At 35.4% G+C, this 64756-nt stretch overlaps 2 protein-coding genes across 3 annotated transcripts; one reads left to right on the top strand and one right to left on the bottom strand.

Annotated features, from left to right (window-relative positions):
• Nucleotides 1-561: 561 nt before the first annotated feature.
• Nucleotides 562-43105, bottom strand: LOC132109912 (platelet-derived growth factor receptor beta-like). Of its 2 annotated transcripts, none has more exons than XM_059516365.1 (23): nt 42838-43105; nt 25409-25482; nt 24515-24802; nt 23507-23764; nt 22755-22885; nt 20458-20623; nt 18273-18444; nt 18080-18195; nt 17016-17139; nt 15424-15632; nt 13820-13914; nt 13604-13736; nt 11817-11921; nt 11622-11732; nt 11352-11508; nt 10691-10857; nt 8229-8344; nt 6970-7092; nt 6750-6861; nt 5785-5884; nt 5490-5595; nt 4311-4549; nt 562-1180 (listed from the first exon to the last, which is right to left on the bottom strand). In XM_059516365.1, the coding sequence occupies exons 2-23, from the start codon at nt 25449-25451 to the stop codon at nt 1063-1065; spliced, it is 3189 nt and encodes a 1062-aa protein (XP_059372348.1). In that variant the 5' UTR covers nt 25452-25482; nt 42838-43105; the 3' UTR covers nt 562-1062. The 2 variants fall into 2 exon arrangements, with proteins under 2 accessions (XP_059372348.1, XP_059372347.1); XM_059516364.1 differs by lacking the exon at nt 42838-43105 and adding an exon at nt 39487-39629.
• An 8219-nt stretch (nt 43106-51324) lies between these two features.
• On the top strand, nt 51325-60348 carry LOC132110199 (homeobox protein CDX-1-like). The gene is made up of 3 exons (XM_059516797.1): nt 51325-51827; nt 57451-57599; nt 59763-60348. The coding sequence occupies exons 1-3, from the start codon at nt 51452-51454 to the stop codon at nt 59952-59954; spliced, it is 717 nt and encodes a 238-aa protein (XP_059372780.1). The 5' UTR covers nt 51325-51451; the 3' UTR covers nt 59955-60348.
• The last annotated feature ends 4408 nt before the right edge of the window (nt 60349-64756 follow it).

Below are 64756 nucleotides of genomic sequence, written 5' to 3' on the forward strand. Positions count from 1 at the left end.
TATTGAAATAATAATTTGAAGACGAAATGTCTGGGCGGCATGTAAAGTTTCATCTCAGTGTAAGACTCAGTGATTCTGAGCTGGAGCACAACATATTAAAACATTGCGTTGTGAATAGAAGCTTGTTTCCCACAGAATAAAAAAAGGTAAAAAGATAACTGCGATTTTATCTCATAGTTGTGCCATTTTTCAATTCTGAGTTTCTGTCAAAACTGTGAGATGTAAATTCTGAAAAAAAAAGAAAAAATCAATTATGTGATTGAATTCAATTGTGAGGAAAAAAGTCAGAATTGTGAAATAAACTTACAATTGCAAAAGAAAAAAGTTGGATTGTGAGATAAAAACTCATAACTGCATTAAAAAAACCTGAATTGTGAGAAACTCAAAATTGCATTAAAAAGTCAGAATTGTGATATAAACTTGCAGTTGCAAAAGAAAAAAATTCCACACTGTGAAAACTCAGAAATCAGAGAAAAAACTAAATCTAAATTGCAAGAAAGCTATTCAGAATTCTGAATTTATATGTGTTTTTTTTTCTTAGAATTGTGTGAAAATAAATGATTTTGAGATAAAATGTCGCAATTACTATTTTTTTCAATCTGGTGGAATCAGGCTTCCATGGTTCTGTCGTTTCTCTGTACTGAATGTACAACTAGAAAATGAAATCACAAATAATCACGTGTATAATCTATTTGCTTCAATTATTCATAAACATTAAAGTGCAAGTTTGCTACAAGAATCTTGACAAAAAAAATCTAAAGTTAAAAGAAAAAGAAATGAATTATGCACTTAATTTCAAAAATGCTGAGAATGACTAACACAAAAAGTAACCCCACTAATGTACATATCAGCTGATTGTAGCTTTGCCTTCTGCAGTTTATAATACTGCATTGTACCACTTTAGTAAAAAAAGAATACAAAAACTGGTCTGGTTCAAGCCTCAACCTTCACAGATGCTCTTTAAGCGCACATGAGGATTCTAGCATATCATTCTGATGCATCTGATAAAAATCTGCTCAAAATGTAGATTAAAATTACTTGATGACAGGAAGCAGGAGTGTGTTACAGGAAGCTCTCCTCCACCTCTGGACTTCCAGAATGATCTGGCAGCAGATCCTCACGCTCAGGCTCAGTGCTCGGGGTTTCCATGGACACCGTCTCCTCATCAGAACTAAATGAGCTTTAGAATAGAGATGAAGAACACCTTTAACATCACAATAACACACACACACACACACACAGTGTTATGAAGTCTGAACTTCAAGGAGGAGCCATTAACAATGAGCGCATTCTTTAAAAAAAAAGGCAATTTTTACATTCATATAGAAGACAAGCTCTTCAAAGAAAAGTTATGAATTCTTCGTATTAAACAAATGTAGTATTGAAAATTGTAACCAAGTATTGAGACATTGCTGTCATGGTCAAACATCATGGAACAGATTAATAATTTATGTGAAATTATTTGTCACAAATACAATACAATTATATATTATATTATATTATATTATATTATATTATATTATATTATATTATATTATATTATATTATATTATATTATATTATATTATATTATATTATATTCCAAAAAAGTTGGGACACTGTAAAAATAGTGTATAAAAACAGAATGCAATGATGTTGAAGTTTCAAATTTCAATATTTTATTCAGAATACAACATAAATGACATATCAAATGTTTAAACTGAGAAAATGTATCATTTTAAGGGAAAAATAAGTTGATTTTAAATTTCATGGCACCAACACATCTCAAAAAAGTTGGGACAAGGCCATGTTTACCACTGTGTGGCATCCCCTCTTCTTTTTATAACAGTCTGCAAACGTCTGGGGACTGAGGAGACAAGTTGCTCAAGTTTAGGAATAGGAATGTTGTCCCATTCTTGTCTAATACAGACTTCTAGTTGCTCAACTGTCTTAGGTCTTCTTTGTCGCATCTTCCTCTTTATGATGCGCCAAATGTTTTCTATGGGTGAAAGATCTGGACTGTAGGCTGGCCATTTCAGTACCCGGATCCTTCTTCTACACAGCCATGATGTTGTAACTGATGAAGAATGTGGTCTGGCATTGTCATGTTGGAAAGTGCAAGGTCTTCCCTGAAAGAGTCGACGTCTGGATGGGAGCATATGTTGTTCTAGAACTTGGATATATCTTTCAGCATCAACGGTGCCTTTCCAGATGTGTAAACTGCCCATGCCACACGCATTCATTAAACCCGATACCATCAGAGATGCAGGCTTCTGAACTGAGCGCTGATAACAACTTTGGTTGTCCTTGTCCTCTTTAGTTCGGATGACATGGCGTCCCAGTTTTCCAAAAAGAACTTCAAATTTTGATTTGTCTGACCACAGAACAGTTTTCCACTTTGCCACAGTCCATTTTAAATGAGCCTTGGCCCAGAGAAAACACCTGCACTTCTGGATCATGTTTAGATAAGGCTTCTTTTTTGACCTACCGTATTTTTCGGACTATAAGTCGTACCTAAGTATAAGTCGCATAAGTCCAAAAATACGTCATGACGAGGGGAAAAAACATCTAAGTCGCACTGGACTATAAGTCGCATTTATTTAGAACCATGAACCAAGAGAAAACATTACCGTCTCCAGCCACGAGAGGGCGCTCTATGTCTTCAGTGTAGACTATAGGAGCACTGAGCAGCATAGAGCGCCCTCTCGCGGCTGTAGACGGTAATGTTTTCTCTTGGTTCATTTCTCTCGGATCATGTCAAATTAATTTTGATCAATAAGTCGCACCTGACTATAAGTCGCAGGACCAGCCAAACTATGAAAAAAGTGCGACTTATAGTCCGGAAAATACGGTATAGAGTTTTAGCCGGCAACGGTGAATGTCACTGTGGATTGTGTTCACCGACAATGTTTTCTGGCAGTATTCCTGAGCCCATGTTGAGATTTCCTGGGGGAATTAATGTCGCATGATTGGGGGAATTGGTGATCCTCCGTCCATCTTGACTTCTGAGACACACTGCCACTCTGAGAGGCTCTTTTTATACCCAATCATGTTGGCATCATAAGCTGTATATTGGTCCTCCAGCTGTTCCTTATACTGTATATACATTTAACTATTCCGGCATCTTATTGCTACCAGTCCCAACTTTTTTGGAATGTGTAGCTCTCATGAAATCCAAAATGAGCCAATATGTGTCATGACATTTCAAAATGTCTCACTTTCAACATTTGATATGTTATCTATATTCTATTGTGAATAAAATATACATTTATTAGATTTGTAAATTACTTATATTAATAATATATATATAAGTAATATATAATACTTATTGTAATAATTATATTATATATACATACAGGCAAACATATACATACATACATACATATATACTTTCAATTTCATCATATTACATAAATATTTATACTATTTATTACAGTATTCAACTGTACACTGAATGTGTTGATTACAGTATTAATAAATTAAATAAAAAATAAGATACATAACAAATAAGATATATAACACTATATAGATATATATTATATTATATAATATTGATCGACAAATGGATGGATGGATTGCATGAATTGGATGTACAGATATTTTTGTAATATACTTATTTCGGTTGATCAAATTAATGTATCTAAAATACATATATATATATATATATTACATTTTATAATTTAGAAATATAATTTAGAAAAAAAAAACACTGAACACACATAAAAAATGTATACAATTAAACACATGAGGGAAGTCGTGGCCTAATGGTTAGAGAGTCGGACTCCCAATCGAAAGGTTGTTTCGACGAAAGGAGTCCCGGGCTGGCAGGAATTGTGGGTGGGGGGAGTGCATGTACAGTTCTCTCTCCACCTTCAATACCACGACTTAGGTGCCCTTGAGCAAGGCATCGAACCCCCAACTGCTCCCTGGGTGCTGCAGCATAAATGGCTGCCCACTGCTCCGGGTGTGTGTGTGTGTGTGTGTGTGTGTGTGTGTGTGTGTGTGTGTGTGTGTGTGTGTGTGTGTGTGTGTGTGTGTGTGTGTGTGTTCACTGCTCTGTGTGTGTGCACTTCGGATGGGTTAAATGCAGAGCACAAATTCTGAGTATGGGTCACCATTCTTGGCTGAATGTCACTTCACTTCACTCACTTTAAGTACATGTTATAATTGCCCCACTGGCACAGATGAACATTAATCATGCCCTTTTGAAAATAAAAAGAGAAGTGATCCCTGTGTAAGGAAGAGGAAGAGGCCATGGCTCATCTTTCCTTCATCCTCCACGGTTTATAATCGTCTGATTTATTTTTGAGCTCACAGGAAGTCAGCGTTACCTCGAGGGGATTTCCATCAGCACCGGCCCGTCCTGGGTCTCCTCCTCTGGTTTGGGATCGGGGATGGGGATGATGTACTCGTTGTGCAGCTCTCCGTCGACCTGCGGGCGGGGGGTGGGGTTTGGGCTCAGATCGGAGGATGGAAAGGTGTTGGGGAACGGAGACGGGACACGCGGCTTCACACGGGCCACCGCGGGGTGTTCACTCTTCAGAAAGCTTTCGCTGACCTGAGAGTATTTCTGAAGAGACACAAGAGGATGGTTCATCTCAACTCAAATCAGTTTGATGTGTTTGTAGACATTTAATGACACATTTGTGTAACAAGAAGGAACAATTGTAATTAAAAAGACTCTTATTGGCTTGAACTCAACAAAACATGCCCTACAAATAAAAGGGGTTTTTGTGTGTCTTTCAAATAAACCCAGAGCATGTGTGTGTTTTATGATCCAGGGACACAATGTGAGGACTCAGAGGTTCTCGAATCTCAATCAAGTTTTAGTTAATGGAGAATATTTTGGATTTTGTATCATTTGTATAGTTTTTCTATGTTTGTATCATTGATGTACTATTATAGTTTTTGTTAATATTTTAAAGATTCGATTTTTCTATTTTATGTCTTAAATGTGACCCTGGAGCACAAAACCAGTCTCAAGTCAATTGGGTGTATTTGTAACAATAGCCAAATATACATTGTATGGGGTCAAAATTTTAGATTTTTGTTTATGCCAAAAATCATTAGGATATTAAGTAAAGATCATGTTCCATGTTGAATACATGTTGTAAATGTATTCACACTTAATTTTTGATTAGTAATATGCATAGCTAAGAATTAATTTGGACAACTTCAAATGTGATTTTCTTAATATTTATCCAGATTTTCAAATAGTTGTATCTCAGCCAAATATTGTCCGATCCTAATAAACCATACATCAATGGAAAGCTTATTTGTGTCAGCTAACTGAATTATTACTTTTTAAATATTTCAGTTTAAAATATTTAAGTTAAAAATCACTCCCATTTGAATGGATAACTCAATTTAAATTCTGCATTTTTTGTTTCAGAAAGTATTTAAGAAAAATTGGTCACCACATAATTACTGAGGAAATGAATATTCCAATTAGAATTTCTTTGCAAATCTAATCAGTAGCCATGGAAATAAAACAAGGAACTAAAGCAAACCTTTTTATATCCGTCTGACAGCATGTTCCCCATGGTGTGCACCAGAAAGGAGAACTCGGGACGCTTCTCGTACTTCTCATCCCAACATTTCCTCATAACCTCATAACTGCAGAGGAACAAAACCACCAGCAATTACTCCAAATCTGCCCTCATTCATTCACAAAAGCCACAAGAACTTTCCAGAATCTCTTTTTTAAAACAAACTTAAGAGTGATATACTAGATGACCATGTGCAATAATAAGCATGCAGGCTGTAAGTTAATGTTCAGGTCAGTATAGAGGTAGTTAAACATACATGTCCTCGCAGGCGTACGAGGGTTTGGCCATGCGGTATCCTCTCTTCAGAGCGCTGTAAAACAACTCGTTCATGGGCAGGTCTGGATACGGGGTTCCTCCTGCAAAATCACCAATTTTCATGTTTCAAAAAAGCAGAAAATCAAGGAGAAATAGAACAGATGCTTTAGTTTTTAGTGATTCAACTGTAAGCGCTTGTGTTTATGAGTCATTGTTTTAAGACAAAAAACAAACATTCCTTATGAAAGAATTAATATTACTTTACAATAAGGTTTTAGTTGATCGCATTAGTTAACTACATTAATATGAACTAACAATAAAAATACTTCTAAAGAATATTTTTATCTTGGTTCATGGTCATCTCAACTTTTATTACACCGTTAATATCAAAAGTAACTGTAACTGTTATATTATATTATTTTATGCTAATAATATAATATAACGTAAATATATTATTTAATGCTCCTGAGCTAAGATGAACTAACAATGAACAGTTGTATTTTAGTAATGTTTACAAAGATATTTGTAGTTATTTTAGTGTAACTGAGATACTATACATTTTTATTTTTATTTGTTTATATTTAAATTTAAATTTCAAGTAATTGTGCTTTATTGTTTTTTTTTTATAATATTTGTATATACATTTTTATATAATTTTTTATACAATATATAAAAAAATATTATTTTTAGATAATATTTTTATATATGTATTTTTACATTACATTTATACCAGTGTTATTTCAGCAGAATTCATATACTATTAATATACTGTATATATATATATATATATATACACACACACTTTCAAATACATACTTTCTATATATTTTATATATATATCACACATTTCAGGTAAAACATACTTTACTGTTCATTTCTATTTGGGAGATTAACATTTAACGTTTATAAAACACAATAGCATGAATGCATAGTCAGTGTGGAGAAATAATAAGCGAACAGACTGACCCAGAGTGAAAATCTCCCACAGTAAGATGCCATAGGACCAGACGTCACTCAGCGTGGTGTACAGGTTATGAAAGATGCTCTCCGGTGCCATCCACTTCAGAGGAAGAAACGTCTGTGGACAAACACACACTCTCTTCAGTCAGCATCAGAGTTTGTGTGTTTGATTCTACTGTGGTTTATTACAGTCGTAGAGACAGTAGAAACAGCCGGATCTACGTACGCTGCCTTTGGAGATGTAGTTGTTGTCGTGCATGATGTCTCTGGCCAGTCCAAAGTCACAGATCTTGGCCAGTTTGCCCTCACAGATCAAGACATTTCTAGCTGCCAGATCCCGATGCACACACTGACAGACAGAGAGAGGGTTTATTCACTGCTTCAAAGAACAAGGTCAGACAGCTTCCTAGGGATGCATTTCCCGTTTCGTTCAGTAGATGGTGATCTGAGTTCATATTAAAACCTGCATGACAGACTCTTTCGGGTGGAAGGTGAGTAATTGGATTAATGTTATAATTTTAGGTCTCATGTTTAGCAGTTTTACTAGCTTTTTCCATTATACACTCAGCACAACACAATCTCAGCACAGCACACTCTCAATCTGATCTTGTCTTACAGATTTTATGTTCAGTGGTGCATGCAGCCTGGTAAAATGTGCAACACTTCGACTTGCCCTGGACTGATATGAAATGAAGAAAATAGACATTTGTGGAGACAGACTGTGAAATGTGTTGAAATGTTGTAAATTGTATAAACACATTTATAGTCAACAAGGTAATTGTTATAAAATGTTTAATGTAGTCAAATAAGTTTAAACAATTATTCCTGTATTCTGTATTTTTACTGTTCACTTTATGTGAATTAAATTGCTTTTCTACATCATCTAAATTAATTCATTCACTGGACTGCAAAAAAGTTATTTCTTAGTATTTTTGTCTTGTTTTTCATTAGAAGTAAACATTTGTAAATTAAGATGAATTAGCTTTTTTCTCTAAATGAACTGAGTTTACAAATAAATACAGAAAAATAGATTTAACTCAAAAGGAAAACTAGTTTATTTTTCTAACCCCATTGTCAGATATCTGTTCTTGTTTGAATCATAAACTCACTTCATTTAAGTCTTAATATTACAAGTAATTGTTTTTTATCTGAAGCTAATTATTTAATAATGTTTGGAAATTTTATTGGAAAAAAAAAAACAAAAACAAGAAAGCAATACTGAGGAAGAACATTATTTTTTACAGTTGAAATATTTGAATAGTGACATTTTGTAAACACTTCCTGTATATGTGTGCGCTTAGCTTTAGCTTTAGCTTACCTCCGAGACAAAACTGTCATCAGGAAAAACTAAATCTCTTTTAGTGGACGTCTTAGATAAAGATTTAGGGTCTGAGTTTGGGTGTAGGCTTAGTATTAAACAACAGAAGTCAATGATTTGTGTTCATTTAGTGTGTGTGTGTGTGTGTGTGTGTGTCAGACACTCACGTTCTTCGAGGCCAAGAACTCCATGCCTTTGGCCACCTGATAACTGAAACCCACGAGATCAGTGTAGCTGAGGAGCGGAGAATCACTGATGACCAGAGACCGGTCCACCCTGTGACCTGTGATTAACACACACTCATTTGATCGGATTACAAACACAGAAAACATGCAGTGCTGATCACTTTGTGTTTAATTATGAACCAATGACAAACACTGTATCTGTCAATGAGGTCAAAAAAGAATCTTCATTCAAAAGAAAAAACAAGTTTATTTATTTATTATTTTATTTATTATATTTTCTTAGCCCACTGACATTTTCTTCCCTGTTTTAAGCATCAAGTCACTTAAATTAGAATTTTATTTTATTTTTATATTTAAGAATTATTTTTGTTCCTATTTTAATCATTTTTATGAAAATGAATTTTCAATAAATTTTCAAAAAACTAGCTAAAATGAAATAAGTTTCAGTTTTTTTTATATTTTATAGCCGATTACATTACAGTTTTTATATTGTATTGCAGATAAAAAAGAATTTTTTTTACAGTTTTTATATCTTATCTTTAGATTACATTTATTTAAAATATATATATATATATATATATATATATATATATATATATATATATATATATATATATATATATATATATATATATATATATTCTAATTCCATGGACAGATTTTTCCCTTTTTTAGGCCAAAACTCAGTTAATTTACAATTTATATTTTGAATAAGATTTTATTTCTGTCATTAAATTCAGTTAAAGTTTCAGTATTTTTGTTAACCGTTTTTTTTTTTTTTTTTATACATATATCTCTTCAATATTATTTCTTTTATTTATTAGTTTCAGTTATTTTAGCACTTTAAAACAAGATTTACTAGTATGTCATTTTGCTTCTCAAGTGACTATATTTAAAAATAAATAGATATTTCTACTGGAAAAAAAGTCAAAAGTACTAAGCAATAAAATATTTTTGTTTCATGAGGGCTTTCTAATTCACCCTGACATCCTCTCAGCTCAAATTAAAACATCTCAAACCATAAATAAATACAAAAATAAACAATGAGACTGTTAGTCATAATATTTGAATTGTGCAGAAACCTCAAGCGTTTCATGAAGTTCCAGGCACATCCTGTCAGAGGAGGAAGTGAAACTTTAATGAGCATCAGTTATGAAAGAGATCTCTGTGTCACAGAGATGGCGTCAGTGCTCAACCTGAAGACCTTCACAGCAACACAGGGCCAAAGACCACACAGCGAGGCATGATGGGAGCTTTAGTTAAAATGTTTAAAGAAGCTTCTAGTACATCTGCACAACAAGACGAGACTTTCAACAAATATCAATAAGGACTGTTTTGTTTATGTGCTAAATCAATGATTATGGAAATTCATGTGAATAAACCAAGTGTGACAGTGTTGATAATAAACCCTGTGACAGACCTTTCAGCAAATGAATGTTTTAAATATTGAAAACAAATTGCTTATTATGATTAAACTATAAAATATATAAAACTGTGCATTTTTAATTGCATTGCATTTTTAATAATTGAGGGGTCAGGGCGGTTGCTATGTGTTTCTAAGATGTTCCGGAATTGTTAATAGTGATTATTATTAATAATAAATGCGATGCAATTAAAAATGCAACGTTTTATGTAATTTATATTTTAAATAAAAATAAAAAATTCTGAAATGATTGTTTATTGATTATTATTAATCTTAAAAATGTTGTGGTGCTTCATATTTTTGTGAAAAAACGTGATACATTTTTTTTTACAGGATTCTTCGCTAAACATAAAATTCAAAACAGCATTTATTTAAAATAGAAATCTTTTGAACCTTTATAAATGACTGTAATATCACTTTCACAGATCAATTTAATGCGTCCTTGATGAATAAACGCATGAATTTCTTATTGACCCCAAACAGTTTCCACAAAAGAATTTAATTTCAGCATTGATTATAATTAGAAATTATGTTTCTTATAATTATTATATAATATATAATTTTTTTTACTGTATATATTTTAGCATTCATATTTAAATCAATATATTTTACCTATATTATTATATATTATACATTTATATATATATTTATTATATATATAATATATATATATAATAAACATATATATAATATACATATATATGTAATATAATATACATATAATATACATTTATTATATATTATACATTTTAATATATTTCATTTATGATTGCTTAATGTTATATAGGTGTCTATATAAGGATATTTTTGCAATAACTGTATTTTAATTATTATGATTAATAACTGCAATGAACAGTTTTATGTTTTAGAATTCATATTTTTAGTGTATATATTTAATTTATAGTTTTCTATAGATATTTCAGGTTTTCTTGGGTGGTTGCTGTAGATGCTGCTCTAAGAAGGTCAAATCTGAGCTTTGAGAGGCTTGTAGCTGTAGTTGATCTGAAGGTGGAGTGTGTACCTTGCTCCTGGTAGATGTCTTGCTGGTAAGGAGACTCGTAGGGTGATGGCTGGATATCTGCGTACTTAATGGTGTCCGTGAGCTCCTGCATCGGCACGTATTCAGTCTGCTTGTCTTTGGTCATGTCCATATATCCTCCATCACACTCGCTGCCAAACGACACATATCTGCAGAGCACAGATACATGACCTGATTACATTCGGTTACTTCATCACCTGCTACAGTTTCACTTTAAACATACACTACTGGTAAAAACGCTGGAATATATTCTTCTTGTGCACACCATTTCTGCATTTATTCGTTTTAACATACAATAAAAACTGTTAAAATTATTATTAATTAAATAGCTGTTTTCTATGCAACTATATTTTAATTTATCATTAATAGGATCATGTGACACTGGAGTAATGACGCTAAAAAATATCAGCTTTAATTACTGGAATAAATTAAATTTGACAATGTATTCGCATAGCAAACAGTTATTTTTAAATTGTAATAATATTCCACAATTTTTACTGTATTTTTAATCAAATAAATCCAGTCTTGGTGAGCGGACTTCTTTCAAAAGCTTTAAAAAAATCGTAATTCTTCCAAACTTTTGACTGATACGTGCAATAGAAAGATGAAATCACATGTTCATTCGTCTGTAATGCACTCTTACTCTTTCCCGGTTGGCACATCGCTGTCGTTACTGATCTGGCTGCCGTTGGCGATGTGGTTCTTGTCGGCGTAGTACTGGAGGAAGCTGTGCTTGTTCCTGTGCAGATAGTCGACCAGATCCCCATAGCGGCAGTATTCTGTCACCAGATAGATCGGACCTGCAGAGCAAATAAACAAATACACAACACATCTGAAAAGAACACATCAAAATATTTGACCCAAGTAGATTAAGCAGCTTTAAACTTCTAGGAGAGTTTGACTGTCTGCTCACCGTGTTTGGTGCAGGCGCCCAGCAGGTTGACGATGTTGAGGTGAGGACCCAGATGACTCATGATCTTGAGTTCAGACATCAGAGCTTGAGTCTCGCTCCTCCGAGCCGTCGCTGCAGTGAGCACACAACATGATTAACTACAACTACCAATCACACTCACATACCTGTGTGTGTAACCGAGTGTCTCACACGCACATTTCAGCATTTTCACTGCCACTTTAGTGGCAGATTGGGAACGGCCGAGACTGTACGCCGTCGCTTCAACAACACGCCCAAACGCTCCAGATCCAAGTGTCCGACCTGAAGAAACACATTTCAGTACAAAAACATATAGACAGCTTTTGCTAGGAAGCTGCTAAATAGTTGTTAAAGGAGACCTATTATGGACCTTTTTACAAGATGTAATATAAGCGTCAGGTGTCCCCAGAATGTGTCTTTGAAGTTAAGCTCAAAATACTGTACCCCACAGATCATTTATTATCATTTTGAAAATGCTTATTTTGAGTGGAAGCATAGACATGCTGTTTTCGTGCATGTCTCTTTAAATGCAAATGAGCTGCTGCTCCCCGCCCCCTTTTCCAGAATAGGACTGTGCCTTTACAGATGGTATTGCTGATACTCTGTGTTGTGAAGTCTGCGGTTTTCCCACGAAATTGGGCTATTTTTGGGCTAGGTTTGAGTAGCAACTGGGCGGTTTTGTTGTGAAAACCTGGCAATTCTGATCAGTTTGGTTTTGATTATAATGTCTATCGTGCCGAAACCACGTGTTTTAAATGAGTGGCAACCTACTTCTCTCTCTCTCTCGAAGCCAACACAGAAGTGACTTAAACTGCAATTCATTGACTGGCCAATTGAGGCTGGCTGCAAAAGGGAGTCAGTCCCATAGACTCCCCATGTTAAAATGGCCAAATTTACAGCAGAAAAAAACACGTTTACAGCCTGGTTCAAAAAGAGGTTTTCTTCATGACCCTTCATGACAACAGTGAGGGGGGTGAATTTTTATATAACTCCTCCGTTTAAATTATATTAAGACTTAACGTTTTGCATAATTAAGGGCGTGGCCACTTGAGTGACTACCATCGAGCTAGGGTGGGCGTGGTTTTAGCAACCAGCTCCCGCCTCTTTGTCCATTTTGATTACCCAGGAGTGATGCCAGTGATGAGCTGGGTGACTCCGCCCATTTTGAGCTTCAGAAATTCATCAGGAGTCAGTGACGTCATGGAAACTACGTCCATGTTTTTATACAGTCTATGGTTTTAAACCATATTAGTTCAAACGTCTGATATATGGTTTTCTGAGCGCACACATCTGAAGTACACGCACAGAAAGTGGCTGTCACATGGCATGCGAGTAATAAATTAAGTTATTTCATGTCATATTGCACTTAAACTCTCAAACACACACAAGTTTATGTTAAAAATGCACACAAGTAACAAACATAGTCGGTTATGTCTGTAAAGCTGGGAAACAAATCTCATCTTTATATTAGATCTGTGTTGCAGCAGCGTAATATACAGTAAAAATGAATCAATAAATCCACTGCTATCTGTTATCTCCTCTGAGGCAGGGACTCTAAACAGCATTCTGTGCTCGTCTGTGCAGCCAAAGACAGAACAGTTAACAAGCTTTGCTCAAACTCTTGCCATGCTGTTGACGCTTAAGAAAACACAATGTGGGTGGAAACTTACAGATTAAGGGACAGAAATATTATAATGAAATCCTCTTTCTACATCACAGGAGGAGAGAAATCTGAGCAGCGTGTTTTTTTACAAGCTTGCAGAGAAAGGCTTACCAAAGAAAAAATTACTTTTTCACATTTTCTGGGTTGATAGATGCAACCGGGACCCGATTATAGCACTTAAACATGGAAAAAGTCAGATTGATATGTCACTTTAAAATAATCTAGTATTTTTCAGAGGAAAAGCTTCTATCTGAGTGTTCAGAAAAGACTAGACTAGAGAGTAAGTGTGCCCCGCTCTCACCCAGCACCAGACTGTCCCGTGGCATCTCCCAGGCCAGGTCATAGGGCAGGTGAATTGGGTCAACGTAGATGTACTCGTGTCCATCCAAGCTGACCGATTCGATCACCTTCCACCTTATTTCATAGCGCGGTTTCTGCAGGGAAAACAACGTGGAGTTCCAGTTCAGTAATGTGAAATCTAAATGCTAAGTCTCAGACAGAATGTGAAGTCACTGACCTTCCTCCACACAGCGATGAGGATGATGATGGAGATAATGACGATGACCACCAGTGCTAAGACTGCGGCGAGAACGGCCACCTGAGAAAACAACGCTGGACAGAAAACACAGCTTTTATCAACTCACAATCTTCATCAAACACCTTCATTAAGAAACACTTTTTTTCACCACCCGGTCAAATACTAACAGACATCGGGTACATTCTTAAATAAAAAGAATTAGCTAATTAATTATTTACATTTAAAATAAGTGAACTTTGGATGTATTTTCTGACATATAGAGGCATTAAATCATTCAGATTTTATCATGACAGTTTATGGTTTATCACTGATGTCCTGTGTTATTTGTTTCTCACTGAATATCCAATTTACTCTCAAATATGTCAAAATCTAAAAGTAAAATGGGACTAAAAAGTAAAAGGTAATGGGACTAAAAGGTAAAAGGGTTAAGGTGACTTCAAATCAAGACAGCCAGGCTCCATATCATATATAGTGTCAATAAAAAGTTCCTGTTAACTGATGAAGAACTATAGAGACAGCAAATTACATCAGTCACCAATATTAATACAAACAAAACCTCAATGAATAAACTATCAAAAAATTAAGGATGCTTAAAGGGGCACAAAGTCATTTAAAAAAAAAATAATAATAATAATAATAATAATTATATATATATATATATATATATATATATATATATATATATATATGTGCAATTTATATATATTATTTATATTTATTACGATAGTATTTTTGTTTAAATTAAACTACATTTTTGTATTTTCAATTACTGTATTTTCAGATGTTACATGTCATATGTCAGTTATTTTATAAAGTAAAATAAATGAATTAAATAGTAAATAAATACAATGAAATTTAATAAAATTTTTATGTGTATCGTCTATCTCTTGTGCTAAAAATATCATATCACTTTTATGCTATAAATTATATATATATATATTTATATATCACAGAGACATGTTTCACTATCCAATCAGTCAATAAATGGGAAACAAGTATATTTTTTAATAAAATGAAAAAAATAATTGATGTTACGTTGTTTATTTAAAATAAAATAAAATGTTTGTGTGAGTGTGTGTGTGTGTGTATTTCTAATCACTTGTCACATAGAGAAACAGAGACTGGATAGGTTTCACTATTTAATCATGTCCAGTGCTACTTTTTTTCTCATTGAATATCAATTTCACATTAAAATATGTAGAGTTATTAAATTAAAATGGGAGGAGACAGAAGGCTCATGTTGAATTTAAATCAAGGCGTCCGGCTCATGTATAAGAATGTGGCCTCACATACAGAGTCAATAAGAAGCGTTTCCCGCAGCTCTGGCAGGTGTTTGTGTTTCTGGGTTTTCTCACGGCTGAACCAGTATCAGGTTCTCAATGAGCTCAACGGGTTTCACGCCACATTCACGCGGCTAATGAAAGCAGTCCTGGAGGATCATGGCATTACAGCCAAAGTCCTTCTGTGTTTGATCTCCACGGGTGCTGCTCCATTCAGCAGATCCTCAGTTCACACATTCACAATGAGGCTTTAACACCCTCCCTCCCGACACACACACACACACACACACACACGTTACTCACTGCTGTGGACCAGTCTGATGTCTCGGGCTCGGGCTCCTCTCTCGTTGCGGGCCTCGCAGCGGATGGTGAGCAGCTGCGGCCGCAGGAGAGTCACCTGACTGTGCACCTGGTGGATCTTGCGTGTGATGTTGTAGCTGACGGTAGTCTGGATGCTGACTTTCTCAGGATCCTCCACCAGGGGGCTCCACGCCACACTTCTGTTACTGCACCTGATGACCCCAGACAGAACACTAGTGTACTGATTACTGCATACTGTACAGTATATACTGCATGCTACCTACTTAAGAAAAAAATAACTACTGTATATATATATATATATATATATATATATATATATATTTATATATATATGTGTGTGAGTGTGTGTGTGTGTGTGTGTTTCTCACATTTTTTGTGAGAAAATATATATTTATTATATTTAATATCATTAATTTCATTAAACTAATTAAATAATAAATACAATTAACCTATTAACACAATAAGTGACGTAAAATGTATTAGCAAATAAATAATTGTAAAATTAAATTACATTGGGCAACGTTTTAATTATGCATTTAATAATTAATGTGACTTTATTTAATATGTTAATAGTTAGATTTGTCATATTTTAGTATTTTATTTAATTACATTAATTAATCACAATTAAATTAAACAAACTTAATATTAAACAAAAGTTAATAAATTAATTTAAAAATTCAATATAAGTACATTTGTCCAGTTTTTGTCCAGTTTTTCTAAGATATGTTTTTTGTAACATTATGTTTAGCATTCAGTATATGCTTATATATATATATATATATATATATATATATATATATATAATATATATATATACACACACACACACACACACACACACACACACACACACAAACACAGATATAATCCAAAAATCAAATATAAGTAAATAAATAAATACACACACACACATCTGGGTATTTCATCCATAGAGAAAAAGTGTGTACATTTTGTGTATACAGTGGTTACATACTGTAGATACTGAGCATTATGTTACGCAATTATGAATCCACCCAAACAAATAAAAAATTGAAATCTGTATACTTAATATAACATGTACTTTTATAAAAAGCACAAAGACCACTTACGAACCAGAACAAACACACCCAATAATATGCATGCATTATATATGTTAGGTTCCCACCCTCATAAGTGTGCTGCACCCATGAAGAGGTGTGCACTAATGGCTGTTACAGCAAGTCTGCTACTGTATATATTATTCATACAGAAGTATTTCTGCGCAGCTCTTCGCTGTTTTAATCAGCGTGTGTGCAGCGATTGGATGATGGACAGACGCAGCCTGATCGACTGTTTGCCTTCATTACGCTGATTTGTGTGTTTATGTAATGCTTTCTGAGTGCTGTGCAAACTCATCAGCTTTATATTTACTCATCTCGCAAACAGCTCATATTAAATATTAATGAGTGTCATTAAAGGGGAAATATTATAAAATGTTGGCTGATGATCTAGTATTGCATCGCGTATGCTAAACACAGTTTGTGCTGCTCAACAAATACACAGATTCATATAAGATGTATTTGTGATGATGATGATGAAGGTGCGTCATTGATTACTTGGGCATGCGGTCACAGCTGAACCATTGGATGCTGGGAGACGGCACTCCCTCCGCCACACAGGTGACCGCGTGCTTCTTACCCGGCAGCTGATGGTCAGAGAGTTCAGTTATCTGAGGAGGAACTACAGAGACAGGAAGTGACATCAGTAGAACCTCACAGAACAAATGAGAAGGTAACTGATCAACAAGCTTAAAGGTGAACAGTCAATGTAATGAGTAATATATTTGTTTATTATTTAAATTAAATAAAATATTGAATTCAATATTAATTTATACTAAATTAAACAAATGAGTATAAAATGACATTTAAATGTATGAAATTAATTAAATAATATGTTAAATATTAAACTATTAAGATACTAAATTTAATCAAATAATCAAATAAATACATTAATTTAAACAAATATTTTTGTTACATTTTAATTACATTATTAGAATATTTCATTTGTTTAATTTAAACAAATGAAATATTAAAAAATAAACTACAAAAAAATATTAAATTAATTATCAAATAAATTCCCTGTAATTAAATTCAACTAATTGTTACATTTTAATTACATTTAGAAGATGAAATATGAATAAAATCGATAATTAAAATGTTCAATAGTCAAATTAATTATCAAATAAATTAAAAATGTAATTCAACTAATTGAATTAAACATTTTGTTAAACATTTAATTACACTAAATTAACTAATTAAATATTACATGAAATATCCGATTAAATTAAACAATTAACATATTAAACTAAGTCAAATTATTTGTAAAAATAAATGAAAATTTTAATTAAACTATTTAAATATTATTACATATTTAATTACATTTAACAAATGTTCAGTATTGAATTGCATTAAATTAAACAAATTAAATAGTAAACATAAATATCTGGCCAATGAATTTGAACTAATGACCAAAAAAAAAATGTATGTAATGAAATGAAATTGAATTAAATAAACAGTTTCACAGTACTCCAGCAGCTGGTGTGATTCTCGGTCCAGTCCTAAACGGGTGTCTGTTTTCAGGAAATGGGGGTGGTGTGTAAATAGATGTCGAACTGTCTCACCTTTCACCTCTAGGTCAAAGCTCATCTCTTTAAAGTCATCTTGGTTCTGGACTCTGACGGTGTAGAGGCCCATCTGCTCCAGTCGGATCCTGACCAGGGTCAGTGTGCTGACAAACCTGCAGCAGATCCAGAGCACACAGAGTCTGAGATCCTGTGGAAAGCTTGAGAGTTGTTTAAAAGAGAGCATCATTACCCGGTCTCTTGGTCCTGTCTGGTGCTGTGTCCTCTGATAGGAGCGCCGTCTTTACTCCACTGCACGCTGGGTTTGGGATACGCTTGGATCTCCACCTTCAGATCCACATTTTCTCCGAGCTGTGCTGAGACCTTCCTGCCCAGATGTGAAGAAAGAGCCACGAATCCTTTCTCTACAGACAGCCAGATGAAAATATTGTTAATACAAAGGATCAGCACGAGTAACGCTGAAGTTTAATTCTATGAGCTGTAGTCAATGTGCACTAATTATTATTACATATACATTATTGTTCAAAATTTGGGATGAGCCCAAAAAAGTATACTTTTATTTAACAAGGATGCATTAAATTGATAAAAAGTGACAATTCAGATTTCAAATAACTGCTGTATTTTGAACTTTCGATACGTCAAAGAATCTCAAAAAAATCGAATGTTTCTCGGTTTCTGTTTTCAACATTGATAATACTCAGAAATGTTTCTGAAATCAGCACATTAGAATGATTTCTGAAGGATCATGTGACACTGAAGTAACGATGCTGAAAATTCAGCTTTACCGTCACAGGAAGAAATTACATTTTACAAACTATTAACATAGAAAACAGCTACTTTAAATAATAATAGTAAGATTTCACATTTTTATTACTTTTACTGTATTGTTCAATCAAATAATTGCAGCCTCTATGAGCATAAAACACTTTAAAAGCATTAAAAATCTAAACTTTTGAAAGCTAGAGTATCAAATTATGACTTGATCTTATAAGCAGGACAGAATGAGTTTTGCTTGCTCATCTTTCTACATAATCTATTTAAGATTCCATAAGTGAGCTCTCACTGGCGGCTGATAGATCCTAATCGAAGGTTCAGGTGCTAAAAGCACTTTCTTCCTGAAGGCCTGCCTGCAGTTTCTGCATCCTGTGTGTGTGTGTGTGTTTGTGCTGTGTACACTTGAACAAAGATCTGCATTGATCTACAGTCAGTTCCTGTCACTCTCCAGGGTTTCTGTGTACGGCTGTGGCTTCGTCAAGTCAAACACAAACATAACTCCTTCCTTCAGCAGAAGGTCTGATTCACACGCAGCCTTTCCCCCGTGACGAAATGCTGTGAGACTGAGCTCTTGTTTTAAAGGGACGGCTGTTGATTTAATTAAGGCTTGCATCAAAGCATGATTGAAAACACACCACCCAGATTTTGCAGCTCAGATGATGATGAAGGCGCTCTTCATACAGCTCTGCGTTTACCGGAAAGCTGCACAAAATGTGCTGACTAGCGTTATTTAGTATCGTTGGAATACTATTAGAATTTGTTTTGTTTACATTATATATGTGTGTGTACTGTGTTTATTTATTATGTATATATAAATACACAGACATACAGTATACTGTATATTTTGAAAATATTTACATGTATTTGCAGGAATATATTTATATAATGTATATTAGAAATTAATATATTTAATATACAAATATAACATATTTTTCTTAAATATATTCATGCATGTGTGTGTATTTATATATGCATAATAAATATACACAGTAAACAAAATCTTTTATTTTGAATGTGATTAATCACAATTAATCGTTTGACAGCACTAGTTTTATTCTTTTTTCATTATAATTTCAGGTAAAAGTTTAGTCATATTTATTTTAGTTTTTTAATTTATATATATATTGTTTTTTATTTTAGTAATTTTAGTTCAAGTTAAACTAAATTAAAATAGGCAACTAGCTGAAATGAATTCATTAAGAATAAATTAATAGCAAAAAAGTAAAACACATTTTTTTTTATATTTTTTTATATTTATTAAATATAAATGGAATACATTTAAATAATTTAAGTTTTTTTTATTTATGTATTGAACCTTTTTTCATGGTTCAACTACAATAACTGTTTTTTTTCTATAAAGTCTATGGTTTTTATTCATTTTTATTTCAGTTTTAGTTTGAGTTATTTTAATACATCATGTTAAACTAAATGAAAATAAGAAAGATTGTTATGGCAGTTAGCTGAAATAAATTAACTGGATTAAAATTATTATTTAAAATTAAACATAATTTAAAAATAAAATATTTAGTTGTTTTTTTCATGTAATGAAAGGTTTTCATGGTTTGAGTTTCTATTCATTATAATAACCCTGTTGTTGATGGATTCTATACTTTAAGTAAATGTGATGAATCTGCAGCTCTTACCCAGTACAGTGATGTTAATACTGGCTGAAGCTATCTGGTTCAGCACACCCTCATTTACGTGACAAACATACTGTCCCGATCTGGCCAGAGACACGTCTGTGATGTTGAGACAGGACCGCATGCTCATGGACGACAGGATGTCAGTCAAGGGCTCAATGTCCCCCACCTGAGGGCCAAAACATTAGGGTTTCAGTGTCAGAAATCAAATTTTCCATTAGCATGCAGCATTTGCTCCTGGACACTGATTTTCGGGGTAATTCTTTTCTTTTAACAGATTTTTTAAAATCATATAAACATTTTATTTGTAAAAATGTAATACAAATTTTAAATTATTTTAATTATATAAATAAATGTGTATGATATTTTTTTTTCATGTATCAAAACAAATTTGGAATAATTAGAATATGTATTAATATTTACCTAAAATATAATTTAATATACAAAAACAGACTTGCTGAATTACAGGCACATTGTTGTGCCATTTTTGGCCCAAAACCTGCTTAAATTCTTGCTCTGGTGTACATTTACATTTAATTATTTGAAAGACACTTTAAAAATAATCTTCTTCCTCAGTATTTTTGACTTGTTTCCCAGTGCAAATACCTGAACATCCTTAAAATAAGATACATTTACTTTCAAAAGCAAAATTACTTAAAGGGTAAGTTCACCCATATATTAAAATTATGTCATTAATGACTCACCCTCATGTTGTTCCAAACCTGTTTATCTTCTGAACACAGTTTAAGATATTTTAGATTTAGTCCGAGAGCTCTCATTCCCTCCATTGAAGCTGTGTGTACAGTCTACTGTCCATGTCCAGAAAGGTAAGAAAAACATCATCAAAGTAGTCCATGTGACATCAGAGGGTCAGTTAGAATTTTTTGAAGCATTGAAAATACATTTTGGTCCAAAAATAGCAAAAACTACGACTTTATACAGCATTGTCTTCTCTTCCGTGTCTGTTGTGAGAGAGTTCAAAACAAAGCAGTTTGTCATATCCTGTTCGCGAACGAATCATTCGATGTAACCGGATCTTCTTGAACCAGTTCACCAAATCGAACTGAATCGTTTGAAACGGTTCACGTCTCCAATACGCATTAATCCACAAATGACTTAAGCTGTTAACTTTTTTAACGTGGCTGACACTTCCTCTGAGTTAAAATAAACCAATATCCCGGAGTAATTCATTTACTGCTGTGAAGAGAGAACTGAAGATGAACACAGAGCCGAGCCAGATAACGACTCGTTCACGAGTCAAGAACCGTTTCTGTCAGACACGTCTGATTCGAGAACCGAGGAGCTGATGATACTGCGCATGTGTGATTTAGCGTGAAGCAAACCGACACACAGAGCGTCTGAACCGAACTGATTCTTTTGGTGATTGATTCTGAACTGATTCTGTGCTAATGTTATGAGCGCTGGTAAACCGAAGGCTTGAATCAAGGGCAATCATCGCCAATGACGCCATTACGTCGAGCGCAAAAGAACTGGTGAACGGTTTTCTTCAACCGGTTTATTGAATCGAACTACTGGTGATCCGAAAACCGATGCAACCGGTTCTTCACTCGTGAACGAGTCATTATTTGGCCCGGCTCGGTGTTCATCTTCAGTTCTCTCTTCTTCTGACCCTCTGATGTCACATGGACTACTTTGATGATGTTTTTCGTACCTTTCTGGACATGGACAGTATACCGTACATACAGTTTCATTGGAGGGACAGAAAGTTCTCGGACTAAATCTAAAATACCTTAAACTGTGAAGATAAACGGAGGTCTCACTGGTTTGGAACAACATGAGGGTCATTAATGACATAAATTTCCTTTTTGGGTGAACTAACCCTTTAAGATTTTGTTTATGCAAAATGTATCAAAATGAAATAAGTTTATGTTTAAAACAAAAAAGACGTCAGAGATATGCTAAAACAAAATAAAAAAATAAAAAAAAATCTCATTTTGATTTTATTACTTAAAAAAAAAATCTGAAAACAAGCCTGACTAGTGTAAACCAGTTCAGTCAGCGGTAAAAACCAGCAAACCACCTCAGGTGAATCTGAACCAGAAATGAGAAGATATTCATTCTTCTAATGTGCATAAACTGGAACTACAATCTCTGCCCTGCTGTCTTTATTCAAGCTCTCACTTCTTCCCTCATCGTTTTGGATTTCTCTCTTAATAAAAACACGTGTTCCTCGTGAAGGTGTGGCTGCACATCTTGAGCTCATTTCAACATGCGGAGCTTCTCACGGGAGCGCTAAGTGCTCCAGAAAATAACGGAAACAAAGCATCGAGCCCACTCACGTCTTTGTGGGGAAAGTCCCAGGAGAAGTAGACGAGCTCCACGCCGTGAACGGTGCAGTTGACATTCAGCGTCTCGCCCTGCTTCAGGACCGTTTTGGAGGCGTTGATGTAGGGGTCCAGAGCCTCGGGAGCTGAAGCCATGTGTGTGAAAGAAAGAACAAAAACGGCTATTGTTTGATTTTGATAGAAAACAAATCATCTGCTGTGTTTATGAGAGACTCGGTCCAATTAATGATGACACAGATGTGCAACACATGGACTCTCTCAATGATTTAACCGTCTTACAAATACAACTGAAAAGAAAATGGTGAGCGTTTGAACTCAAAACAGCAAATGATCGTCTGTAATGTTGATACATGAATGGTAAATACAATCATAAAGGTCTGTAATATTAAAACGATCTGCTATATGGTCTATATGTATAGGACAAAAATTAAAAAATCCTTTCTCCTTCAGGAAATACTGTACAAGACAAAAATTCATTTTTAGCAGTAAAGAAAATGATGAAATTAAACGGAGAGCAAATTTTTGTTGTCAACTCAGATTTGCAAAAACAATAATCTCAATATTTTAATGCTCTATACTTTACTAATTGATGAGTAGTGACTTATTTTAGTCTGTTTTGAACATTTGAGACAAAGTTGATACTTAAAGCACAACCGGAAATATCTGTAAGTCTACTGAGCAACAGCATTTGAGCAAAAAAGAGACCCCTAATATGATAAAAGTGTTGGATCAAGATGCAAAGGTACCAAATATACTGAAGACGTAGAAGGGGATGGACTCTTTCTCCTCTCCGTTTAGCTTTCCTTTGCATTTGTAGGTTCTGTCCTCCAGGATGGCGGTGAAGCCCATGCTGGGGTTGTATGAACCCTCCACCATTATCTCTGTGTCACTCTCGTACAGCATGACGTTTATCAAGGGATTTGTCACCAGACAAGGGATAGTGCCTTCTTCTCTCGTCTTAGTCACCATTAAATGATCGTTCTCCAGGAACCACACCTCAGGATCTGAGGAGGACGGAATCAGTGAATCAGTTTGTGTGTGTGTGTGTGTGTGTAGACAAATTAATGGATAAGTAAATAAATGCATGAGTAAATGTACAAATGAATTAATGTAGGCATCAAATGGATGGATGCATGAGTAAATGAACAAATAAATCACTTTGAGAATCAAATAAATAAATGCATAAGTGATTGAATGAACAAATCAATTTGAGTAATAATGAATGAATGAATGCAGGACTTCATTAAATCAATGGGAGAATCACCAAAAGGATGAATGCATGGGTGAGTCAGTGAATGAACAAATCAATGATAGAATCAATAAATGAATGAATGCATGAGTGAATGAACAAAATAATCACTGAGAGTATATATTAAATAAATGCATAAGTGAGTAAATGTATAAATCAATATGAAAAAAATTATAAATGAATGAATGCAGGAATTTATTAAATCAATGTGAGAATCACAAAATGAACGAATGCATGAGTGAGTGAACAATTAATCTATTTGAGGAACGATAAATTATTACACACACAAAAAAATAATGAATATGGAAGTGGGTAAATAAATCAAATAAAATACACACAATATTATATAAACGAGAAAATCACATTCAAAACTACCTAAAAACAGCATTTATTGTTCAAATGATCAAATAAATGATAGCTGTTGTTTTTACATTTGCTCTTTTTTAAACTCGACCTACTAGTAAAGCAAAACAAATTTATTTTGAATCATTTCATGAGTTCTCACCAGGTACGAAGACGGCCACCTCTCTGGTCTCATTTGTCCCGTTCTCCGAACACACATAAACGCCCGTGTGTCTCCACGTCACCTGCTCCAGACGGAGAACGCTGGAGGAGGAGGAGCTTGTCTTCTCGACGTGGAACTCTGGAACTCTCTCCTCCCGCTTGAAGTGCCAGGTGACGTTGTTCGAGCCGGAGCAGGTGATGCTGAAGGAGGAGTTGATGGAGAGGACGACCGGAGAGACGCTGGGACTGAGCTCCAGACCTGAGCTACCCAGACAGAGCAGGAGCAAACCTGCACACAAACCAGCATTCAGACTCAAACTATACTGCTCTACAACAACTCAAGGTGTGCAGAAATCACTGAAGAATAACAATTGTCAGGTTTCTGCCAAGCAGAGAATTTGGGAATAAACATTCCAATGTAATTTTTTGAGATTTGGTTGTTAATTATAACCATATCCTTTTATGCATAGCTCAATTTTAAGATTCTGGGTTATTTTGGCTCTAAAACATGTCTTTGTTCAAACATTTCATCTATATGCATCTGTAGATTTCAATTACAATAACCTAATTTATCAAAATATAAAGGCAGGTTTTAAACACTATAAGCAAAGCACTGGTTAATTTTACGATTTTAAACTATTTTGTTCCTATAACATGTTGAAAGACAAGAGTTGAAAAATACCCATTTAAGCTTTTATTTTCTTACACTTTATCTATTTGCATCTGGCACAGTTTGTTTTTAATAACCAAAAGTGTGAAATAGGCAGTAAAAGAGAGCCTTCTGAGTTCTATACATTAAATGAGTCATGTGCAGAATATACTGAGCTTTAGGTTTGAGTTTATTTGGCTAAGTCTTGACAGTAACATTATTTGGGGGGTTTGTTTAGTCTGTTACCTGTTGTCATGGCAGTCAGCTGGGACCGGCTGAAACTCTTCATGCTGTCTTCCAGAGCAGGACACGTTTAGACACTGCAGACGGAAGGAAAACAACTCAGGACTGATTCACCTCAAAGCAAAAGGAAACAGCGATCTTACCAAACTCACCTCAACATTTATTTTTACAAAAGGGAAAATTCACTAAAATGTGACAGTTATTTTAAAAACTCATGCAGTCATGAGTGTAAGACTGTATTTTCCTGACAGGATCTTTAACTTTGACTAGATGTGCCTCCCGTGTGTCCAGCACTGTGGAATAACACACGGGTCGTTTCTCACACAGGCTTCAGAGAGGGACACACATGCCTGACTGCACACAAACAGTAGCATGTTTCACAAATGCTCTTATTGTTGCATCTACTGTGGTCACGGTGAGCATTCCAACAATAAAATAAAATAAAATAAAATAAAATAAAATAAAATAAAATAAAATAAAATAAAATAAAATAAAATAAAATAAAATAAAATAAAATAAAATAAAATAAAAAAAAATAAAATAAAATAAAATAAAATAAAATAAAATTAAATAAAATAAAATAAAACCATCAACTTTTATTTCAGTTATTTGTCAAGGAAAATTTTCTCATCTTTGATTAGTTAAAATTTTTAAGTACTAAAGTAAGTAACTTGTAAATAGTAAAAACTAAAATTAAACAAATTAATGAATAAATATATAATAATAATAAAAAAAATAAACAGACGTTTAAAAATAACAAAAACAGAAGAAAATTATTAAAACTTCAACAAAAATTTAAATTAAAACTAAAAATGAAAAAGCATCTCATTCAAAATATTTACAAAATAGTATATCAATGTTACTAAAATAACACTGACTACTGTCAATACACAGAGGTTTGATCACATTATTATCTGCACTATCCGTACTAGTAAGGACTGACTTGCACAACTAATAAAACTAAATAAAGTCTGTAATATTTAATACTTTAACACTATTTATTTCCTAAATGCATTTGTGTATCTTTCAGTGATTCTAAAACTGCATATAAATATTAAAGTTTACAGGATCTGTCTAATTATGAGAGCTTTGATCCCTTTCAAGGTGTTCTAGAGCTCATTCACAGAGGCCAGAGGTCACAAAAGACCCAAATCATCCAGGATATGTGTGTGTGTGTGTGTGTGTGTAAGTAAACACTAGGGTTAATCACTAGGGTTGTTGTGGGGTGGAAATGGACAGACGGATGGATGGAGTGGGGGTGGATGGGTGTTTAAGCGGTCTGGAAACAGTTAAAGCTGGATCACTGGGTGCAAAATCAGGGTGGGAAAACTTGAGAGGGCGGAAGAACATATCGCAGAGAAGAGGCGGAGGGCAAAAAAACGGAGGAGGAATCCTTCGAGGGAGTCGCAGGAAAAAGAGTGAAATGCGTAACACTGGAGAAATGTTCTTAACTCGTAAAAGATGTTCGGCAGGGTGATCTAATCATGACTATTTTTAGCAACACGATTAAATTCAAGAGTTGCTTCATGAAATAAAGCAGATAACTTTCAATAAGAAATCCTCCTCCTGCTCTAATAAACTTGACCTTAATGCAAGACACAACTCTAACTTAAGTTTATTTAGATGGGGTGTCTCCCCTTAACAACCCGAATGTTCGTTATTTTTTGGGATGTAGTATTTGCTCCACTGGTTAACTGTGAGATCTGATGCTGTTTAATGCAGATGCACCATACTGGAAACATTTTCTGACAAGGCAATAAAAAAGAAAGCAATAATGTGCTATGTGCTTGTGTGTTTTAAAACTCTTAACACTATCTCACCGAAGCAATCAAAATCAAGCATCCCACACAAATCCTGCATCTCTCTCATGCCTAATATACTGCCAGAGGAAAAGTGTACTTCATAAAGTGCCTATAGTCATAAATCCCCCAGGATTGTCGTATAAGAAACAAGGAGCCTCCAGACCTGTTATAGTTGCTTTAGGAGGAGTTTTTCCAGTGTGTATTCCCAGAAAAGACTTGGAAACTTTCTCATGATCTGCTTATACACAGGGGACGCGCTCAGAGACCCCAGGAGTCATGTTTACGCATATAAGAAAAGACTGTAAAAATAGGGCACAATGTACTGGGTTAATATGATCATTTCCTGTATTGATTTTTCACAGGTGTTGTATCTGTTTTTGAGTAATGTGTTGCATTTGGTTGAGTTTTAGAGTTAAAGGGAATGTTCTGGCAATAGCTTTTCTGTTTTTCCATTATTTTATCTTACAGTGCAAGGCCTCACTGCAGGACACGCATTCAAACATTTCCTATTTTTGTACTCAGTCATATTCCAGCCCTGATGTCGGGCCAAACAATGCAACATTCAGTCTGGCATGAAACACTAAACTAGACACTAGTTACAATGACAAGCTGTAAAAATCAATATGCCAGTGATATACAGGTTTGGAAAACATGATTGTGAGTAAGTGATCTAACTATTGAAATGCACAAAAAATACAAAAAAATTATGTGAAGAAATAATCTTCAAATAAAATAATAAAAGAAAATGTAAAAGAAAAACATAAACTTAATAAAATGTATATAAATTATGTACATTTTCAATAAATAAAATAAAATAATTAACACACTTATCCGCAATGATGCATGTGATTTGATTAATTACTTATGTCTGGACCACACACACTGCAGAATGATTATGAGTAATTTAATTAACCATTTAAATAACCATTATTTAAAAAAAAATAATAATAATAAATGTGCATTTCTTTTACATTTAAAAATACACATTTCAATTCATAATAGCATTAATAATAATAAAAAACACATGATTTGAGGAGACCTAAATAAATTAAATCCCATCATGTAAATAAATGAACAAACCATATATGTAGATGCATAAAAGTCAATGCAAATAAAAACAAGCAAACATCAGTAGTTTCCTCGATTTAAAATGTGCCGAATCCTCTGAAAGCTGCTGTGAAACCAAGAGCACCAGGAGAAAAAAAGATAACGTCTGAAAAAAAGGCGAGATGAATACGGTGGAATATTTCGCTGCCAAGCAGCCCAGCAATGAAAGGAGCTCTGAATCAAACCCTTTCAGAGGGAGAGAAAGAGAAAGACTGGCTAAAAAAACAGAAAAAGAAGAATATGAAAGACTAAAGAACGGTAACTCTAAAGGAAAGAGAGGCCAGAATGAGGCTGACGTCGTCCATGTCAGAATGGCCTCTTTTTCATGCTAACGTCTCTCTGGGCTCTAGAAAAGCTTGACCGCGGCCAACCTGCGTCAGAGAGAGAGCAGACTCATGCAAAAGAACCAATGCAAAACAATTATGCAGCAGAATACAAGGAAAATCTAATGCTGGCATTGTCTTCAACCCACGTCTGGCTCTGGCACCGACTTCAACATCAGCAGGAATAGTAGCTAGAGCAGCATTAACAAGCTAGAAATCATTTATGACTGCAGCTGGGATCACATCAAACCCGAGGGCATTGCTATGCATTTGTTAAGGTGTTTTAAACATTTTGTGGTTGCCAGGGCGTTTCTATACAGTTGCTAAGATTTTCTAAGCATTTTAAAGTGTTGCCACTTTGAAGATGTTCTGGGTGGATGCCAGGGCATTGCTGTTTAGTTGCTAAGGCGGTTTAAGCATTGTAGACCATTGTTATGCTGTTTATAAGGCATTGTGGGTGGTTGCCAGGGCGTTGCTATACAGTTTCTAAGGTGTTTAAGCATTTATGAGTGTTGCTGTATGGCTTTTAAGGTGTTCAGGGTGGTTGCCAGGGCTTTGCTATACAGTTGCTACGGCGGTTTAAAGGGGTCATATGATGCTTTTTTAAAGATCCTTATTTTGTGTATTTGATGTAACAGAATATGTTGACATGCTTTAATGTTCAAAAAACACATTATTTTTCAAATACTTTATATTATTGTTGGTCCTCTATGCCCCGCCTCTCTCAAACGCATTGTTTTCTACAAAGTCCCTCCTTGATTTTGCCCTTTCACACTGCCAGTGATTTCCAGGAATATGTGCGTGCTTTCACACACAACCCGTAAAGGTCCCGTAAAGACACGTGACATCGGGATGTGATGTGTAATGTACGAGTCGAAAACGCTATGCGGTTTAACTCTCATTGAAGCTGGTGAACGATCTCAGCTTCAGCGCGGAAAGTGAGGAATTAACTGATCTCTGCTTCATTACAGTTTGCACATATTTGTTTCATCGCGAACGTTGATCTGCCTTCAAAACACTTGCTAAAAGAGTCGCGTGATAACGCGCGTCATCACTACGATACTTTACGGCATTAGATCTGGCTTTTGTTCACACAGCACTCGTCCCGGGACTGAACCCGGCAATGTTACTAGGTCCCCGACCCGGGATTAATCCTGGGACGTGTTTGCGTTCACACAGAAGGTGACCCGGCAATTTGCCGGGTCCGATGTGCAGTGTGAAAGGGGCTTCTCTCTCTCACACACACACACACACACAACGCGCAAAACTCCACATTTGAACAGTCAATAGCCATTACTTAAACTAATAACAAAACATACAGTAGCTGATTCAGAAGTGCCAGACTGTCGTAGAAAAGTCAGAATGACCTCCTCTCCAAGGTTCACGAAACGGTCGTCCATAAAATGTGTTGCTGTTCAGTTGTAAGTAATCTTAAAGATTCCTAAATGCATCTACTTTCAGAAGGCCAAATAAAGTGCTTTTGCTTTCTCCTAGATACACACAGCATCTCCCTGACATGGCTGCTTCAACACTAACTGCGGTTACTGAAGCCAGCCTTCTTTCTTTGGGTGAACGCTTTGGCGGCATTATGCTAATATTTCCACATAGTGACATAGACATGTGGGGGCGTGTCTGAATGGGCCATTTTAGGGGGGCGTGGCAAGTCTTAACTTTGATAAAGAATATCTTGTTGGTTTTGAGACTTTAGTCCTTGCAACTTCAGGGATCTTATCTATGCACAATCAGCTTGTAACACTCCAAAGAGAAAGGAAAACTTGAAATCACATCATGTGACCCCTTTAAGCATTTTAGACCATTGTTATGCTGTTTATACGGCCATTTACCTGGGAGGTTGCCAGGGCGATGCCAATGCTAGGGTGTTGTGGGAGTTTAATGGTGAAATGATGCAGATTTAAAAAGTTTTTGACAAATGATAGAGCATTGCTATGCTGTTCTGAGTGGCTGTCTCAAGTACTGTGACATGCTGGTTTGCTTCATGTAAACAGATGTGGCATCTACTGAGTGTCTTTAAAGTGTGTGTGTGGGTGTTGGGGATGGGAACGGCGTGCTCGTCTGACCCTTCCCAGCATCCCAGACTCCTGCTAACACTCTCAAACGTGCCATTTAGTGACACAACAGCTAAATCCCAGAATTCCCACCAGACATCACACGGCTTCCGCGAGGACCGTCGCTTCTGTTCCGATTTAAACTACCCCCGAGCTGCTCGTCTCCACTGGGATTATCATTATATGGGAGTTTGTTTTCCTTAAACATCTGCCAGCGTGGCACTGATAAAGCTAGAGCCAGTTTGAGGGGGGAAAAAGTCACTTCAGCACCAAAACTGCTGTCTGTTTCTCTGTAAGTGCTCCTGGGAAACAAACACAGCCTTGAAAGAAAAAGGGAAAAAGAAAAACAAAGGCGCTGAGAGAAGAAACAATTTCTGATGTTGTTCTTTTCATTCAGCTGCAGGGCCTCCTGCTTCCTGTGTGTGTTCGGGAACATATGTAGAGATTCAGCGTGGGTGTGTAAAAGACATGCAGACCTCCAAGACCAGGAATAACACACACACATGAAGAAAATGGTCCCAAATTCCCCCTCGAATCGGAAAGCCGGAGCTATTTAACTGTTGCAAAACACACTGTGTGTCCGTTGCTGTCGAATCCATGTGGTGATGAGACATGATCACATTTCCAGTACAACAAAACCGCAATATGAGAATATTGACCAATGGGGGGTCGGCGTTGGGCATTGCTTGGCCATTCCTATTGTATTCCGTGTTGACAGCATGATGCTAAGCAGTTGCTAGGGTGTTCTAACTGGTTGGTTGATGTTGCTAGGACACAAGGGTGTTGCTATGATGTCCCAGGTCGTTGCTAGGGTGTTTTAAGTGGTTGTTTGACATTGCTAGGTGGTTGCTAGAACATTGTTTGGCAATTTCGGTGGATGGCATGATGCTGACCAGTTGCTCATGTTTCAGGTTGTTGCTAGGGTGTTCTAAGTGTTTTCTGATGTTGCTAAGTGGCTTGCTAGGGCATAGTTTGGCCATTCCTATGATATTCTCTCATGTCATTTCAAAACTCTATTTTTCTGTGGAATTTAAAAGAAGAGATTTTGAAGACGGGGGTTAAAAAACACTGGACGGACCTTTAATTGCATTTTTCCACAGAAGAAAGTAAGTCATACAAAGTTGGAGTAAATGATGGCAGAATGATAATTCTGGGTAGAATGATACCCTGAAGTCTTCAGAGCAACAAAATTTTCCTCTGTGCAAACACCTTTCAGATGCAGTCAGCAGCTTTGATGAGCGAATGGAGCTCTAATGGTCTTCAAGAGCACTTCCTGCTCTGGGACGGCCGTAAATCCCTCAGCAAGAGGACCGACCCAAACCATTCATCACAGCTTATCTAACAGTACAAAAGGTTCACAGGCTCTTATCGCTAGTTATGAAAAAGCAGTAAGGTCTGGGGCCAAACACAGAGATGCTTATCGGTCTAGATGAACACGTGCACACACACTCATAACTCTCATCCATTCTTCCTGTTCTTGATTAACGTTTATTAAAGGTGGGCGCTGCTTTAGGATCTGCCCTCCTAGAGCTCAACTTCTGGCACAGGCTGTGGGAAAACTGATCCAGTGTGTCGCTGCTAAAATAAACGTTTTTCTTTTTCTATCCCAGATTTCCCCTGGGATGATGAGAATCCCCAAGCCCCCGTCAACTCCCTCAAGGAACAACAACTCACTTTTTGCAGTTTGCAAACTTAAAATAACATAACAATGGAAAAGAGAGGCTAAAAACACCCATTTATAAGATCTGTCATATAAAGCAAAGACACACCAAAAATATTTGACTGGAAAAATCTGTCTAGAAAATAAATAACTCACTTTTTCCTAAATATACACACTACTGTATATTATAAATGCATAATATTTTACTTAACCTGTTTATTGATGACATTTATATATATATATATATATACATATATATATATATATATATATATATATATATATATATATATATATATATATATATATATATATATATATATATATATATATATATATATATATATATATAAGCCATCATTTGTCATTTTAATTTATTAGTTTTAATTTATTTAGTACTTCAAGTTAAACTGAATGGAAATTTTATTTGATTTGATCTGTCATATAAAGCAAAGACACACCAAAAATATTTGACTGGAAAAATCTGTCTAGAAAATAAATAACTCACTTTTTCCTAAATATACACACTACTGTATATTATAAATGCATAATATTTTACTTAACCTGTTTATTGATGACATTTATATATATATATATATATACATATATATATATATATATATATATATATATATATATATATATATATATATATATATATATATATATATATATATATATATATATATATATATATATATATAAGCCATCATTTGTCATTTTAATTTATTAGTTTTAATTTATTTAGTACTTCAAGTTAAACTGAATGGAAATTTTATTTGATTTAATTTTTAATGAATTGTGAAATATATAATTTCAAGTAACAAAAACGTTTTAGCTATAATAAACATGCTGCAAATATATTAAATTCTATATTGTTAATACAATGTTCGATATTACAGAATAATATACCAATCATTAATTCATATAAATAGTTAAAAGCTAATAACAATAAAAACAAAGAATTATTAAAATTATGAACAAACAATACTAAAAATATTCTGCCATTTTATAACAGAAATAAACCACTTAGGGCTGCATTACAGTTTTTGGCCTAATCAGAATCTGTTTTATAGTTGCTGTTATGTATAATGAAGATCATAACCACAAACACAAACACACACAACATCCTCAAAGTAGACACATCACAGATAAGATAAGATGTGTCTCAAACCCCACAGGGAATATTTCAGCACAAACTCAAACCATTCCAGGAAAACTAGAAAACATGCTGATGAGATGAACAGAGTACCGTTTTCTTTCCCTTTTCCGACAGACTGTTTCATCCAAACCTCACATCTATCTTGCAGACCTTTCACTTTGTTCCTCCAACACTGTCTGTCTCGTTCAAGGTTATCCTTGGTTAGTTTGGTTTCCCACCTAAAACCACAACAGACCTGCAGGATATTTTCTCACATGAATATTTTCTCTAACATAAAAAATATAAAGATGAAAACAACCAACTAACCAACTGCAGGATCTCCTTCTTTCCATGTCGAAAGTAAGTCTAAGTATGTCATGACAGAATAACTGGTATTATGGGTTTTAAATTAAATTAATTTTAATAAAGTTTCATCCTCTCTTCTTTGATTGTTATGTCATAAAAGCAATTAGTCGCCACACACTTATAAAACAGAGTTGATATGGTTATCTAAAATGAAGAAAAAGATAATTACTTGAAATAAAATTCAAGTTAACTGATATAAAATGAAATATATATTTTTAAAAAACTTTCAGTGTTCTGCTACTTGCCAATATTGTCATTTTCATTTAGTTGAACTTGAAGTACTAAAATAACTAAAATTATTAATTTTAAAAAGTATTTCAATGTTTTACATAAAAACTATCTAGGCATATTTTCTTAAATAATAGAAAATATTAATAATGTCAAAAACACAACAAAATTACTCAAATATAAATATAAACAGAAAATCTAACAAATAAAATCTATTTCATAACATTAGCAAAAACTATAATAGTACATTTGTTATACCAAAATCATTAAAAAATAAAAACGTTTTAGTTAAATGTTAATGGAAACAAAATAAAATTCAAAGAAAAAAAACATCTTTATACCAGTTTACAAAGAAACATTACTTATTTCCATTTAGTTTAACTGGAAGGACTACAATAAGTAAAAAAAAAAAACCTAATAAATAAAATAAAATAAATAAATACTATATAGACATGATGTTTATATGTCTGTTTTAGCATTCAATGACAATATATACATATAAATAAATATAAACTAATTCAAAAATTTTATATATATATATATATATATATATATATATATATATATATATATATATATATATATATATATATATATATATATATATATATATATATATATATATATATATATATATATATATATATAATTTTTTAATTAGATTTTATTTATTTATACAGTTTATATATTTATACAGTATATATATATATATATATATATATATATATATATATATATATATATATATATATATATATATATATATATATATATATATCACATCACAGTATATGATTATTACTATAACACTGTTATGTTGTTCTTTAGAAGGAACATTGAAACCTTTTGTAGGATCTCTGAACAGTCCTCTCGTGATTACAGTAATTCTGACACGATGCTGTGAGTGGATTCAGCATCAGGTTTGTTTTTATGTTGTATGGATGCATTGGCTGACAGCAGCATCTGTGAGGAGTGTCCAAATCAGTGCTGAGACTCACATTAACCCTTCTCTCCTCTCAACTCATTAGGGACGAATTGCTATGGAAAAAAGGCATTTGGAAAGATCCCACATTAAACAAGCGACTTCACAAGTTAAAGTTCGCCCCCATTTTCTCCCGGTTTCTCGTAATTCTCCAAAGCGCTGCACAGTTTTGACTTTATAGTGGTGTTTATAACTTTGAGGCAGATCATGGGCCAGAGAGACGTCACCAGAGGATGTCAGAATGTTGCAGATGAAGCGGCCTGAAGCTATTGGCCACATCTGGAGTTTCAGACCCTGTCCCAAACACAGCCGTGGAAGACATTAAGAGCTACAACACCACGTCTCACAGCATCAGAAGATCAGCAGGAGTGTATCTGCTGTGCTCTTTTAACATCATATGTGTCCCTGGACCACAAAACTGAACATAAAAGCTGAATAAATAAGCTTTCCATTGAGGCATGGTTTATTAGGATCGGACAATATTTGTTGGAGATACAACTATCTGTAAATCTGGAATCTGAGGGTGCAAAAAAAATCTAAGTACTGAGAAAATCACGTTTGAAGTTGTCCAAATGAATTCTTAGCAATGCTCTTTACTTAATATCATAATGATTTTTGGCATAAAAGAAAATTAGATCATTTTGACCCATACAATTATTATTATTTTGGCTATTGCTAAAAATATACCCCAGTGACTTTTGTGCTCCAGGGTCACATATATAATTCTTATGTGATTGTTTGCCAAGGATATCAATTGACATTTTAATTTGGCATGAATTTTAAATTGGACTGGCAACAAAACGCAGGAAGTTGAACTGAAATGACATTTTTAGTCGTTTTGCACGGATCCGTGTGAGCTAAACTAAATTTGGCAACGTCGTCGTCTGTATGCAGATCTTTTCAAAAACGCAAATGAAATCTGTTTCCATTTTTAGCAAGTTGTTGAAGTGTTAACATACCCTTCTTGTCTAGCCAGATATGAGTCCTGCACAATCAAATCAGGTTTGAAAAACGCTTCTATTACTTATAAAAAATGAATTCTTCAAAAGACCAACTTTAACTATGAGCAACAGTGTGTGATCCTTGCCTAGTAAACAGCACTAGCAAACAATGACTCAAAAAACCAAATCCAGAACGACTCTGAAAGACAATGTCATCAACTAACCCTAGACAAAAACTCATCAAACCAAAGCCCATCCTCTCTAAACAACCCGTCTGACACCCCCACATCAGAGAGAGAGAGAGACAGCTTTACATGATTACAGCCTCAACCAGCCACTGACACAGCGACGGAGAGAGAAGGAACGGAAATGAAGGATGAGGAAGTGGCAGTGAAATTCCTGTGGTGCTGGAGAGATGAAGAACATAAAACACCAGAAACTGTAAGCATGAAGTCTCACTATACAAACTTCACATGCACTATCAGCTCTTTCCCTTCACACATTTTTATACCAATTTTGGGATTTCTAAATAAAAACTTAATATAAACATATCTAGTTTTGCCATTGCTGTGGTTTACACACATCTATAGCGCTCCTTGTGGCAATACTGAGAATGCAATTGAATCGAACACAATTAAAAGCGATGCATGATGCGCGCTACATTTGCGTTCACATATCTGAGTATAGAGCACTTCAGGCCCTGCATCCATGAGAAACGAACACAGATCCCAAACAGGAATGACAGATTCATCTCTACAATCAACTGATTTTGAAACACAAACACTTTGCACTCCTGTGAAATGATTGAAACACAACACAAACCCTCATGCATGCATGCCAGGGCAAACACACACAGCGTTCTGCCTTTCCTGAAGAGAACTGGTTATCTAAAGAAGGTCTGATCATATTTTTTTAGGTCTCCCAGGCTCGTTATCTCAGTCGAACCCAACACTGTCTCCTTGTGTCTCCGTTTGACTTGGCCTGAATGTAGCTCATAGAGATTGATGAAGACAGCATCATCTGTCTTTCTTTCTTTATTCTGGTAATAGTCATTGGTCATCGCTATGCTGTAATCTTAACGGTCATTAACTGCAGGATGCAGACGATTAAACACACTCTTGAGTGAACGAGTGAAGGAGCTTCAGCCTGATGAAAGAAGAAAAACTTCTGCTCGAGTGCTGAAGGAGACTCAAATCAGACTAAGACTGATGCTTTGCTAATAACACGATTCTTTGCCATTTATTGTGTTATCATTTATTAATGAATTAATTTATTAAATAATTGTATTTAAAAATAAATAATTAAATACATAATGTTGTACATTTTAGACTCTTTGCTGGTTGTTATATTTCTTTGGTTCTTAGTAAAATGACAAGTGCTATAAGATAATCTGCTCTTTGACATTAATTAATAACAAAGAATATTAATTATTAACAGTTATTAAGAGTTATTCTATGCTGTCACTTTCAAATAAACACCAAACAAGTTCAATTATTTATTTATTTTTTAAAACATGACACAAGACAGCTTTCGGAAAACAAATGCTCAAAAGTGTTTGGTGTGTTTGTGACGATGTGGTTCTGCCTGACCCTGTTCATGAGCTCCACTCATCCGCTGCTAATGGGGAGCACATTTTTCATAGGACTGGTATGCGGCCCAGATGAGGGGGTCAGGAAACAGCTGGTGACGCAGCAGTGGATCGAGAACCACTCCATTTCAGTCCTGACAGTCCCATCGCAGATATCGCTCACATCTTACTCACACGCGTGACTAACAACAGCACAGAAACTCCTCATGACACAACAATGAGCTGCAGAAACGCATGAGTAACGGGGCTTTCTGTACCGGTGCATTCACATTTGAGAGAAACGGAGATCAGCTGCTGTACATCTGTGTGACTACAGCCCCGACTGACCCAAATATATACAAAGTCCTGCTTCAGATAAGCGTCTGTGCCAGTGAACTACAACCACCTCTGACTTCTGCTAATGTTTGGGTTGCACTGCAAAATACATTTATGCACAATAAATATTTCTAAAGACTTACTTACTGCCCATATCTTATTTCTTATTTCTTACACACACACATATATATATATATATATATATATATATATATATATATATATATATATATATATATATATATATATATATATATATATATATATATATATATATATATATATATATATGATTATTTCATATACAATACAATTTAGTAGTATATTATTTTATTATACATAAATATATATTGATATGTTTACATAAATTATTTATCATGAAATATATAATTATTTTATGAATTATGCATAATACTTTTAATACTGATAATTACATGTTACAATAAATAGCATAAAATATATCATATAGCTATTTTAAATGATACAATGTATACTGATATTTTTATATTTAATATTTATTAATATTTAATATTAATATTAATATTTATTTTATGTATATGAACAATATATATATATATATATTTATAAATAACATAGGTATGAAGCAGTATGTTAGTTTTTTATTATATATATATATATATATATATATATATATATATATATATATATATATATATATATATATATATATATATATATATATATATATATATATATATATATAAAATTTTATAAAGTATATTTATATATTTATTTACCATAAAATATATAATTTTATGTACAATGCAACACACACACACACACACATATCCTTGCATCTTTTAGAGATTATTTTTTGACAAAGGCTCGTCATAGTGATCTAAACTATGTGACATTCACTTCATGCTTTTATCACAATGTTTGTAAGCAGCGAATGATAAAAGTCACAAACAACTGGATTTTGGAATGCTGTCTGCCTTTGAATGCAGTTATATGACACACAAACACAACGACTGCTGACAAAACACAGAGAAACTTTCAATGACAGAAGGAGCGTTCAAACAAACCATAAGCACTGCATTACAACACACACATTTCGGCAAACGAGAAAACAAACACCTCTACAGTCTCCAGCGTGTGTAAAGGTGCTCAAACACACACTGTAAATCACAGATTTGTTTGCTCTCACTTAATTCAGCGCATTCTCCTTCAAATGCGACACAAACAAACAGCAGAATTGGCCCTTCCTACACAAAAGCTAAAAAGAAACAGATAAATCCCCAAAAAACATCTAAAGGCTGTCAATCATTGCCAACATCTGGATGAAAACAAGCATCGTAGTGAGAGACGTGCGAGAACTTTCTAAAAGGGTAACACATGAGGTGAAGTTCTCCAAACAAAGTTCAGTCTAAGATAAAAACCATCTCCTGGACTGCTACTTTATTTCTCCTGGAAGCTGTTTGCCCAGAAACTAAGATATTTAAGGTGATTTTTCCAAAACCTCATGAACCTAAACCCTCAGGATTTCCAGGAGAGCAGAGAGAACCAAAAGCTGTGCTCTGGAATACGATCCCGTCTCTTACCTTCAGAAGACACCTGGACGTCAGAGCAAAAGCATGTCTAGGAAAAGCCTGCGTTCTTGCTAAGTTCTCGCTGTCTGCCTCTCCTCGTCTGTGATCTGTAGTTTTGTAGCGCTCGCTCATACAGCTGCTGGAGGGAGGGATGGAGCTAAAGCTCAAGTCTCCAGAGTCTCAGATGGAGAGAGACGGAGAGGAGGTTGGGCTGCAGATCTGTTTATTTAGTCAAATGACCACAGCAGGGTTCATTCACTCACTAACTCATCAATAGTAAAACCCAATGTAGCTACATCCACATAAAAACTAAATCACAGATCAGATCTCTTTAATGTCTCTATTATTTCTGGAGACTTTTGCTATAGTCTATAAAAGCCCATTTGTGGTATTTATAAAACAAATACAACTTAGAATTTAGAGATTATTATTTACAATTCTGAGAAAAAAAGGCCAGAATTTAGAGATATAAACTTGGAACTGTAAGATATATTCTCTCAATTCTAAGAATATACAAACTAAGAATCCTTTGTTTTTTCTTTTCTTTTTTTGCCACATAATTTTTTTTAAAGCTAATTGTGACTTTTTATCCCATCTTTCTCCCCAGAATTACTCATTTATATTTGGCATTTGTGAGTTTCTGTCTCAAAATTCTTCATTTATATCTCATAACTCTGAGTGTATATCTCATAATTCTGAGTTTATATCTCATAGTTCTGAGTTTATATCTCATAATTCGGACTTTATATCTCATAATTATGGGTATATCTCGTAATTATGTGTATATCTCATAATTCTGACTTTATATCTCATAATTCTGAGTGTATATCTCATAATTCTGAGTGTATATCTCATAATTCTGAGTTCATATCTCATAATTCTGAGTTTATATCTCATAGTTCTGAGTTTATATCTCATAATTCTGAGTTCATATCTCATAATTCTGAGATTATATCTCATAGTTCTGAGTTTATATCTCATAATTCTGAGTTCATATCTCATAATTCTGAGTTTATATCTCAGTTCTGAGTTTATATCTCATAATTCTGACTTTATAGCTCATAATTATGTGTATATCTCATAATTCTGAGTTCATATCTCATAATTCTGAGTTTATATCTCATAGTTCTGAGTTTATATCTCATAATTCTGAGTTTATATCTCATAGTTCTGACTTTATATCTCATAATTATGTGTATATCTCATAATTCTGACTTTATATCTCATTATTCTGAGTGTATATCCCATAATTCTGACTTTCTATCTCATCTCTGAGAGTATATCTCATAATTCTGACTTTCTATCTCATAATTCTGAGTGTATATATCATCTCTGAGTTTATATTTAATCTCTGAGAGTATATCTCATAATTCTGAGTTTATAATTCTTTTTATATTCAAAGATATAATTCTTTGAACTCTTTGGGAGTATGGGGTCCGGGGCCCTTTGCTAAGGGCTATCCGGTCCCTGTACGACCGGAGCAGGAGCTTGGTTCGTATTGCCAGCAGTAAGTCAGACTTGTTCCCGGTGCGTGTTGGACTCCGGCAGGGCTGCCCTTTGTCGCCGGTTCTGTTCATGATTTTTATGGACAGAATTTCTAGGCGCAGCCAGGGGCCGGAGGGGGTCAGGTTTGGTTTTAGAACCAAACACGATTTCGTCTCTGCTCTTTGCGGATGATGTTGTCGTGTTGGCCTCATCAAGCCAGGACCTTCAGCATGCACTGGGACGGTTTGCAGCCGAGTGTGAAGCAGCTGGGATGAGAATCAGCACCTCCAAATCCGAGACCATGGTCCTCAGTCGGAAAAGGGAGGCTTGCCCTCTTCAGGTTGGTGGAGAGTTCCTGCCTCAAGTGGAGGAGTTTAAGTATCTTGGGGTCTTGTTCACGAGTGAGGGAAGGATGGAACGGGAGATTGACAGACGGATCGGTGCAGCTTCTGCAGTAATGCGGTCGATGTACCGGTCTGTCGTGGTGAAGAAAGAGCTGAGCCGCAAGGCGAAGCTCTCGATTTACCGGTCAATCTACGTTCCTACTCTCACCTATGGTCATGAGCTTTGGGCCATGACCGAAAGGACAAGATCCCGGATACAGGCGGCCGAAATGAGCTTTCTCCGCAGGGTGGCTGGGCGATCCCTTAGAGATAGGGTGAGAAGCTCAGTCACCCGGGAGGAGCTCAGAGTAGAGCCGCTGCTCCACCACACCGAGAGGGGTCAGCTGAGGTGGCTCGGGCATCTGTTCCGGATGCCTCCTGGACGCCTTCCCACGAAGGTGTTCCGGGCGCGTGCGTCCCACTGGGAGGAGACCACGGGGAAGACCTAGGACACGCTGGAGAGACTATGTCTCCCGGCTGGCCTGGGAACGCCTTGGTGTCCCCCCAGAAGAGCTGGAGGAAGTGTCTAGGAAGAGGGAAGTCTGGGGTTCTCTGCTTAGACTGCTGCCCCCGCGACCCGGCCCCGGATAAGCGGAAGAAGATGTATGTAGATGTATGATATAATTCTGACTTTATATCTAACAACTCTGAGTCTATATAACATCTCACATTTTTATTCCTTGGTGGAAACAAGCTTATGTTGATGTCTCCTGTTTCTCCTGAAAAAAAAGACCCAGGTAATCTCACATGTGTCTCTTCTAAGGTTTCAGAGGAATCTCAGCAATGTCTCAAACTGTGCTCAGATTTGCTGAATGCAAACAAAAGTCAATAGGAACTCAAACATTTCTCACAAAAATGATTTAAGCTGCTCTTCTCATTCATTTTATTGCTTTATATTTTTACTGTATGATAGCTATTGAATCATATTAGCAGAAACATCTACATTTGTTACTTTATTCAAATGAGTAACTGAGAATACAATCAATTTGGGAATAGTAAGATTTTGTATATATTTTAAAATGTCTCTTCTACTCACCAAGGCTGCATTTATTTTATTAAAAACAGTAAAAACTGTCAAATGTTATTTGCAATTTTAAATAACTATCGTGTATGTTAATATATTGTAAAATGTAATTTATTCTTGCGATTCAAAGCTGAATTTTCAGCATCATTACCCCAGTCTTCAGTGTCACATGATCATGATGCTGGTTTCCTGCTCAATGAACATTTCTGAGTATTATCGATGGTAAAAATAGTGGTGCTGCTTTAAATTATGGTGAAAATAGTGACACATTTAGTTTTTCAGTATTCTCAGATGATTAAAAAGTTCAAGAGAACAGCATTTATTTAAATTACATATATATTGTAGCATTATAAATGTCTTTATGCTCTTTTGATCAATTTAATGCATCCACACCGACCCCAAGCATTTGAAAAGCAGTTGCGGAGCAATGAAAGAGCAATGACAGTTTCCTGAAAACAAAAGCAGGCATACCGTGTGGAGAACTCTTGAGAGCGAGGCCGAACGCAGTGGAGTCTGTCTTCCAGAGGTTCGCTAGACCTGAAGAAACACACAACAACACGAGCCCAGCCAGAACTCCTCAGCAACAGTCGCCTGTTTCTGTTTCGCTGAAAACACGCGCCGCAGGGAAATGAGAAGGCCTTTGGCAGCTCTCACAATGAAGCGCCCAGCTGAACAGAAGAAAAGAAGGAGAAACAAAAAGAGGAGAGAAAGTTGTTTTCAAGGCAGAGAAGTGTTAGAGCCAAAGCGAAGAATGGAAAATGCAATGGAATAAAGTGTGGTTTTTGTGAAGGGAAGGTGTGTCAATAGCAGAGTATATGGTGCATACACTTACTGTATACACACAGAGTACCAGGGTCTGTTTTCAATCTTGGCTCTCTCTCTCTCTCTCTCTCTCTCTCTCTCTCTCTCTCTCTCTCTCTCTCTCTTTCTTCCAGGCAGCAAGAGGAGTAGCTTGCAAATTCATAACAATGTCCAACAGCTGAGTAAGACATTTTCTCTTTATTGCAGGGAGGGAGAGAGAGAGAGAGACAGAGAGAGAAGTTGTTAAGTTGTGTAATTGTGTGAGTGAACACAAAATGTCCTGATCAACAGAGACTCATTAGAGGCCTTGAACAGACACGCAGGAGCTGAATGAATAAAAGTGCAGGAATAAAAGGTTCTGTGCCAAAGAATTACAATGCTGGCTTGTCACAGACAGTCTGTTATTGTACATTCCTGGGTTTAGGGTTGTTGTTTTATTCAGCTTAGGCTTGAGAAATACAAAATATGATTACTGTTCTTTTGTTGCTGCTACTAATGAGACCTATACTTAAAATGAGAGGAATTACTTATAAATTTGTGTGACAACGATTGACACAGAAAACAGATGCATAATTACTTTAAAATAGAATAATAATAATTCATAATAAATAACAAATAATACAATTATTATTATTATTATTACTAACAATAATTACCAAATTAATAATAATAATAATAATAAACTCACCTAGTGTTGTTAAATTCTTATCAAATTGTTTGACAAAGTTGAAACAGAAAACAAATGCATAATTACTTTTAATGATTATGCTAATAATTAATAATTATAATAAATAATACAAATTCTTCTTCTTCTTCTTATTATTATTATTAACAACAATTACCAAATTAAATGAATAATAATAATAATAATAAACTCAAGTGAAAATATGAAAAACAAGTGAAATATGTAACAAGGACCATCTGGATGAGGACTGACTGATATTGCCCGATTTATCGATTCCATAAATATCTGATAATGTTCAATGTTCACCACAAGCATATAAAACCTCATAAATGAGGAACATAGGCCTAGCTTAGCAATAGTTACATATAGGCTATACCTTTATAGGGGTGTCAAAACATCTGGTTTTGCTTTAAACTGCTAGTTTCCTGTGTTACTCATCTTCACATCTGGAAATATCCACTGTCACTGTCCCAAATCTAGATTTATTCACGGCTGCTCAGTCCTGCAGATATTGGCCTATATGGCTTTCCATCCAACTATTTTGTGATTTTGTGAATTGTGATCAAGTGTTTAACTGACAGATGCTAGTTGAAGTGCCTTCTGTGGTTCAACTGAGGTAATTTAATAACACAAATTGTCTCTCCATAAAGCAAGAGTTTATTCTGCTGTTTTTTACAGTCTATAGATAAGTACATTTCAGCGCAGTGCTTATTCGACAACGTTTTTGAATTTTTTTTCTTTGGAGCGTGTATCGCCAAGCTTTTGATTAAAATCTTCGGAGCTATATTTCTGAATCTTTTGATTGAAATCAGTGCTAATGAGCGAGTATAACGATTATTTGTATTCAAACCTGTTGTCAGCACATGTACGTCACACGCGAGACATTTATGTGGGAAATCGGTTACGTGGATTCACATTAAGCTAAATTAAAAAAATATAATTAAGTGAATTATAAATAAATAAATGTTAAATTAAATTATAACTGGATGAAGATAAATAGCCTAGACATATTCGTTATGTAGCTGCATGATCACTCATAATCTATTCCTATGAGCTGCACAATAAGTAAAACATTTAATAACAATAAGGATACAATGTAATGTAGCTTTGTTTATTTCTGAAATAGGCTTGTTCAACTAAAAGTCTTCTGTCAGACAAACAAGTTCATTTTAGGTTCATAAACAGCATTAATTTCAAAGAAACTGATTGAAAATCCAGATGCAACAAAGACATATTCTAATTTAGTCAAGCAGCCGGAGTCTGAAATGCAATGGAATGAAACGAATAAAAGTGACTCATGTTTTTATTTAACAAGTTTATCATGCTCATAAATATTGTTTTGTTTGTTTCAGGAAGGAACAAACTGTTCAAATACACAAAATTCCCTTACTAAAATCTGTCTGTTACCTTATTTGCTGAATCAGAAAATAACAGTTTCAGAGAGATGTCAACAAAGCACTGGATCTTCTGTGAAACATTTGCTGCACTGCACATTTTCATCTGAAGGGCTTGAAAATCTCATCTGCTCCATTCAGCAAACATCCTCTAATTACAAACAATGAGAACGAGACTGTTATGAGATCAGTTTGATTAAACTCTGACCACACACAAGCCCAGAAAGCAGATGGACCCAGATACAGTAACATTAGCGATTCATCCTCGTGTGTCTGACAGCATGTCCCACACGCTCAAACATAGGCATATACATCAGAAACTACACACAAACATGTGCGACACACATGCAGCAGTTCTCAACATACACACAAACATACTGTCTGTGTTTACGATGTTTGTGACCCACTGACCCCTAGACATTTATTTGACTTTCCCACAGTCCAACAAACATTTGACTAAGTAAGAGACAAAAAACACCAGACAAAATAGACAGGAAATATATTTCAAGGACATTAAACATCTCTTTATTATTATCCTAAAATTAAATGAACACTTCCCATAAAGGTATAGCCTATAAGAACATGGTCTTCTTTTCAATAAAAGACCAGTGGTTATGCATTATTATTACAACTTTCATACAACATTGTTCATTCTTGCAAGCAGACATTTATATAGATATACATTATACAGATTAATCCTTATTATAAACACTAAAGTAATTTAGTTGAAAGTACCTTCTTGAGAAGTGACCTTCTCTTTTTCTTTTGCTGTTTGATTAACATTAATGACACAATCAGAAGCAGGTTTATTATGCTGCCGTTACTTTAAGACTGAATTCACTAAGCTTGCGCTAAGCTGTGCGCACACACAGAAAACCAGACTAAATTAACATTTTAGTCATAGTTTTTGTCATTCAGAACCAGTTTTTATTTAGTTATTGTCTTGGTTTCATCTGTGACGAAAAATGAAGCTGACGAAATTAAAATAAAACAAGGTATGATGTCCATAATACGAGCCTGAAAGGATTGTCTGACAGGAGTTTTGTTCAAAACGGGGATTCTTACATCCGTCGCACATAAACACTGACCCAGGATCAGCTCACCTGTGGCTCTGACTCATTTTGTTGGCACAGTTAAGCATCTGTGAGCTGGTCTCAGGTCAGATTCTGTGGTTCATCATCATTAGTATTCACACTCATTAGTCAGAGTAAGTTAAGGACAGTAAACAGAGCAGAGTTTTGTAGTCTCTCACAGCTCGCTTTATCTGCAGTGTGTCTCATATAAGAGTCACTGAAGGAACTAATTGGTCAGGCTTCTGTCTGTTAGTGTGTGTGTGTGTGTGTGTGTGTGTGTGTGTGTGTGTGTGTGTGTGTGTGTGTGTGTGTGTGTGTGTGTGTGTGTGTGTGTGTGTGTGTCCTTTGGGGTTTGGGAGGAGGAGGTGCTTTCTTTCAAAGTCTCTTAAACTTGGAATATCCCCATAACACACTCAGCTCAACAACAGCTCATTAACACACACAAACTAGCCTTGTTTTTGCTGTCTACATAGGCAGCTGTCTTCTAAGGCAGTTGACCATCAGATTTGGAACACTCTACCAGTGTTGGGGAAAGTTACTTTTAAAAGTAATGCATTACAGTATTCCATTACTCCCTAAAAATTAATTAATTGAGTTAGTTACGTTTCTTTTGAGCTATATTTTCTCACCTGGCCTTGGCTTGTTTATTTTTCATATTAATATAAAGCTGTGTTTTTGGCAGATGTAAAACCCCTTTCACGTGAAAAGTGAAATGAATAAGCCTCAGGCTGCAGGAAATGTAAATTCAAAAAGCTCAAGCAAACCTTTCAGCTGTGTTGCCATTCTGGATTGCATGAGTTTGCTTTTCACTGTTTTTATTCATTCTGAAAAATACTGAAAGTTAGATGTGTAAATGCATGCTTACATTTAGTCTAACATTATGTAAGTAACATTATGTTTACAAAGCACACACAACACCTTTTCACTTACTCCTAATTTCTCAGGGAACAGGAGAGCAACATGTTAGTTACTTGAAAAAAGTTATCTGATTACATAACTTGCAACCCCTAATACTGCACTCTATATAGGCAGTGACTCCATGTAGAATTCATGCAACACAAAATAGAATTACTTGTGTAAAGGAAAATTTCCAAATTATTTACAATTAAGGGTTTAACATCAAAAAGAATGCTGAGCTCATTAATGCATGCAAAAAGTCATTTATAAATATAACATTTTATTTATTTTCTTTTATAATCATTTTTTACTTTTGTTTTATTTTAGATTATATATATATATATATATATATATATATATATATATATATATATATATAGTTCATATTTTATTTTCATATATTTTTGTATTATATCTTTAATGTGAATAAATCCTCTTATATGGTGACTTACAGAGTTTTTGCATGCATTTTTAAACAAATGCATATAAAATTAATTTTACAATGACATACTTGATGCAACCAAAACGACATGGTAACTATAAATAACTTTCAAGCATTGTGGCAAGATATTTGCATGCCAAACACTGCTCAATTAAAAAATATATATATTAAAATATAATTATTATTATTATTAATGTTGTAAGAATGTACATTGGTTAGCCTATATTAAAACAATTTTAGAATAGAGTATTTAAATTATGTATATTAGTAAAGTAACAAATAATGTTTAAGATATATGTGCATTTATAAAGTTTAATATAAAATTAAATCCAATGTTTTTGCTTCTTTGACAACCAAACGAAGTAGTACAGCTTTCAAACTGCAATAAACATTTTTCCACTATAAAAACAGACAGAAGATTTCCTCATGAGCGCTGATGTTAATGTGATCTGAACAGACAACATTCCCTAGTGAGATTAATAAACTGTTAAATATGATTTTAGAGAGGGAAATATCCAGTTATATAACGGATAACTGCAGCGCCACACGTCCTGCTTTATGAGAAAAAAATAAAATAATACTCTGTTTTATCTGAGAAATGATGAGTGTGAAACTAAATCTCTATATCTGGCCCAAAAAGAGCAGAACTTACAATAAAACCTCTCTCCTGCTTTTATAATCTTATTTTTTAATCTATTTTAAGACGAACATTTGGTGAACTATGGGGATTTTTTTTACTGTGTGGAATTTCACTTTTCCAGTAAATACACCTCAAGAGCTGTTTATTTTTGTTTAGAAAATGAGGCAAGCATTTCTGTGCAACACTGTAACTTCACATACTGTATATTGTGTCTATTTGTTCCATAAGTATTGCATGAACTAAATTAGGGTAGAATTATGAATTAGTCATTTTGCATACATATTAACACAGGGCATGCATGCAATTGAAAGATATCTATAATAAACATGATCTGGAATAAAACATTGTTAATGAAGCCATTTCATTTAATTGTTTGCTACACCGTGTTTCTCCATGAGTTAGTTTGAGTCTTTGCAGTTGGAGGTCAGAGGTTTGTGTTGCTCTGAGGATGAAAGGCTGGACCGTTTCAAATATGACTTATGAGCTCAGACTCTCATCTGAGACAGGAAATGGAGGAGGAGAGATGACCAGCGATCCCAAACGCTGTGCAAGGATCTACTTTGTGTGAGTTTGTACACTTGAGAATGCTTATTTTTAAGTGGACGAGATCGAGGGAGAGTATGTGTGCAACTCTTCATGTGAGAGAGAGAGAATGAGAAATGACATGCATGGGAGAACGTTTGACACAGCTTGAAGGAATAGTTCACCTAAAAATAAACATTTGCTGAAAACTTTCTCACCCTCAGGGCATCCAAGATGTAGATTAGTTTGTTTCTTCATTATGCAATGGATGGGTGCTGTCAGAATGAGAGTCCAAACAGCTGATAAAAACATCACATTAATCCACAAGTAATTAAAAAGTATAAAAAATGTTATCGACTGACAGATCTAATAAAAACATATGAATAAATTATTGTAACCACATTAGAATAACAATTTGTCTAAATTTAATTGTGCTGCAGTGTAAAAAAAATATTTTTTAAAAGATACAAATATTTAATGTTGAAATGTCTGAAATAAAGAGCTCATTATACATTTGCGCTATTTTTGTTAGTAATATCTGTTCCCGTTTAATGTAATAGTATTTTATGTATAATTAATGAATGCCACACTCACAATTCACATAATATTCATGGCATAGGCCTATTATATATAATAATATATAATAATTGTATAATTAAACTGGGAAAAGTTCCTGTTCATCATCAGGTTCTGTCGAGGATCAGTCATACTTCAGTGTCATTACATGTTAAGACTTCTGTCCTCAGAAGAACTGGGACGTGACTCTCTGTGGTAACAAGAAAAACAAATAGCAGATTACTTTAGTGAGTGTCTGACAGGTGATTACTGCCACCTAGAGGACACACACACACACACACACACACGTAGCCTACCGGTATATACAAACAGTTACTGTACATTACAGCTTATATCATTATAATGAGGAATAATACAAATATATGAATGAATTAAAAATAACATTAAATTAATTAAAAAACATGCATTTTTAAATGGTTAAAATAAGCATCTGATTCAAGTGTTAAAGTCAGTAGAAGAAAGAAGTATAAAGGACACAAACATAATGGCATGGGTATTACAATGGTATAAAAGCATAAATGTGTTTTATGAGGACATTTCCTGAGTCTTTGTTTTTAAAATAGCTTTAAAACATAATAAACAACGTTTTATAAAAAATTCAAAGTACAGAAAGTTTTCTGTGAAGCTTTAGGTTTAATGTTGCGGGATAGAAAATACAGTTTATACAGGACAGAAACCATTAAGCCTATGGAGAGGTGTGTGTGTGTGTGTGTGTGTGTGTGTGTGTGTGTGTGTGTGTGTGTGTGTGTGCCCATTCCATTGATACATGCAGAATTATTTACTGATTTACACTGAAATGAACAGAACAAGTGTATGTTATGCATTAGCCTGTGTGAGTTCATCTTCACATCCTAATAAATGTACCATTAAAAACTCAAAACTATGTGTGAATTATTTAATAAACATTATCCGTCATATTTAGTGTGACAGGAAGAACAGAACTAAACAGAAAAGTAATTAGATTTAACACCATCCCTAGTTTTATATATAATAATCCAGGTAAAATACATTAGTAGCTATTAGTATATAATCAGTGCAGTACCGTCAATAATGATAGCTATTGTAACATAACCACTAAAAAAAAAAATACAGAGCTCGGATAATAATAATAGATTGAGCTGTAGCTGAAGGACACAAGCAGTGTGAAGCAGACCGAGCGGCTCGAGCGCCGAACACGTCTGTCAGAGGAAGCGGAAGCAGCGTGTCATCATCATCTGAATACAGAGGCCTTGATTTACAGCGGCGCTCATTTGTCGCTTTTATTGCGGCTCTTTGATGTGCGACGCGCGAACCCCTTTGAAATGCACGAGCGCTTTCTGATGTAAAGAGTCAAGAGCGCCGCTCTGGCTCCCGAAAAAAAGAAAAACCAACACCATCATCATCATCGCGGCCTTCATCACGTCAAACATCATCATGAACTTCATCACTGCTAGATATCATCATCGTTTTACCCTACAGACTATGTTTTATTAAATAACACATACTCCCAATCTACATTCCCTATTGTTCTCATTTCATTTATTACTGTGCTGTTCTAGACACTTTAAAACAAACTTTAACAACACTTGTTTTTCTTACTGCTGAAAATGAGTTAATTTACTTAGAAATTTTACTCTTTCTCTCTCGTAGATCACCAGTGTAACTTCATGGTGAATACTTGTGCATCACTCTTGTCAACGGAGTCAAGTAAAATTCAGCTTTACTTTTTATCCTGTGGTTATTTTGGGGAAAACTGTGGGGTTTCCTTCCCCCACTCTAACCTACCATCTTCATCATAATGATCTTCATCGCCTAGCATCTTCATCGTGGTCGTCATCAAACGAATTACCTCATATGCAAAGTTTTGTTGTAACTTGCGTTCTTTATTGTAATGTCGCGTCGCCGAAGATGAAGAGAGTTAGTCGAGGCCCGTCAGCCGCACCTGTGCGCGTGTCATAAATCAGCTCAGGTGGGTGTCCCGGGCGTGACGTCAGCGCTGGGTAAACAAACGCGCTCCCGCGAGCGCTCCGGTAAGGTTAAGTTCAGTTAAAGTTAAACTTTCAGCTCGCGAGGAAAATGTCCGTGAGCTTCCTGCTGGACGCGGCCATGTACGGCAACCCCGCGAGACACCTGAATCTTGGCCAGCCGCACCTGAACGTGTACCCGCCCGCGCCGTACGCAGACTACAGCGGGTACCCCGCGGCTCCGGCGCTTGGGGGTGACCTGTACCACACCGCCGGCGCATGGAGTCCCGGCTTTGGCCCCGGCTCGCGCGACGACTGGCCGCAGCTCTACGGCCACGGGACGGGTCACCCGCTCCCGGTGAACAGCGCGGAGGTCAGCGGCACTCTGTCGGTGGAGCAGGAGGTGCTGAGCGGCGCTGCGAGCGCGCCGGTGGAGAGAGAGGAGCCGCCGGACTGGATGAGACGCGCCGCGCCTCCCGCGAACCCGGGTGAGACATCAGCACCTCTCCTGAGCATCTGTTAACTCACATCACACCCGTTCACCTACTCCACACGATCAAAAACACTACGGTAATGACGTGTTATTAGGAAATGGTAATACCACTGAGGAGTTTTTAGACCTGTACCATGTAACTTGATGCTTTTATGAAATATACCATAAAGTGTTTCAAGACAATACCATTGGCAATACCATGTTTTTACACATAGGTCATGGTAATACCATGTAATTTGGTACTTATATGAAATATAAAGTAATACAGTTTTTAGACACTGTTTCGGTATTGCCATGTTTTTTTATACATCATGTTAATACCACATAATCTATGCTTTTATAAAACGTACTACAGAAGTACAGTATACAATATCATTTGTAATACCATGTTTTGTTTTGTTTCGGACATGCATTGCGGTAATACCATGTAATTAGATGCTTTTATTAAATATGCCATAGTAGTACAGTGCTTTTGGACAATACCATGTTTTAGACATACCATTTAATTTTATGCTTTCATGAAATATACTATATTAGTTCAGTTTTTTTGGACGATATCATTGGTAATACCAGGTTTCTTAGATAATACCATTGATAAAACCATGTTTTTTGGATGTGCATCATGGTAACAGCATGTTGTTTTAGACATATTCATGGAAATATACAATAGCAGTGCACTGTTTTAGTGCACTGTGCTATTGTAAATACCATGTTTTTGAACATGTCATGGTTTTTCCAACATGCACCATGTGATTATGTGTTTTTGAAGAATACAATGTAACAATATACAACTGATAATACCAACTGGTTTTTGAACATGGATTACCACCACAAGGCCATGGGGTATCAATATGGAAATCAGTTTCTGATTCAGTCGTTACAGCGGAGAGATCAAAATACCAGCAGAATTCATCTGTTTGATCTGAAGGAGCATGTAGCTCAACAGCCAATAATAGATGTTTCGGCCTTATCTGAAGTGCATTATAGCTAATAGTTTACAGAGTGATAAACTAATCTCTTCAGGGAATATTTGTGTAAATATGTCACACACAGTCAGGTCGGTGAAGCTATAAAGCTTAGACAGAACCAGACCTTTGGGAAACATGGAGATTTAGTTTCAAAAGTTTCAGTTTCTGGTTAATTTGTCGCTTGATTTTTTTACTGCTCTGGATTTGTTACTGTTGTTCGAACTAATCTGATTCATATCTCTTTGAAAATAACTGGTCGTATTTCTTAAACAGCCCAAAAGGAGGAACTGTAGCTCATTAGTTTAGTCTTCAGCTCTCAAAGGAGCGTTGTCTGACACAGTTGGTTGAGATGCAAATGCAGTGATCGTGTTTGACTGTTCAAACGTTCTGATATCGTCACATGAGCGGCGAATGTGGATGTGTAACTAAAACAAACATAGATGACAATGTTCAGGAAATACTGCTGAAAAAATGAAACGCTGTTCATTTATCTTTAGAAACACACGTGTTCCTGAGTCACCGAATTATCTGAATGGCCTACTTATCTATTTCTATAGTAACATATCATTTGTTTTTATATATAGCTAATTATAATGACAACAGACTGATCCAAACCTCATTCTGAAACAATGCATGAGAAAATACATGATTTATTTAAATTAATAGTTTTTTTTATAAACTCTTTTAAATGTAATCCACTGCTACCCCTACTGGAAAACAGTGACGTACAATCCATGTTTGTGATTAATATGATTCATTTTGGTCCATTAGTTAATAATAATAGAGACATTTACATTTTATTCTGACTTTATTTTGATCCAATAGTTAATAACAGCCACATGTACCACTGGAGACAATTAAAAATGGGCACATTTACTTCAGATCTCTCTCTCTGAATGTAATTAGCTTCCGAAACGTACTAGTGAGCTGCATACTGTCTAAACAGTCAGCTGTCTACTAAGTCAGCAACTGAATTAGAACCTCATAAGTGACTGATCTGGAAAAAAAAGAACAAAAGACTTAATGAATTTCAACAGAGTTTGATGTTTGTGTGTGTGTGTGTGTGTGTGTGTGTGTGTGTGTGTGTGTGTGTGTGTGTGTGTGTGTGTGTGTGTGTGTGTCTTGTTTTTGTGACATATCAGGACACAGCTCTGTATAATGACATGGGTATGACACAGGTATTACAAGGAGAGGGTGACTTATGAGGACATAACCCATGTCCCTATTTTTCAAAATGCTTATAAATCATACAGAATGAGTTTTTTTGAGAAAGTTAAAATGCACAAAGTTTCCTGTGAGGGTTAGGGTTAGGTGTAGGGTTGGGGAAGGGCCATAGAATATACAGTTTGTACAGTATAAAATATAACAACTGTGTGTGTGTGTGTGTGTGTGTGTGTGTGTGTGTGTGTGTGTGTGTGTGTGTGTGTGTGTGTGTGTGTGTGTGTGTGTGTGTGTGTATACACTCCCTTCCAAAAGTATTGGAACAGTGTCTTTGCTTTAGACTGAAACCATTTGGGTTTGACATCAAAAGATTAATATGAGACAAGAGATCAACATTTCAGCTTTTGTATTTTCATCTAGATCTGATAAACACAACTTAGAGGATAGCACCTTTTGTTTGAACACATCCATTGCTCATGTGACCAAAAGTATTGGAACATGGGACTGACAGGTGTGTTTTGTTGCCCTTCTTTGTCCTATTAAATTGATTATTCAAACAAGAAATAGCACTGAATGTCTGCGGTCAGTTTCAGATTTGGGGTTTGCCTGTGCAGACTACATTTATAGTTAGATGTGTAACAAACAATAAAATCAGAGCACTGTGTATGGGTGAAAAACAAAGGAATGGTGAAGCCAAGAGAAGATGGGAGATCAATCAGAGCCATTGCACAAACATTGGCCCTAGCCAGCACATTACAACCATTTGGAATGTCCTAAAAGAAGAAGAAGAAAAACCACTGGTATACTAATTAATAGACCTCGAACAGGTAGACCAAGAAAACATCAGCATTTGATGACACAAACATTGTTACAGCTGTATAGAAAGACCCTAAAACAACTGTTAGTGACACCAGCAACAACCTCCAGAGGGCAGGAGTGAAGGTATCACAATATACTGCTCGCAGAAGACTTCAGAAGACGCAAACCTCTCATTAGGAAGAAGAATAATAGACAAGACAAAGTTTATGGACTGATGAGACAAAGATGATGGATTGCCCAAGGGAAGGAAAGGCTAAAGTTTAAAGGATCTGCTCATGATCCCAAACAGACAAGCTCATCTGAAGCACAGTGGAGGTAATGTCATGGCTTGGGCTTGCATCGCTTCCTCTGCGACGGGCTCATTAATCTTCATTGATGATGTAACATGACGGCAGCAGCAAAACGAACTCAGAAGACTACAGAAACATTTTGTCTGCCAATTTACAGAAAGATGCAACCAAACTTCATCATGCAGCAAGATAATGACCCAAAACATAGTGCCAAAGCAAACAGAGGAGTTCATCAGGGGCAGGAAGTGGAAGGTTTTAGACTGGCCAAGTCAATCTCCAGACTTAAATCCTAAAGAATATGCATTTTACCTGCTAAAGAAGAGTCTGAAGGGAGACCCCCCCCCCCCCCCCCCACACACACACACATTAAAAGAGGCTGTGGTGAAAGACTGGAAAAGCATGACAAAAGAAGAATGCAGAAGTCTGGTGATGCAACAGGCTTGATGCTGCCCCATTTTTCAAAACGCTTATTAATCATACAGAATGAGTTTTTTTGAGAAAGTAAAAATGCACAAAGTTTCCTGTGAGGGTTAGGGTTAGGTGTAGGGTTGGTGTAGGGCCATAGAATATACTGTACAGTTTGTACAGTATACAAACCATTACGCCTATGGGATAAACCCAATTTTCACAAAAACAAACATGTGTGTGTGTGTTATATTTTTTTCACTTCAGTAGTTTCTTTTGTCCTGCATCTGCCAGAAGGTGGGATGTGCACACAATTACTTATTTAACAAATATCATCTACTTTTCCCATTTTCATTTAGTTTAAAATAAATGAACTCAAATAATAAAAACTAAAATTGTAGATTAAAAATTAATACAAAATATATACACATTAAAAACAAACAAAAAAAGCAACAAATTTACTAAAACTTTAATGGAAAAAAAAACTAATTAAAAATACTTGAAAAAATATAAATATTAAAATAAAAACTAATTCAAAATATAGGCAGCAAACTTAGGTTCATCTGCTGATATGTGCTTCTGTTTTTATGTCTTTATGCTGCGTTTATTACAGCCCATCATATGACGGTGATTATGCGTGTGTGAGTATAATGAGGTTAAACACTGTAAACCTTGAATCACTGAGTGCACACATCTTCAGGTTTCATTTTTGGCCTTCTCAGAACAGCTCTGAAGAGATAAGCCACAGTAAAAATCAGTTAGCCATTTAAAACCCATTTAAAATAGAACTACGCAACGAACTACACTTTTGATGTCCACTTAACAGCAACTTCTGTTAGTTCAAGAAGGCGGTTCTGCAATCGCTGTACAAATAATCACTCTTCCCAGGACTTTTACCACACATTATGCATTAGTAATATTAAGAAAAGAGATAAAGGAGGGCCCCGTCACACAGAGACAAAGTGAGTCAGATGAGTCTGACACCGGATGAAACAGTGTATGAAGGTGTTGCCTAATGTTAGCCGCTGGATTATTAATCCTTGTGTCTAAACACAAGGCGTCTTGAGAGTCGAACCAAGTGATAGATTTTGTGAAAAGCTAATAGTAGCAGATGCCAGCGAGTCTGAGGCAGCGGCGCACCCTGCTGTGTGCACTGTGGGAGGACCGGAGCACACTGATAAGGGGACGAGACTCTGTGTGTGTGTGTGTGTGTGTGTGTGTGTGTGTGTGTGTGTGTGTGTGTGTGTGTGTGTGTGCATGTATGTGTGGTTACCCATGTCAGCCGAAGCTGCTGAAGAAAAGGGAAGAAAACTGTTGAGAAAGAGTTTCAGTCTATGAAAACTGCATTCTGTGGTTTTCTAGACAGTGTGTGTGTGTGTGTGTCTAGGCTTCAGTGTTATTTTAGTATCACTGATATGCTGTTACAGGGTTTTTTTTTTTTGTTTAATTAAAAAAATAAATGAAAATATTATTTCATTTTAATTTCCGTTAAAGTTTTTGTAATATAATTATAATTTTTGTAGTATTTAAATAGTAAAATTATGTTTTTATTTTTGATTAATAAAAGTGTATTTTAATAATTAATAAAAGTTTATTGATTAATTAACAAAATCCCCTCTATAAAAACTCTTTAACCTTTATCCTTTAACTTAAAGTCAAACAACAAACTGGCTTTATCTATTTCTTTTCTGCAAATGTATGGAAATTGTGCATATTTATTTTATTTAGTTAGTATACTTTATATTTTAGTATTTAAACATAACACTACACAAATGCTTGCGATTCTTATTGTTTTAAATTCTTAAACATATTTTTTTTTACCCTATTGGCCTATGTTGTCTAATACAGTAAATTCACACAAACTGAAATCGGGCCCATTAATATCTAAAAAAAAAAATAATAAAGATATTCAAAAGCCTTCTTCAGTAACCACAGCTGAATATGGAAACTAAAAATGACTCTCTTGTGATAGCAGGAGGAAAGACCCGGACGAAGGACAAATACAGAGTTGTGTACAGTGATGTCCAGCGCTTGGAGCTAGAGAAGGAATTTCATTTCAGCCGCTACATCACCATCAGACGGAAGGCGGAGCTTGCGGTGGCCCTGAGCCTATCAGAACGCCAGGTAGGTCGATGGCGCATGAAAAGAGGAAGTTCAACTAACCTGCAGTGAGATCCGTCTAATTATAACTGAGTTTCTTGAGAAAGGACGTCATGTGGCTGTACAGAATAAGATGCATGTGTGGTGATATGCAATATATTAGAAACTGCGGGAAAAACTCCTAAATTACGAGTGCTCTATCTTTGAGAAAGAGGAAAATAAAACACTCTTAAATATTAAGGTGCTTAAAAGGTTCTTTACATTGATGCCATAGAACCTTTTTTGGTTCCACAAAGAACCATTCAGTCAAAGGCTCTTTAAGGAACCTCCTCTTTCTTATCTTTTATAATCTGAAGAAACTTCTTTAGCCACGCAGAACCTTTTGTGAAACAAAAAGGTTCATTAGATGTTAAAAGTTTTTTAATGGAATAATTTAGACAACTCGGTTCTTCTATGGCATCATGAAGCACCTTTATTTTTGAGTGTGGTCAGTGCCTTTTAAAAACCACATTACTCAGTTCTACAGAAACGCTGAGTGTGAACCTCAGACGAATTTTGAAATCTTCCATATTTCACTCATAAGCAATTATATTTTTCTAAAATAAAATTATCATTATTTTTTTAGGACAATGAAGATTGTTAAAGGGTCTAGTTCACCCGAGAATGAAGATCCGTCCATGTTTTACTCACCCTCGAAGCATCATAGATGTATGTGACTTTCTTCTTTCAGAATAATCCAATCAATTTTATTAGAAATTGTCCTTGCTCTTCCAAGCCTTTCAGTGGGGTAAAACAGATGTTTCTTGTCAACTGTTCAGAGATGTGAAATAAAGTGCATGCATCTGTAATAAAGCATCCCTCACACAGCTCCGGGTGGTGAATAAAGTCCCCCTGTAGCGAATCCATGTGTTTTTGTTAGATAAATATCCAGATTTCAAACATATTAAACACTATTTCTCTCACTTCTGCTGACTGTGGGGAACTGGAAGATGGAAGGCATATGCATCGCGTGCCTCTGGGAAATGTAGGAGCAAAGGAAACAAAGTTTCCTTACTTAAGCAAAGGAAAACCTCCTCTTGGCTTATTTCGAAATCCTCTGACGTTTTTCTTTACAAATCCTCGTTTTGTGCTTCTAATTCATGACCAGTGTTTTGTTTTGTTCTTACGCTCGTCACTAACCACGCAGCGCTGACAAACTACAGAATCCGCCTGCACATCTTCTGGTTCCCAACAGTCAGCAGATGTGAGAAAAAAGTGTTTATTACGTTTGAAATCTGGATATTTATCTTACAAAAATGCATGGATTCACTACAGTGGGCCTTTATTCAACCCACCCCCAGAGCCATGTGAGGGACTTTTTATAACAGATGCGTGCACTTTATTTCATGTCTTCTGAACAGTTGACAACAAACACCCACTTACCCCAATTGAAAAGCTTGGAAGAGCAAAGACAATTTTTTATATAACTCTGGTTGGATTATTCTGAAAGAAGAAAGTGACGCAGACTTAGAATGCTTCGAGGGTGGGTAGAAGATGGACAAATTTTCATTCTCGGGTGAACTAACCCTTTAAGATAGTTTACCATAATAACATTATGCAAAAAAAAAAAAAAACTTTATTATACAATATATATTATACACACAGACCTACAACCACTTGCAACAAATAATTGCAAAAATGGCTGAGAATGCAAAGCTGAAATTTCATCATCATTAAATTTCACTAATACATTTGTTAGGGGAAGTCGTGGCTGAATAGAGATAATAATCCAGATGTTGGGAGTTTGAGTCTCAGTAATGTTCAGGTTGAGAATCAAGTTAGAAGTTTGAGTCCGGCAGGAATTATAGGTGGGGTAATAAATGTACTGCAATCTCCCTCGATACCATGACTGAGGTGTCCTTGAGCAAGGCACCGAACCCCCAACTGCTCCCCGGGCGCCGCAGCATAATGGCTGCCCACTGCTGCTGTTCACAGGGTGTGTGTGTTCACTGCTGTGTGTGTGCACTTTGGATGGGTTAAATGCAGAGCACGAATTCTGAGATTGGGTTGCCATACTTGGCTGTATGTCACATCACTTTCACTTTCAATATGTCAATTTTATGCATGAGGCGCAGGATGTGTCTGGTACTGCTAGAAGCCTCATCATTTGTTTAATCAGGCTAATCATTTTGACACTGTTGTTCACAGGTGAAGATCTGGTTTCAAAACAGAAGAGCCAAAGAAAGGAAAATGAACAAGAAGCGACTCCAGCAGACTCAGCAGAGCTCCACGTCCACAGCGGTCAGCGCATCTGGCCACGCACACACTGCCATGGTCAGCAGCACCAATAACGGCTTGATGACAGACAATATATCCACCAGCATCAAAGAGGAATACTGACAACTCTTCCAAACAGAAGGATAAACAGTACATGTTTACACGGTTTCAGTGACGCTCAGCCGAGCGTGCATATTGCACTACACGAATGACACGCAAACATGTTTTATTGTGAATAACGTGCACAGTATTTCAATTTTTGTAAACAATGATGATCTCAGAGTATGTTGCATAATGCTTTCTTAATTTCTATACTGCTTTTGATATGACCTCACTGAACTACTGAACTACTGATGATGATTTGATGACTTTATTTGTATCACTACTGCTTTGCTTTACTATGTAAAATATTTTACACCTACTGGATGATGGAAAAAATGACTTCTTTTGTTAAAAATAGAGTGAACTGGTGCCTCTGTGTAATCCTTCATTAGTAAAAAATAAAAAAGAGCATAATTTTAATAAAAAGAGAATATTTGAGAATGTAAAATTACTGAGATTCAAAATCTCAAGAAATTTTTTTTTTGTTTGTGTCATTTTGACATTATTTTCACAACAATTAAACACATTTTCTTCTAATTTCCCTTTATTATAAAGAAACTTGTTACTTTTGAGTTTTTTTCTAATAATTTGCCATTATTTTCATCAGTAGGTAATTTACATATATAAAAACGATTTTTAAATGCCTTTTTTGTCAGCATAAATGTATTTATAATGGTGCATAAATACAATTTATATTTTTATTTAAATCTTATTTTTGCATATCATAGGGTTTGGTAACACCTGAAGCTTTCATATATGCAAAAATAAAGGTATTCATATTTTACATTACAAGTAATTATTACCAAAATTGAAACGTATTATAATATTTGCAAACTCCTCGTTAATCACGTGTTCTATGCATAATTCTTTTTAAAGATCTAGCTATGATTAAATAAGCGTTATTATAATGCATGACTATGGTGGTTACAATTATTCATAGGATCATACAATGCGTTACAAGCCATAATTATTGCATTAAAAATAATTAATGTTAATAAAAATTATTACTTTTTTATATTCCTATGTAAAAAGGCCTTGACAATGTTGATCAGATTTAACGAAATCATACAATGACCATCTCTAAATCACGCTGTACTTTGAGAGGGTGGAAACCAGTTGGCGTGTGAGTGTTTACCGATCACAATGTGGATCATAAGTCTCGATAGCACAAGGAAACAAACACAGCTTATTGATAAAAAACAGAAGCTGAAGCGGTGAGCGTGTATTCAGCGCAGTCAATCATTGACAGAGGAGCCAGAGGTCGAGCAGACGCTGCACAGACATCATCTGATGGGACGGGTGGAGCCTGTTTTCAGCTCAGTCAGATGATTCATGTCAATTAAAGAGCCAATAAAGACCTGATGCCAGTAACGTTCATCTCATGTCCTTCAAGATCACACGTTCGAACTGTTAATGTTTGATCAGTTTCACAACTTCATCAGAAGGAACATGTTCAGCACATGTGAGACGTTAAGAGTTTGAGGACCGGGTCAAAATGTGTGTCAGAAGTCACGCTTCAGTCAAATATCTTTAGCAATACTTATAAACAAATCTGCTTCACTGTAATTGTTTTGAGTAAAAGTAAAATTCGAGGAAGCTCAAAAAATCTAAAGGAAATTATAAGGAATAATATAAGTGTGGTTTTGCCACCGAAACATAATCGGGTACAAAGTTAGCCATCGCTTTTGAGTATTTACCTAAGATATTCAACAAAATAACACTATTATTACTACTTCTATGGAATACAATTTTGTTTATACAATGAAATTAAATTGGGTCCAAAAGAAGACTGGGACTTTTTAAAATGATCTAAAATACAAATAATAACTTTTACAGAAAAAAAATAATAAAAAAGTTCTACAGGTTTGAAACAAAGACAAAAAAACTCCTTTTGGTCAAAAACTGAGGTAAAAACAAATTCAATAATGTTCTACATTTGTTTGAATTAAAAGTAAAATTTGGTTCAAAAGAATTTAAAGGAAATGATCATTTGGAACACAAAGGAGATATTTTGAATAACTGTTTTGGTCATACAATCAGTAATGTTATATTTTACACAGATACATTTCATTGGCTGTTTTAAGTGAAAGTAAAATTGATGGGAGCTCAAAAAAGTTAATTATTAAGGAATAATAAAAGTGTGATTTTGCCTAAGAAACGAATAGAGTACTGAGATAGAATTCAGTTTCAAGAGCATTCAAGTAAAATATTTACAAAAATAATACTGAAAATGGTGAGAAAATTATGACAGGTCATTTTATTTTGGGGTGAACCATCCCTTTAGGCACAGCTGAAAGACATGCAAACACATGTCTAGGTTTCAGATGAAAAAGAGAAGAAAAACGAACGAGTCAGTGTGCATGTTATACATCCACATAAATGCATCTGTTCTTGTCATGCTTTAAAAACTAGATCTGCACTTCAGTTTCCTGCTGCTGTGAACTTGTTCAGCATCTGATCCATCAAACAGAGATTACTATCTTGTTTCACACTTTATTGAGGAACCAGTTCACACTGTTTTACACTTATCTTGATGAGCACGAAAAAGCACACTGGAAACAGCAAAATAAAACAAAGCTTCAGAAATTAAAACGCTCATCTGGTCTAGTGAATGAATTCCTCTAAATATCCCGACAGGACTTTATTTCCTTTCCCATTTTCTTGTGAAAGTCCATTTACAGCCGTGCAGATAACAGCAGGACATTATTGTGTGTGTTAATCATTAGCTGTCCGGATGTGGTAAAGTGACACCGCTGAACGAGACAGAAGATGGAGATGCTACAGCAGCCTCTCCATCCATCTTTAACCTCACAGTAAAAACATGCTCCAAATTACTGCATGCTACAGATATTACTCTTTTTGTGTGCTTGGGTGCAGGGGGTTATCATTGAACACTGAAACTTGAACAATGTAAAAATGTCAATTAAATTAAATAAAAAAACATACAGCTAGTTTCCTAAAGACAAATTACATTTCTCATTTTCATGATATGAAATTAAAGTACTAAAATAACTAAAACTATATATACACACACACACACACACACACACACACACACACACACACATACTGTGTTGAGACGTGCTGTGTTTGGTCTCGTACTCTATCGCATACGTTGTCAGTGTTGTGCGCTTGCTTAGACTTTTGTTGTGATAAACAGTGTGTTCAAGCGCCAGCCAAGAGAGTGTAAAGAAATACCCTTTAAGAGAAGCAGTTAAATCAGTGGGAGTTAAAAGCAGATCGTAAGTGTATTTATTTCTTGTCTCATTGGTGTTTAGCGCAGTTGTCGTTGCTAGGAAACACTTGTTTGTTTACTGTGTTGAGACATGCTGCGTTTGGTCTCGTACTCTATCGCATACGTTGTCAGTGTTGTGCTCTTGCTTAGACCTTTGTTGTGATAAACAGTAAAGTGCATTCAGCTGAATTCAGTTTCCGTTTTTTCAGGTTTAAAAAAGTTTAGTGTACCGCAGCAGCGGTCGCGGCAGCCCTCCAGTTAAGCCCTCCTCGTGTGAAGACCGAAGAGTGTAAAGACCATCGACTCTACCGTGCGACTCCACCAGGCAGGGACACCGGCAGGGAATATAAGCATTGTTTTGATTAATGTCTTTTTCCTTCTCCTTGTTTCATTTATATTTCAGTTGTTTTTTGTTTATAACCAAATCTTACTATGTGTTTCCAGATCCCTACTATCACTACCACTCGCAAACCACACATCACACAATGTAGGCAGCGCAGTGTTAACAACCTGCGCACTTTGCCTATATCTGCTAATACACTACTTTCTTATTCTATTTGTCTCTGGAATTGCAGGTCTGCTGTAAACAAAGCCAATTTCATTACTTCTATTATTAGTCATTCAAAGCTTAATCTCATGGCCCTAACAGAGACTTGGATCAAACCAGAGGACATTGCTATACCTTCAGCACTCTCCAATAATTTCTCATTTTCCCACTCCCCCATTTGACTGGAAGAGGTGGAGGTACTGGTCTGCTCATCTCTAATGATTGCAAATGTAATCCTTTACCATCTTTGGGTATCAACAGCTCCTTTGAATCTCATTCAGTAACTGTTAACTACCCTTTTAAAATACATTTTGTAATTGTCTATCGACCCCCAGGACCACTGGGTAACTTTTTGGATGAATTAGATTTGCTGCTCTCAACCTTTCCTGAGGATGGTACTCCCCGAGTTATGCATGGAGATTTCAACATCCACCTAGATAAACCTCTTTATGCTGATTTCCACACTCTGCTTGCCTCTTTTGATCTCAACCGAGTGTCCTCTACTGCTTTTCACAAATCAGGCAGCCAACTGGACCTTATTTATACGCAACACTTCTCCACTGATCAAGTACTGGTTACTCCATTGCACACGTTGGATCACTTCCTCCTCACTCTTAACCTCAACATGGTCCCTGACACATCATTTACCCCTCCACATGTCATCTTTCGACGTAACCTACGCACACTTTCACCCTCACGGCTATCTGCAATGGTTTCATCTTCATGTCCTTCCCCTAAACTGTTTGCATCTTTTGATGCTAACAGTGCTACTGATACTTTCTGCTCCACTCTTACATCTTGTTTAGACACTATTTGCCCCTTATCTTCCAGGCCAGCCCATAACACCCCTTCTGCCCCTTGGTTATCTGATGTTCTACGTGAACATCGTTCTAAGCTTAGAGCTGCTGAAAGGGTGTGGCGCAAATCCAAAAATACTACTGACCTTAATGTATATCAGTCACTCCTATCTTCCTTCTCTGCAAATGTCTCCACTGCAAAAATGAAATACTTCCATAACAAAATTAACAGTTCGTCTAACTT

The sequence above is a fragment of the Carassius carassius genome, chromosome 29 (genome assembly GCF_963082965.1).
Source record: "Carassius carassius chromosome 29, fCarCar2.1, whole genome shotgun sequence".
Classification (NCBI taxonomy): Eukaryota; Metazoa; Chordata; class Actinopteri; order Cypriniformes; family Cyprinidae; genus Carassius; species Carassius carassius.

Excerpts from the sequence above, each read along its gene's own strand:
- LOC132110199 (XM_059516797.1), top strand. The coding sequence starts at position 51,452 with ATGTCCGTGAGCTTCCTGCTGGACGCGGCCATGTACGGCAACCCCGCG. Across the intron at positions 51,828-57,450 it reads CGCGCCTCCCGCGAACCCGG|GAGGAAAGACCCGGACGAAG; the intron begins GTGAGACATCAG and ends TTGTGATAGCAG. Across the intron at positions 57,600-59,762 it reads TGAGCCTATCAGAACGCCAG|GTGAAGATCTGGTTTCAAAA; the intron begins GTAGGTCGATGG and ends TGTTGTTCACAG.
- LOC132109912 (XM_059516365.1), bottom strand. The coding sequence starts at position 25,451 with ATGAAGAGTTTCAGCCGGTCCCAGCTGACTGCCATGACAACAG. Across the intron at positions 22,886-23,506 it reads CTACGTCTTCAGTATATTTG|CTCCCGAGGCTCTGGACCCC; the intron begins GTACCTTTGCAT and ends ACATGGCTTCAG. Across the intron at positions 4,550-5,489 it reads TGTCAGACGGATATAAAAAG|AAATACTCTCAGGTCAGCGA; the intron begins GTTTGCTTTAGT and ends GTGTCTCTTCAG.